The 72,089-nt window shown below is 38.8% G+C and overlaps 3 protein-coding genes across 3 annotated transcripts; all 3 read left to right on the forward strand.

Moving 5' to 3' along the window:
* Positions 1–7,320: 7,320 nt before the first annotated feature.
* On the forward strand, positions 7,321–22,326 carry mrps22 (mitochondrial ribosomal protein S22). Its single transcript, XM_079823594.1, has 8 exons — positions 7,321–7,468; positions 8,111–8,268; positions 8,438–8,602; positions 11,115–11,258; positions 11,340–11,423; positions 13,550–13,695; positions 17,532–17,640; positions 21,851–22,326. The coding sequence occupies exons 1-8, from the start codon at positions 7,342–7,344 to the stop codon at positions 21,938–21,940; spliced, it is 1,023 nt and encodes a 340-aa protein (XP_079679720.1). The 5' UTR covers positions 7,321–7,341; the 3' UTR covers positions 21,941–22,326.
* A 4,922-nt stretch (positions 22,327–27,248) lies between these two features.
* On the forward strand, positions 27,249–49,430 carry ech1 (enoyl CoA hydratase 1, peroxisomal). Its single transcript, XM_079824095.1, has 10 exons — positions 27,249–27,599; positions 28,921–29,089; positions 29,689–29,777; positions 30,115–30,239; positions 32,124–32,172; positions 32,778–32,842; positions 32,968–33,038; positions 33,131–33,202; positions 36,767–36,917; positions 47,285–49,430. The coding sequence occupies exons 1-10, from the start codon at positions 27,569–27,571 to the stop codon at positions 47,387–47,389; spliced, it is 927 nt and encodes a 308-aa protein (XP_079680221.1). The 5' UTR covers positions 27,249–27,568; the 3' UTR covers positions 47,390–49,430.
* A 1,586-nt stretch (positions 49,431–51,016) lies between these two features.
* prss16 (serine protease 16) lies at positions 51,017–60,634 on the forward strand (the record flags this gene model as incomplete). The annotated part of the gene is made up of 11 exons (XM_079823252.1): positions 51,017–51,145; positions 51,574–51,673; positions 53,467–53,596; positions 53,677–53,800; positions 54,744–54,821; positions 56,477–56,524; positions 56,606–56,890; positions 57,981–58,116; positions 59,975–60,154; positions 60,286–60,437; positions 60,575–60,634. The coding sequence occupies 11 exons, from the start codon at positions 51,017–51,019 to the stop codon at positions 60,632–60,634; spliced, it is 1,422 nt and encodes a 473-aa protein (XP_079679378.1).
* Positions 60,635–72,089: the final 11,455 nt, after the last annotated feature.

A 72,089-nucleotide genomic window follows, 5' to 3' on the forward strand; every position in this document is an offset into this window, starting at 1 on the left:
CAAGCGTAAGGATTTGAGTGTGTTTGACAAGGTTCAAATTGTGATGGCTAGACGACTGGGTCAGAGCATCTCCAAAACTGCAGCTCTTGTGGGATGTTCCCGGTCTGCAGTGGTCAGTCTCTATCAAAAGTGCTCCAAGGAAGGAACAGTGGAGAACCGGCGACAGGGTCATGGGGCGGCCAAGGCTCATTGATTCACGTGTGGAGTGAAGGCTGGCCCGTGTGGTCCGATCCAACAGACGAGCTACTGTAGCTCAAATTGCTCAAGAAGTTAATACTGGTTTTGAAAGAAAGGTGTCAGAATACACAGAGCATCTCAGTTTGTTATGTATGAGAATGCATAGTTGCAGACCAGTCAGGGAGCCCATACTGACCCCTGTCCACCACTGAAAGCACCAACAGTGGCACGTGAGCATCAGAACTGTACCACAGAGCAATGGAAGAAGGCGGCCTGGTCTGATGAATCTAGTTTTATTTTACATCATGTGGATGGCCGGGTGCGTGTGCGTCACTTATCTGAGGAACACCTGGCACAAGGATGCACTATGGGAAGAAGGCAAGCCAGCGGAGGCAGTGATGCTTTGGGCAATGTTCTGCTGGGAAACCTTGGGTCCTGCCATCCATGTGGATGTTACTATGATTTTTTTGCAGGTTTGAGGAGCACAACAACGAGTTTGAGGTGTTGACGTGGCCTCTAAATTCCCCAGATCTCAATCCAATTGAGCATCTGTGGGATGTGCTGAACAAACAAATTAGATCCATGGAGGCCCCACCTCACAACTTACAGGACTTAAAGGATCTGCTGCTAACATCTTGGTGCCAGATACCACAGCACACGGTCTAGTGGAGTCCATGCCTAGTCGGGTCAGGGCTGTTTTGGCAGCAAAAGGGGGTGCAATTTTAGCAATATTATACAATATTAGGTCATAATGTTATGTCTGATTGGTATATATAAATAAATAAATAAATAATACAAAATATATATATGCTTTAGAAATAGAGTTACGGTCACAAATAATGCACAGTCATACAGTGACATCACACGAAACTGACATCAAATATAACAAGACCAGGAACACATCAAGGGAAATCAACATATCTATACAGTATAGCAAAGTTCACATTTGGAATAAAAAGTAGTTGATGTAATTACACATGTACTAATATTAATGAATGAAAAAGTAATTAATAACATGCACCTACTATCTGGTTAGGATTAGGATTCGGTTCAGGATTGGTTTGTAATTATGTATAATTTACTGTTAGTCCATTTAGTATGTTTTACAAAGACACTGTAAAAAACACAAAAACAAATGTCTGTTTAGTTGAGACAACAACCAAAACTATTTCCAAACCCTTAAAACTGAGTATTTAGAAAGGCATAATCTTACTATTTGTACTATTTTAGCAATGCCAAGGTTATGGGTTTGATTCCCAGGAAATGCATGAACTGATAAAATGTGTACCTTGAATGAAGGTTGTTTTGGGTAAAGGCATCCGCCAAAGGCATAAATGTGAGATCAATTGCTCTTTTATAAAAACTGAATTAAAAATGCAAATGAATGATAATTTCTTATGAGATGATCATTTGGATGAAACATGCAGGCTTGTGAGGTCATAGAGAGGTGACAACAATGTAGTGTATAGTGTTTGAAAGGTTTTCTCATAAGAGTAAAAAGTGAGCTAATGATATTGTTATCCTTGATTAAGCATTACTATCATTTGTTTTCAGGATTTTAATTTTTTTTTTTGTGTGAAACAAACAAAACTTATTTGCTGTGTATATATCACTGACAAAGAATTATGCAGCATTTATTAAGATTGCAAGATTGCTTTTAAAAAAAGAAAGTAGAATTATAATGAAAAGGAGGTATATGAGTGATTGTGGAAAGGATGAGAGAAAACCAGAGAGAGTAATTCTGCTGGAAAGCAGACAGAGCTTGAGTGTCACTGTGCCCTTTTCCAATCTCTCCTTCACTTCCCTCCCATTGAAATGAGAAATACCAATGCTCCAGTTCTTGAACACACACACACACGCACACACGCACACACACACACACACACGCGGTTTCGCTACCTTTGTGGGGACTCTCCATAGGCGTAATGTTTTTTATACTGTACAAACTGTATTTTCCACCCTACCCCTAAACCTACCCATCAAACAAAACTTGCTGCATTTTTTGAATTTCAAAAAACACAGTTTAGTATGTTTTTAAGCCATTTCATTCACGAGGACACAGGAAGTGTCCTCATAAACCATGTTTACTTTGTAATACACATGTCATTATACACATTTGTGTCTTCATAAACCACATATACCAGTACGCATGCACACACACACACACACACACACACACACACACACACACACACACACACACACACACACACACACACACACACACACACACACACACACACACACACACACACACACACACACACACTCCCCTTACACTGCCCCTGCCCCTAAACCTAGCCCTCACAGGAGACTGTGCAGTTCACTTTCTGTAAAAAAAACCTTGTTCTGTGTGATTTATAAGCATTTTGAAAAGTGAGGACATGGGGAACGTCCTCATATTTCACCCTCTTTTTGTAATACCTGTGTCATACCCATGTCATTATACACATTTGTGTCCTGATATTTCACAAAAACATGCCCACACACACACACACACACACACACACACACACACACACACACACACACACACACACACACACACACACACACACACACACACACACACACACACACACACACACACACACACACACACACACACACACACCAACTAACATCTTTCCATCTTACTCTGTCCTGAAAACTTTTTTTTATAGAAACCAAACCAAAACAAGCATACACTGAATTAGTCTTTATGTACAATAATGTGTGCATACACGTGTAATAACATAATCGCACACATTCCCTGTGCAGCAAGGCAATCCTGGGTCAAGCTCTGACCTTCCTGGACACACACGTTTACTTAGTTATCTGAATGGGGATACTCAAAAACTTATATTGTTTTTATATACAGCTAAAATACTACAGCTTAACCCTAACCATAAAACTTGACTTTATTTCTATAATGTTTTTGTTTGTGTGTTAGTTTGTTTCATATTGCACATCATATTGCTGTGTGTGAGTGAGTGTGTGTGTGTGTGTGTGTGTGTGTGTGTGTGTGTGTGTGTGTGTGTGTGTGTGTGTGTGTGTGTGTGTGTGTGTGTGTGTGTGTGTGTGTGTGTGTGTGTGTGTGTGTGTGTGTGTGTGTGTGTGTGTGTGTCTGGTTCAATATGGAGACAGCTGTTGCTTGTTGAAAGGGTAAGTCTTGCCTCTGGTGACTATCCTGCACCATTAACATGTTCACACACACACACACACACACACACACACACACACACACACACACACACACACACACACACACACACACACACACACACACACACACACACACACACACACACACACACACACACACACACACACACACACACACACACACACACACACACACACACACACACACACACACACACACACACACACACACACACACACACACACACACACACACACACACACATCTTACGTCTACGTAGCCAACTTAGCTATAGTTGACTATTGTTTTTATTCACAGTTAATTATAAATACTATAATTTTATCCTAACCCTTACAGAAAGTTTTTATAAATGTTTTGAGAATTTTGTGGAAAATTCGCTTATAGTTTTGAGACAAAATTTTCCTCAGACAAAAGCATTCAGGTACATTGACAGTTGTTGTTTTATTATTTTTATTATAATTTCAAACTGCTGTACATTTTCTTTTAGAGGATGATTCAGGGTTAATGTTCCAGTCATTATAATGAAGTGGCCTATACACTATTTGAAGGACTAATTTTGCAAGACAGCAATTTGATAGATATATACTGTAATACCATATTATATTTACTGTATACTGAATTAAAAAAAGAGGAAATATTATCAAAACAATGAAATGTACTGTAGCTGAACACATAGTGTTAGTCTTTCTATTTACAGTAATTACTATACAAATGGGGAAACTTGGGAATAATTCTTCACTGTATTGTAAATATGGACTATATACAGCAGAGAAAGTTTTTGAACTTTTTAAAACTTTACAAAAGCAGACATTGCATAATGCTCATTATTAGTGTTTTTAAGTCATTGTTTTATGAATAACAAAGTGTGTTTGTTGGGTAAAAACCTCTGCTAGTGTTCTGGAAGAGTCTATTTGAGACATGATGGAAGAGTTTTGGTAGTTTCTAATACATTTTGAATGTAATATTAACAGCTGTGCCAAGACGAAAGTTAGTTGGGAGTGTGAAGAGCTTTGAAAAAGTGACCTAAGTATTGAGAAATGTGTCCTAGCGAAACTGTAATGAGGACATCTCATACACTTCATTGTTTAGGTCAGGTTAATTATATTTTCTATTGCCTACCCCTTAGCATAACCCTCATGGAAACTTGTGCAAAACACACTTTATTTTTAAGGTGACAACTAGTACTAACTATAGAGTTATGGTTAGGGTTTGGTTTAGGGTTAGTTACTTGTAATTATGCAAAATGTACTGTTATTATGTAGTAACGTGTAAATGTGCCACCTTAAAATAATGTGTTTGACTATTTAAATATAAACAAGATTTGACTGATGTCTGGTTCACTGTCTTTGTGGTGGTGACTCTCCATGGGCGTAATGGTTTTTATACTGAACAAAGTAGGCTACCTACCCCTGAAACTACCTATCACACAAATCTTTCTGCATTTTTACATCTTCAAAAAAAAAATGGGGACCTCAATTCAGGATGACACGAGTCCCCGTGTTTTTCTCAGTCTGGGCATAAAATCATGGCTGATATTAGGCTGTCTTGTTTTTTACTTTAAGGTGTGCACATGAAATTATCTTTTTAATCATTAGATTATACTATAATGTGAATGTGAGATATTTTTCTATTTTATTTTTTATTTAGCCTACTTATTATTTGCTTGTTTATGTTTGTGTAGGTATGTCTTTACTAAGTTTTTTTTTTTTTTTTTTTATGTCTTTACTAAGTATAAAGATATGTTTAGTCGTTGTTGCGCAGATGTATTAGTGTAAACCTCTGGCGCCATCTACTGACGGAATCTTGCCATCTGGTCACGCAGATTTGACCTGCAGGTTCACCGTCTGTACATGTAGGCTACATTATGAACAGGCCAAAAATAACGACCAGTGGGATAATTTATTAGAAAGGTATTTATAAAATTAAACTATTTATTCTAAATGATTACACAGAGTCTCGTTTCTGTAGGCTACTACTCAAATTTGGTTAGTCAATACATTTATACTTAGCTATCTAAATAAATGTGACATTGCATATACTTCTCTTTATACACCGATCAGGCATAACATTATACATGTATATTCTAATATTGTGTTGGTCACCCTTTTGCTGCCAAAACAGCCCTGACCCGTCGAGGCATGGACTCCACTAGACCCCTGAAGGTGTGCTGTGGTATCTGGCACCAACATGTTAGCAGCAGATCCTTTAAGTCCTGTAAGTTGCGAGGTGGGGCCTCCATGGATTGGACTTGTTTATTCAGCACATCCCACAGATGCTCGATTGAATTGAGATCTGGGGAATTTGGAGGCCATGTCAAGGCCATGTCAACACCAGATATGCCCTGCTTTGTGGCTTTTTTTTTGTCTGCTAAAAGAGCCACAGCCACCAGAGAATACCGTTTTCATGAAAGGGTGTATGTGGTCTGCAGCAATGCTCAGTTAGATGGTACGTGTCAAAGTAACATCCACATGGATGGCAGGACCCAAGGTTTCCCAGCAGAACATTGCCCAAAGCATCACTGCCTCCGCCACACTGCCTCTTCCCATAGTCCTGTGCCATGTGTTCCCCAGGTAAGCGACACACACACACACACACACACGGCCATGAGGTAAAAGAAAATAGGATTCATCAGACCAGGCCACCTTCTTCCATTGCTCCGTGGTCCATGTTCTGGTGCTCACATGCCACTGTCGGTGCTTTCGGCGGTGGACAGGGGTCAGCATGGGAGCACTTGGAGCATTTTTGATAGAGACTGACCACAGCAGACCGGGAACACCCCACAAGAGCTGCAGTTTTGGAGATGCTCTGACCCAGTCGCTGTCCATTTTCCTGCTTCTAACACATCAACTTTGAGGACAAAATGTTCACTTGCTGCCTAATATATCCCACCCACTAACAGGTGCCGTGATGAAGAGATAATCAGTGTTAATCACTTCACCCTTATGGTCATAATGTTATGCCTGATATTTATATATACAGCTGGTTATAATAACCTAAACGTAACCCACACCCTTAACCCTAAAAGAAAACTATTTTTATCTTGCGACAAAAACTTTAACATGTAGGCCTAATGTAGCAACTCATAATGCACGCACATAATGTAATAATTTTCTCAAAATGTAATAAAATCTTGAGCTCACAATGTATTAACAAATTTTACATCATGAGAAATTATTACATTATAAACTCACCAAAACATGTCATATTTTCATTATTGTAATAGCTTTTAAAACATAGAAATATCAGTATTCCCTTACAGTAGATTTGCACTGCACTTTAAATAAACAAACATATTTGCTTATTTTTTATTCTTCTTTTGATGCCATTGGTATTATTATTAATATTATTATAATTCACTGTAAAAAAAAGTCCATAAAACAAGGGAACAATGGACTGTATAAATATAAAGGAATTTTGCGTATTGTTTTTTTTTTTTTTTTTACAGGTGTTTTACCTGTATTTTGAATTGCACATTGCATAAGTTTGTGTTTTGAGGGTTAACGGAAATTTCTGTAAAATTACTGGATAATGTCCTGGCAGATATTTTAAATTTTTCACAGTGTTATTATTATTATGAATGGTAGACCTATAGACATGATCTTGTTTCGGCCCTCTCAGTTGCTGGATGTGTTCGTCTATATGCTGCATTTTGTCATACCATTTTTATTCTTACTCTCAGAAATAATACTTCTGTAGAGTCATTCCATTTCTTTTATATTACTTATATTATACAGTCAAACCAAAAATTATTCAGGCTTCAGATATATATATTTTTTACTAGTGGGTGCATGATACTATAGTTCATTTATGTAAGTGAAGATAGCATAATAAAGTAAACTCTGACATATTATATGTATGTTGGGCCTATGCATTTATTTATGTAGATTTTATGATCAAATACTCGAAGAAGTCCCTGTACTACATCTCCCAGCATTCCTAGCGGTTCTTTGAAAGGTGGAAGTTCAAAACACAGCCGCGGTGATGATGTCACTTACAGCATGGCTGCGCTCAGTGTCGCAAGGCGTTTAGTAAAGTCTTACTTTTGCGTTAAATGTGTGGAAAAAAATGTGCAGGTGCATTTACAGACTACAACACGATTGCTGTGTGTGTCAGCATCACGCTACAGTAAGTACAGTCACACTGTAAATCTCACGCGTTTACGGTCCCATGCTTTACAATAGCGAGAATTGACCTTGTATAATTACGTTTAACGTTTTGTAGTTTTAATGTGGTTACTAAATGTAAAATAGTCAGTAGCGCTAAAGCTTTTGTAGGCAGGTTAAGACTGGATTTAGGCTTTTAAAATGTACTGTAAAGGAATATCAATGCTTTATGTTTAATACAAATATAATGATAATAATAACTGCATGAAATATTTAAATCTGTTGAATTTCGCTGGTAAATTAAGACTGTAAAAATCTACTCTAAAGGAATACTAATATTTTTGTTTTAAAAGCTTTTACAATAATGACAATATGATTGGTGAGTTTATAGTGTCATCATTTTTTCCTAATGTCAAAATTATTACATTATGAGCTCAAGATGTTATTACACCTTGAGAAAATTATTATATTATGAACATTTTATTACAACAATAATGTAATACTTATTACATTATGTGCAGTTATTACATTATGAATTGTTACAATATGGCTATTTAATTATATCTATATTATAGTATATTTCAAAGTACCATGTGATAATATCACTTTTGCATGTAAGCATCATTATTTAAGTTGATCGATGTTTCTTTTTTTCATCATCCAGGCTCTGTGGATGCACCTAAAGCTCAGTTCACAGATACAGAGGTTCAAGACATTCTGAGCAAAATCACAGGTCTGGACCTGAAGAAAGTTTTCCGACCCTTAAGACAGCAGCTAACGCCTCCTAAATACAAGCTTATGACAGACACCGAATTAGAGGAGGTGAGATTTTCCTCTCCCAAGGCTGGGATTCATAATGGGATGGAATTCATGAGAGGTTGAGATGCATGGTATAATGGAAAGGGATTCAGTATGGCATTTTGAAAAAAAATATGATTTGTGATATGATTGTGCAGTCGTAATTAGGTTCATGTGTTTGGCGGCTGTGTAGGCAGTGCATAAAGCAGAGGAACAAGCAAAACATTTGCTGAAGATGCCACCGGTCCTGTCTGAGAGGAAGCCCATGAACGATGTGCTCGCGGAAGATCAGATGCTGGAAGGCATGGACACTGCTAAATATGTATTCACTGACATCAACTTTAACGTCCCGCATCGAGTAAGAAAAAAGGCATTATATTATATAACCAAGTTTAGCATATCTGTGTTTTATTTATACTTTGTAATTATTCAACATTCCTGTTGTTCAAGGATAATTACCCAATACTTTATTTACTGTAATTTCCTAGGCCCGTATTCATAAAGATTCTCATAAAGAGTCCTCTCAGAAAACTCCTAACTTAGCTTAAAAACTTTTACGTAGGAGTCTTAAGTTAAGAGCCATTCGGGACCGATCTGAGAGCAACTCTGAGCAAGGAAAATACAAAAAACTTTTATCTTAGTGAAGAGGCGGGGCTGACCCCGTTGCTACGTATGACACAGTCTTTTGAAGACTGTGATTGGTTGGTTGTCCAAAAATGGGAAAAAAAGGAGCGCTTTTAAGTATAGGGTCTATTCTAAGCCTTCACTTTGAAATTACAAGTGCAAATTGTTCTATTTTACCGTTCTCTCTTACTCTCTCTCACACTTTTTCCAGGCACATTTGACCAATTCCAAACCACAGTAATCCTAATAACTACTATTGATTTAGTATTTAATAATGTATAAGTGATATATAATTGTTCATGAAGGCTGGAAATGAAAATCACCTTATATTCAGGTGTGCAGAATTATTAGGCATGTTTTCTTTTACAGATAAATTGAGCCAAAAAAGAGATTTAACTCAGACTGAAAAGTCAAAAAGTATTAAATGCCCATGAGAAGGATGCAATACTAATGCAATACTAGACATTGCAGTTAAGGCGTGACCATTGGACAGTGAAATGCTCGTTGGGTCAGCAGGGTCAGACAAAAACAGGTGGTGAAGAAAAGACACCTGTTAACTGCAAAAGAATTAAGAATTAAGGTGAAGAATTAAGGGTGAAACCATCAGGAACCCTTTAGTCTCCAGCGCCACCATTTTCCAAAGCTGCAACCTACCTGGAGTCTCCAGAAGTGCAAGGTGTCAGGATCTCCGAGACTTCAGTTAGGTAAAGAATCCTAAAAAATGACCCCCACTAGATAAGAATCACAAGCTGAAGTGTTGTAAAATACATGAAGAAGGTTTTTTTATAGGCTTTATGGACAGATAGGTTGAGAGTGACTCTTGAAGGACCAGCACCACATCCTCTAGTACCACTGTTTGAAGAATTCATCTTCCAGAATCTGGCAGTACGTTTTGGGAGTTCATTTTTAGTCCATCTCTGCAAAACGGACTTCAGGATGGACTAAAATGAACTCCCAAAACGTACTGCCAGATTCTGGAAGATGAATTCTTCAAACAGTGGTACTAGAGGATGTGGTGCTGGTCCTTCAAGAGTCATTCTCAACCTATAAAGCCTATAAAAAAGCAGGCTTCATGTATTTTACAACACTTCAGCTTATGATTCTTATTTAGTGGGGGTAATTTTTTAGGATTCTTTACCTAACTGAAGTCTCTGAGATCCTGACACCTTGCACTTCTGGAGACTCCAGGTAGGTTGCAGCTCTGGAAAATGGTGGCGCTGGAGACTAAAGGGTTCCTGATGGTTTCACCCTTAATTCTTCACCTTAATTCTTAATTCTTTTGCAGTTAACAGGTGTCTTTTCTTCACCACCTGTTTTTGTCTGACCCTGCTGACCCAACGAGCATTTCACTGTCCAATGGTCACGCCTTAACTGCAATGTCTAGTATTGCATTAGTATTGCATCCTTCTCATGGGCATTTAATACTTTTTGACTTTTCAGTCTGAGTTAAATCTCTTTTTTGGCTCAATTTATCTGTAAAAGAAAACATGCCTAATAATTCTGCACACCTGAATATAAGGTGATTTTCATTTCCAGCCTTCATGAACAATTATATATCACTTATACATTATTAAATACTAAATCAATAGTAGTTATTAGGATTACTGTGGTTTGGAATTGGTCAAATTTGCCTGGAAAAAAAATATGATCAAAAAATCAACGTGCATAATAATTCTGCACTCCCTGTATGTATATAAATCCTTTTATTATTTACCATGCTGTTAATTTCCTATAAGGTATTTGATTGGCTTAGAATTATAAACATTGTTCCACTCTTTCCAATTACACTGATTGCTGGCATGTCTATTTAATTGGTGGTTTGAAAGTTGGGTTTAATGCAACAAACATGATCCCTGCACGATCTAATCTATAGCGTCACTGTCATCCATCGTCTGCAACACATTTCTTCTCCCTCTTCGTCTTTCTGCCATTTTCTCCACTGCTAAAGAAACTCTTAAGCCTCTTAAAAGTCCTCGTCCGTGCTCCTAACAAATTTGACCTTAAGACCTCTTTTAAGGGTTAAGACGCTTTCTGAATTGCTTTTTTCTTTACTAGGATTTTTTAGTTAATTTTAAGAGTAAACGCCCACATTTCTAAGAATTTTCTTAGAATTTTGTCACTTGGAGCTACTCTTTGCATTAAGATTCTTTATGAATACGGGCCCTGATCTTTTAATGTGATTTCAGAGAGATCTGGTACTGTGTTAATTATCTTTCGTTTCTGTTTCTCTCACCGATATCCCAAAGGAAAGATTCATAGTTGTGAGAGAGCCCAGTGGAACCCTGCGGAAAGCATCATGGAACGAAAGAGATAGGATAATACAAGTTTATTTCCCCAAAGAGGGTCGCAAAGTCACACCACCAGCCATCTTTAAAGAAGAAAACCTCAGGGTATGAAAAGCGCAAAAACTAAAGAGGTCTTGCCGATTTTGCAAAAGTATTAATTCCTGACGAGTGTTTCTTTCTCTGCAGGGGGTCTTTGAACAGGATAGACACGAGGATGTGCTAAACCAGTGCGTTGTCCAATTTGAGCCAGACTCTGCAGAATTTAAAAATGTGAGTGTGTTGCTGACAGACAAATGTATATAGAAAGCAGGGCTGGGCGATATGCTGTACCAGCGCATGAAAACGCTGTCTTTCTTGAAGCGTGCTCGGTAACACTTTATTTTAAGGAGATGTAGTTAGACGTTACTACATGGACTTAATAACAGTAAATTATGCATAATTACAAGCAGTGTTGAGGAAAGTTACTTGGTAAAGTAATGCATTACAACATTGTGTTACTCCCTTAAAAAGTAACTAATTGAGTTACTTAGTTACTTTTTAAGAAAAGTAATGTTACGTTACTTTTGCATTACTTTTTCTCACCTGGGCTGGGCTTGTTTTTTTTGTTATGTTTTTGGGCAAAATGTAAAGACCTCTTCATACCAAAATTGAAATAATAAGCCTCAGACTGAGGTAAAAATGCAAATTCATGCGTGTACAGTAGAGGGCACAGCTCAAACAAACCTTTCAGCTGTGCTTCCATTCTGGATTATGGAAGAATAGGACGCATCATTTTTTTTTACCAATGAAAACAAAAAATCTAGTAGGTTTTGCTCATGGTTTAACTGAATCTTCAAAGGTAAGCAGCAATGCATTGGTCAATAAAGTCAGATTAAATGCATAAACAATATTTGTTTTATTTAACATTTAATTATTGAAGGTTTGCATATTATTCTGACTTTGTATTTGACTGATTTTATTCATTTTGAGGAGTACTGAATCTTTATTGTGCAAGTGAGATGACTAAATGCATGCTCACATTTAGTTTAGAGCTACAAAACCCCTCATGTTTACACACAACCCCTCTGCACTTACTCATGATTTTATCAACATGGGGACAGGAGAGCTGTCAGTCTAATATATGTGCAAACAAGTTTTTTTGAAAAAGTAACTAAATTTTGTTGTCAATTTTAAAAGTAATGCGTTACTTTACTAGTTACTTGAAAAATCTGATTACATAAGTTACCCCAACACTGATTACAAGTAACTAACCCTAAAGCCAAACCCTAACCATAACTCATTGTATAGTAAGTACATGTAGGGTGTTTTCACACCTATAGATCATTTGTTTTTTTCCGAAACACGGACTTAATTTGTTACAATGTTGCATTTTCTTCTTGGTTCGGTTCGCTTTCACAAGGCGACCTCTCAAAGCGTACCAGAATGTGTTCACGAATGTCACATGCGAGTACAACTGTCCTCTTATTGGTGAGATGACAAGTTCACTCCTTGAGCTTATTGTTGCGTTAATAGTAACCGCAGAGACACACGCAAACACTATACGAATGTAGCCGTCATTCCCACTGTTATATACAAATTATATACTACATTTACACAATGCAATTATGTGATGTTTTCTTTACAAATTTCGGGAGGAGCACGTTCAGATAATTAAACCTAATTAAACACGAGTGGAGCACTTTAAGCGAATCAATTTAATCAACGATAAGAGGTGTATATGTACTGCCGATTTCCCTCCTTTCGTTGACAGTTTTTATTTTAGCATCCCTCCACCATCCCATCTTCTCACTTTGATTTAATAAACTCTTATTAGACGTCAACACAATCCATAACACAATACAGTCTAGTCTCTATCACGGGGGGGATACTCTGGGTTCGGACCAAAATTCAGAGCCTGGAGCCCTCCCCCGGACAGCACGCCAAATACACATTATCTTTACTCTATTTCATTTGATGTAAGTGTGAACTCGTGAAATGACATTTTAAGGTTAAGAGGAGCTCTTTTGGTTTTCAACTGGGATGTGCTGACTCACAGAATCAGACACTACTGCTATTTATAGCCTATAGCACATTTCCCGTTATGAATACCATTTGGTCCGTTGGGTCAGAAACGCCCCAGAGCTTGTTTGCAATTGGGCCAAGACCACCTCGTTCAGGCAGTCTCGGAGCTATTGTTTTGGTGCGGATCCGAGCATGCCGAAGTTCCGAAACAAACGCTCAGGTGTGAAAGCACCTGTAGTTAATTAATATTACTCAGTACTTATTTGAGTAAGTATGTCACCTTAAAACAAAGTGCAACCGAGCTCTCTAATTACGTCTGTTATTTTCTGCATGCTGCTGTTGCAATAGTTGTGGTAGGACTGACTAACAATAGTAATATGCTCTTGTGCGATTAGGTGCTCATGCTGACCTATGAGGACATTGAAAAGCATGGGAAATATGATCTGCTCAGATCCACACGGTTCTTTGGTGGTTTGGCCTGGCATCTGGCCAACGGTCACCGAATTGATGGCCTTCTGGTGGACATGTTGCAGAGAGACCTGTGAGTATGTGTGTGTGGAGATCCAAAAAGGAAATGCTGACAGTTTCCACAGAAAATTAATTTAATTTGTCCGACAGTTTGTAAAAAAGAACGAAAACATGCTTAGAGTAATGCATTTTTAATGAAAGTCTATGGGCCAGGTGTACCATGGAGTTAAATTGTTTTTTACAATCGCTAGGACACATTTCTCAATACTTGGGTCATTTTTTTCAACTCTTCACACAGTTCTCCTAACCAACTTTCATCTTGTCACAGTAGTTAATTTCACATTCAAAATGCGCTAAAAATACCAAAACACTTGATACCTGTCTCAAATAGACTCTTCCTTAACACTAGCAAAGGTTTACACCCAGCAAACACACTTTGTCAGTCATAAAACACTAACATCAGGTAGCATTATACAATGTTTTCTTTTGTAAAATGTACCATTACAAAACAAGAATAACACTCTCCTCTGATTATAAATCACTGCAGTGTATGTTACATGATCCATGCTTACATTACAGTACAAAATTATTTTTAATTTTATAATAAATATTAAGTTTCCCCTTTTGAATGGATGATAATTAAACTGGAAAGACTAACGCTTGTGTAGGTGTTCAGTTTCGTCTAATTGCTTTGATAGTATTAGATTTTTTTTTTATTTCAGAAAATATATTTACTTACAATATTTCTGTAGTAATGTAGCATATTTCTGTCTCATTCAGTTTTGTATTATGTTACTGTTTTGAACTTAAAGGGTTAGTTCACCCAAAAATGAAAATTCTGTCATTAATTACTTACCCTCATGTTGTTCGACACCCGTCAGACCTCCGTTCATCTTCAGAACACAAATGAAGATATTTTAGTTGTAATCTGATGGCTCTGAAAGGCCTCCATTGACACAATGACACGGTTCACTCTCAAGACCCTTAAAAGGTACTAAAGACGTCGTTACAAAGTCCATCTCACTACAGTGGTTCTAAAATAACTTTATGGAGTGACGAGAATAGTTTTGTGCGCAAAAAAACCCTAAATAACGACTTATATAGTGATGACGATTTCAAAACACGGCATCATGAAGCTTCGAAGCGTTATGAATCAGTGAGCCGAATGATGATTCGGATCGTGTGTCAAACCGCCAAACTGCTGAAATTTGGCGATTCAAACTGCTGAATCGACTCACTGATTCATAACGCTTCGAAGCTTCATGATGCCTTGTTTTGAAATCGTCATCACTATATAAGTCGTTATTTAGGGTTTTTTTGCACACAAAACTATTCTCGTCACTCCATAAAGTTATTTTAGAACCACTGTAGTGAGATGGACTTTGTAACGACGTCTTTAGTGCCTTTTAAGGGTCTTGAGAGTGAACCGTGCCATTGAGCCAATGGAGGCCTTTCAGAGCCATCAGATTTCAACTAAAATATCTTCATTTGTGTTCTGAAGATGAACGGAGGTCTGACCGGTGTCGAACGACATGAGGGTGAGTAATTAATGACAGAATTTTCATTTTTGGGTGAACTAACCCTTTAAGTTTAACCCTTTTGAAAACAGTATGTAAACATGTGCAAAGTAGCCTGTGGGTTCACAGAGTTTTGGCAGTTGTTGTGTCGAAGTGAGAAAGGAATTCATGTAATTTAAAAGATGTAGTCTGTAGCAATGTTCTTTGTTATGGGAAGAAGGAGGCGGGAACCGGCGAACGTTTAACACTTTAATCAATGAACACAAACTGAAAGTAAAAACGGCAGCCTCCTCACGGACGACTGCCGCGCACACACATAGTAAAACAAACAAAACACAACGTAAACAACAGGTCCTTTTATGCATCCGAAGCTCCTCTCTGAGACATGAGAACAGTGCGGCGTGCAGCTGGTGCTCATTATCTCTCACGCCACCGGCCTCGCGCCGTTCTCGCGGTCCCTCTGCCTCGACTGCTTGCCACGTAGTCACTGAATGCATTTTGTGCCAAAGCAATGATAACTGATTCACAGTTTAGCCCACACAGACTTCTGCTGTGCTCACAGGGTGAAGAGTTTAGAAAAAGTGACCTAAGTATTGATAAATGTGCCCTAGTGATAAAAAACAAAAACAAACTATAAGAGCAGAAATTAACCTTCTATTATTGATGCAAATTATTCCAAGCAATGGTTAGTCGTCAAGATTTATAAATCAATTTCTTGAGGTGTGTCCACTTTTCTTGGTGGCTAAATGAGAGTTTCTGGGTTAATCAGGTTCTGGATTTATCAAGAATCGTGCAGCTCTAACATGACCTGACAGATTGGATATAACTTTACACAGACAAGGCTAAACGTACCACTCAAGTCTGATGAAAATGTGTAATTTTTGATTAATGTGATTCATTTCTAATCTAGAGATTAGGCGACAAAGAGGCAAAATTTACAGACTGCAGCTTTAAACTGCACTATGAAACAATTTTCTTCTATATTCTATAAAATGAAATTATAGGCCAACTCTAAATAAGAAACTAAAATTGCCAGTAGCTGGCGGTAAATGTCTTAATGATTAAGTAATGATTAATTATTCATTTGATTCGTTCAAACAGCTGATTCGTTCAGGGCTGAAGTAAATGACTCTCTTTAGAATGCTCCATTGAATCATTGATTCACCCGATTCGTTCAAAATGTGGATTCAGAAATGAAACGCTGCTGTGTCGCTCGATGACACAATTCTACTTTGTCTTTATATTTTTGTTGGCAAAACTGAGCAAAACAGACAATATTATGTCTAAAATAACACAATATTAACTTCTTATTTATTGAACTGTTGTATAAAATCAGTATTTTGCAGTATTATCGCATTTGCACTCGTGTGATTGCTCGTTACTCGTGTGATGTTGCTTAATTTTATGGACATTCTCACTGCATTCTATAGGCTCCATCACACAGTCAGTTGTTGCCCTGCATCATATTCATCATCAATCAACTGTATGAAATGTCAGGCCACCTGTAAGTCTCGGGCGGGGCAAATGCGTTAAAAGGATAGTTCACCTAAAAATGAAAATTACCCCATGATTTCCTCATCATGGGGTGTATATGACTTTCTTCTTTCTGACGAATACAGTCAGAGTTATATAAAAAAAATGTCCTGGCTCTTCCAAGCTTTATAATGGCAGTAAATGGCTGCCCAAAAAAATCCATCCATCCATTATAAACGTACTCCCCACGGCTCTGGGGGGTTAATAAAGGCTTTCTGAAATGAATTGATGGGGTTTTGTAAGAAAAATATCCATATTTAACACTTTATATGAAGAAAGCGTAACGCCTCTTGCAGATCAATACGCTTACGCGACGTCCAATGTCATCGCTGCGCGCCAGTTATGTTTTTTCTGTAAGATGAATACGGAAGTCGGTCTGTCGGAAGATAGATATTTTACTTTATAACATGTTAAATATGGATATTTTTCTTACAAAACCCCATCAATTCACATCAGAAGGCCTTTATTAACCCCCCGAAGCTGTGTGTAGTGCTTTTATAATGGATGGTAGTGTTGTAGTTAAGACCACCTAATCTGAGACCAAGTCGAGACCAAGACCAATGTGTGTTGCGACCAAAAGACAGAGTCAAGACCAGACTAGCACTCCTTAAATTCATAGAGATCCACATTACCGCCTGAGAAATGACTTATAACTTTCAATAAATATAATTAGATTAAGACACTATATAGAGTAGTTACCAATCAAATGAAATCATTAACAACAAAATGGAAAATGGAAGTTCTTGCTTGGTTGACGTCACTTACATCACCTTTAACTTCAGTAAAAGTATGTATTGTGTTGTGAGAAGTCTGGATGCTGTCGTCTCTGTGTGATGAGTATGTGTTGTCATGGTTACAGAATGCAGGATGCGGTGATGTTGGTGCGTCTGTTTCATTTGGTCCATCCTCAGAGTGAGTCTGCGCAGCACGCTCAAAGACAACAGGCCACTGACCTGGACCTTCTGAAGGTGAACAATCATCAATGCCACATCCTTTACTGTCACCACAAATACAGTTTAAACATAACTACATGTAATGGTTTGAAATTAAGTAGGGCTGTCAAAAGATTAATTGCGATTAATCGCATCAAAAATAAAAGTTTGTGTTTACATAATATATATGTGTGTACTCTGTTAATTATTATTTATATATAAATACACACACATTCATAGCCTGGATGCCAGCCGAATTTAGCCCCGCCCACAAAATGTTTTGCTCGGGCAATTCGGTCTGGACTCGCTCCATAGAGAAGGAATTATGCCCGAACAGAACCTGTTCGGACCAATGAAATTGTCAGGGCGGGCTTTAGACGATGATGGACAGATGATCAACAGTAACGTAATCATCCACGTCATCGAAGGCTCTTGGGTTGAATTTGCTCTTATCCTAAACGGAGAACTTGTTCGTATATGCATTCACCTTCACTATTTCTCTCAGAAACGATGATCGTGTTGGTAAGTACTCTGTGTATCCTTAAATTATTTTATTACTGGCAAAGATCGTTTACACTCATCTTTTTCTTGTAACGTTACTTAATCCAGCGTGCGTGCAGACAGGGTTTCCAAGTTTTTTTGCAATGTCGCGCACAATTGCTACTCAAAACTATAGCCCAAAACAATAACTTTCGGGGGGTTCTCCGGAAAAAAATGGCGTTTGGTTGGCAAAATATGTTATTTTGGCAAGGTTGCCTGCTAAAATTCGCATTCCTGGGTTTATATAATCACATAATTGGGGTCGCTTCGACCCGCGGACATGGAGAAAAACACGGACTTGGTAACAGTGCAGTTGAGTTCTGTTGACATTTGACAACTAACGTTACGCGTCGCTCCGTTGCTCTGATTGGTTGTGGGTCTATCCAATTGAGGTCTTTCCTGGCTCGGTTGAAACACGCCCCATAATCAAAGCTCAATGGAGCGGTACCAGACTCATATTCTGACTAGAATTGAGTATGGCCACGCCAGGCTAACACATTCATGTATATATTTAAGAAATATTTGCATGTATATACTGTATATACATTTATATAATCTATAATATATATAAATATAAATGTTTTATATATAAAAATTATATTTTTTTCTTAAATATATACATGCTTGTGTGTGTATTTATATATAAATAATAATTAACAGAGTACACACACACATATATTATGTAAACACAAACTTTTATTTTGGATGCGATGAATTGCGATTAATCTTTAGACAGCCCTAAAATGAAGGTTTCCTATAGAGTGCATTACGCCTCCAAATTCAGGGCGAGAACGAGTCAAGACCAGAATAACACTCCTCAAATTCATCGGAAAGATCCACATTTACTGCATGTGAAATGCATGTCTAATTGTATTTATTGATTAAATATATAAGAGACAATATAGAGCTGTTGTTAGTCAAACAGCAAAATTCATCTTTGCACTGCAGAGGTGGCACGAAAGTTGCATCTAAATTAGTACAATTACAACTGCATCAATTATGTTGAGAGAAATGTTTTACAATTTTTGAATATAAAAATATGATTAAATTAAATAGTGTTGCTCGGAAATGGGATTTGTTTGGAACTACTTTTGCTGCCGAAATAGAGGAGAAAAAACGTGTTCAAAATTGTGTCTAAAATGTAATTCACTTAATTTTAACTCTAAATGTATAAAATCAATATCACGTTTGCAGTCGTGCTCATATTCATGAAAACAGCTCTCTCTAAATAATATTAAAAACAAGATATCATAAAATGATATATATCTTTGAATTTTGGGTGATATTTTTGACACAGTTCCCCATTCATTTCTGACCGGCACAACAGTAACAAAAGAAATCACATTCGAAATACATTACTGATTGCATTTGAAGGAGAAAGTTTTACATCAAATCACACTAATGATGTTAAAAATATAAAAATAATTTACTGTTATCCCCGACGTTGTGGTCTTGAAATAAAATCCTGAGTCCTCTTAGTCTGAGACCAAGACAAGACGAGATCTTCGAGACCTGAAAATGTTAAGCAGCGAAAACTGTTTCAACATTAATAATAATGAGAAATGTTCCTTGAGCAGCATATTAGAATGAGTTCTGAAGGATCATGTGACACAAGACTGGAGTAATGATGCTGACACTTCGGCTTTGATCACAGGAATACATTTCATTTTAAAATGTATTAAAATTGAAAACAGTTATTTTAAATTGTAATAATATTTCACAATATTACTGTTTTTACTGTATTTTAATAAATGCAGCCTTGGTGAGCATAAGAGACTTCTTTAAAAAACATAAAAATATTGTAATGTTTCCAAACCATTGACAGGTACTGTATAGTAAAATAATAAATAAATATTATAAATAAATATTACATTTAATTGCCCAAAACCTTCTAAGGGACACAAGACAAGAATCCATCACCTCAGACTATAATATTACAGTGTTAATTAGATTGTAAGTTTATCCACAAATGTGACTCTGGACCACAAAACCAGTCATCTGAATAAATAAGCTTTCCATTGATGTTAGGATATGCTTGTTAGGATCATATTTGGCCGAGATACAACTATTTGAAATTCTGGAATCTGAGGGTGAAAATCAAAATAATCAAAATATTGAGAAAATCGCCTTTAAATTTGTCCTAATGAAGTCCTTAGCAATGTGTTTTACTACTTATTTGTCCAAATGAAGTCCTTAGCAATGTGTTTTACTACTTATTATACATTTTTGATATATTTACAGTACTAGGAAATTTACTAAATATCTTCATGGAACATGATCTTTACTTAATATCCTGATGATTTTTGGCATAAAAGAAAAATGTATAATTTTGACCCATACATGTATTGTTGGCTGTTGCCACAAATATACCCGTGGGACTTATGACTGGTTTTGTGTTCCAGGGTCGCAAATATACTATAAACATTAGCCATGTGCCAAATCAGCTCTCATACCTGCAGAAGAGATCAGTGAAACTGTTCAGTCTGTCACTCTTACATGAGAACATTAATGCTATGTGCTCTGGGAACAGGGAAGAAGGGGTCAGGCCCAGGGTACATCACTTCCCATTAGCCTGTGGTTTGACCTTTAACCAATGCCATGACGTCATTCAGAGAGAATGGAGTAAAGGAAGGCAAAAACATTCTTGTCGAGTTTTGAGATGCCACCAGTAATTTGGTAGAGTGACAGCTTTTAATGTGTGTGTTAGACAGAGTGTGTATATTAGATTCTTTGGAAGGAAATAGGCAAGCATGGTAGACTTGATGAGGGGCCAATGTTTAGTCACGGTTCTGGCTTTAGTGCACACTCCACTCAACCCTGTTTTGTCACATTGACCCTTTAACCCCTGTAACAGGAAGTCAGTATTTCAGTATTTGTTTTGATAATTAAAGTTAGCAAAATGTTACACACACAAAAATAAACAGCACTTTTAGAATCATTATCTCTTTCCCCGCCAGCATTGTTTTGAGAAAAGTTGCCTGTCAGCGCCAGCATTTTTGATCATTTTCACAAAACGTTTGTGTATTTTGTTGTATGAATATCTGAACGTATATAAAAAGAAAGAACAGAGCCTCTGTGTTTAAACAAAACAACCCGTTTTATTCTAGCTGAATGTGGATACATTTAATAAAAAAGCAACATTTTGAGCAAAAATCGGAGAAAATCAAAGACTACATCCAGATCGGATTCAGAACGGTGATCAATACATACATGTATGTAGTCGATCTAGTCCATCAACACCCCTAATGCTTGCACAGTCCTATGGCTCGCCCTGAGTCGACATTTCATTCAGTAACATTAGGCAGTTTTGATTTATATGCTGTTTAATATTATTTTACATGTGCATAAGAAATGCTTCTATCGCTTGTTTCTGCTGGAGATTCAGCACTTCTTCAGAAGATGTCATAGCACCCCCTACCATATAACAGTCAAAACACCAAGTGCTATAAAATTCCGTCAATGACGGGGAAAGAGTTAAAATTATACACATAGTTTATACTCACTTGAGACAAAGCCTCCACACATATCAGTCTTATAAGACATAAAGCTGTTTTATTCTGGTCGCCACCTCATGTTGTCTGCCATGTCAACATCAAAAAAAGAATAAAAGTTAAGATAAACAGTTTGTCTGTAAAAACCTATGTATCCTCATTCAAACTGTTTTTTCTAATGCTTTTTCTGTCTTTCTTTTTCCTTTTATTTTTAGATCTATGCTCAGTATGAGTCGAACAGAGCTGGATTCATCGAGCTGGCGGTGCAAAACTATGAACAGACTAAAGTACTGAGCTCTGTTTAAATACATTAAAGCGGTAAATATTGGAAAACTAACATTTATAATGAATGGAAGTATCTGTCATATTGTTCAAATGTTCATGTCAAGTTTTGAAACATACTCATTCTGTACATAATAAAGAAATCTTTGTGTATAATGTCTCAGTTTATTTAAAATCACCACAGTTTCTTTCACAGATCAGAATTGTTCTTTCAGAAAAGCAGGAAGTCCTACCTCGAATACACAAATATACATATTTAATGTGATCAATGCAGCATCTGTTTTTTTTTTCTGTCATCCTTCGGCTGCACTACAGTATGATCATTCTATCATTCATTCAAGCACTAATAAAATAGCCAGATAGTAGATCGTAGACGGTGTGACAATAAAGCCTTCTGAGAGTGGATTATGAGGATGTCCATTGGGATTTTTTTCATCAAACAGACATAAAAAAAAGGAATTTAAAATACCATTTCAATACTATCACTCACACATACACCGAAAAGGCACAACATTATGACCGCTGACAGGTGAAGTGAACAACACTGATTATCTCTTCATCACCTGTTAGTGGGTGGGATATATTAGGCAGCAAGTGAACATTTTGTTCTCAAAGTTGATGTGTTAGAAGCACGAAAATGGGCAAGCGTAAGGATTTGAGCGAGTTTAACAAGGGCCAAATTGTGTCAGAGCATCTCCAAAACTGCAGCTCTTGTGGGGTGTTCTCGGTCTGCAGTGGTCAGTCTCTATCAAAAGTGCTCCAAAGAAGGAACAGGGGTGAACCGGCCACAGGGTCATGGGGCGGCCAAGGCTCATTGATGCACGTGGGGAGCAAAGGCTGGCCCGTGTGGTCCGATCAAACAGACGAGCAACTGTAACTCAAATAGCTCAAGAAGTTAATGCTGGTTCTGATAGAAAGGTGTCAGAATACACAGTGCATCACAGTTTGTTGTGTATGGGAACTAGACCATCGAGCAATGGAAGAAGGCGGCCTGGTCTGATGAATCACGCTTTCTTTTACATCATGTGGATGGCCGGGTGCGTGAGTTGCTTACCTGGGGAACACATGGCACAGGATGCACTATGGGAAGAGGCAGTGTGGCGGAGGCAGTGACGCTTTGGGCAATGTTCTGCTGGGAAACCTTGGGTCCTGCCATCCATGTGGATGTTACTTTGACACGTACCATCTAACTGAGCATTGTTGCAGACCATGTACACCCTTTCATGGAAACGGTATTCTCTGGTGGCTGTGGCTCTTTCAGCAGATAATGTGTCCTGCCACAAAGCACAATTGGTTCAGGAATGGTTTGAGATTAGCACGAGTTTGAGGTGTTGACTTGGCCTCCAAGTTCCCCAGATCTCAATTCAATCGAGCATCTGTGGGATGTGCTGAACAAACAAGTCCGATCCATGGAGGCCCCACCTCGCAACTTACAGGACTTAATGGATCTACTGCTAACATCTTGGTGCCAGATACCACAGCACACCTTCAGGGGTCTATTAGAGTCCATGACTCAACGGGTCAGGGCTGTTTTGGCAGCAAAAGGGTGACCAACACAATATTAGGAAGGTGATCATGATGTTATGCCTGATCTTTGTATATCCCTCATGTTCCCATTGTTCCTGTTCCTGTTAGTTACTGCTGTTTGGTGGAAAATGAAGTTAACAGCGTGAGCGAATCAGTCCGCGAACATTTGTCTTTTAACATGTAATTCTAAGTGCATCTCGCTTAATACATTATAATTTCTACTAGGAAGCACTTTCTGACAATTTAGGGGTTTGTTTTGTTAGTTATTTATTATTTTTATTCTCTGCTTCTGGGAAGTTCGTTGTCGTGAACTATCCGTTTTGTTTAAATATTCGTTAGTCAACACATCCCTTTTCTCTCTTCGCCTTCATCACCTACGTGCTCGAACAACCGGGAGGGTTTTTGGACTATGACAAATGATAAGAAACGCAAAACTAAGTTGATGGATTCATCTTTAGATCTTGGTGCCTGTGTTACTGTGGACTTTTGACTTCCTACTCTGGTGCTGTTGTTCCTTTACCTCCATTCTCCAATAAAGGAGCCAACGCACAAAAAAGGCAAGAATGATGAGGCCTTTAGTCACAATGATAATAACATCTCTCAAGTCAGATCAGTAATAAAGTTGAATATTTAGTGTCCCCAACTAAGCAAGCCAAAGGCAAAAGAGGTGACGGTGGCAAGGAACCAAAACTCCATCAGGTGACAGAATGGAGAAAAAAACCTTGGGAGTTCTCCTCTGGCCAACGAACAAATAGTGTATGATTATGATTCAGGCAACATTACAGGTCAGAAGTCATATTAGATCAGAACATTCAGAGTATTTGTCCAGTTCCATCTGATTGAAGATCGGAGTCATCACTCCAGAGACGGGTTTGTTGAGGATCTGTGCCACTGGATGTCGTGTGGATGAGAATCTAGTTGACGCAGTCTCTGCAGACACTTCAGGGATGCATTGGTCATGTCTAGTGCAGGTCCACCATCTGATCTGGATACGGCCCAGATCTGGCAGACCACAGTAAACCTTGGGATAAACAGAGGGACTAACATTAGCGTAGATGCCATTCTTTTTATGATGTAATGAGTACATCAGGTGTTATGGGATGTGTTCCTTCCGGCTGACCTAGTTAATGCAGCCTAACAATCATTTAACTGATTGGATAATATAAATTAATAATGTTTTATGTGTATGCCATAGTAAAGAGATGTGTTTTTAGTCTAGATTTTAGTCTAGATTTGACAGAGTGTGTCTGCTTCCCGAACAATGCTAGGAAGACTGTTCCAGAGTTTAGGTGCTAAATAGGAAAAGGATCGACCGCCTGCAGTTGATTTCAATATTCTAGGGTATTATCAACTGGCCAGAGTTCTGAGACCGCAATAAACCTGATGGAGTATAATGTGTTAAGAGCTCATCTCAAGTACTGGGGATCTAAACCATTTAGTACTTTGTAAGTAATTAACAAGATTTTAAAATGTATACTATGTTTAAACAGGAGCCAGTGCAGTGTTGACAGAACCGGGCTAATATGGTCATACTTCCTGGTTCTAGTAAGAACTCGAGCTGCGTTTTGGACCAGCTGGAGTTATTAGGTGAGCAGGGCAACCACCCAGTAGAGCATTAAAATAATCTAGCCTTGAGGTCATAAATGCATGAACTAACATTGAAAACATGTGTTGTAATTTAGATATATTTTTAAGATAGTAGAATGCAGTTTTACAGATGCTAGAAACGTGGCTTTCAAACGAAAGATTGTTATCAAAGAGCAAACCCAGGTTCCTCACTGACGACGAGGACTTGACAGAGCAGCCGTTAAATGTGTTAGACAATTTTTTTTTTCAGAATTAAGTTGTAGGAAATTTCTAGTCATCCTATTTTTTATATTATTATTGGTAAGTTTCAGGGCGCAAAGAAATATAGAGCTGAGTATCGTCAGCATAACAATGAAAACTAACACCATGCTTCCAAATGATATCTCCCAAGGGTAGCATGTACAGGGTGAAAAGCAACGGTCCTAGCACTGAGCCTTGCGGTACTGTTGATCGATATGACACTTATCGAATGCAGCGCTAAGATCGAGTAACACTAATAGAGAGATACAACCACGATCGGATGATAAAAGCAAATAATTTGTAACTCTGATGAGAGCAGTCTCAGTGCTATGATACGGTCTAAATCCTGACGGGAAATCCTCACAGATACCATTTCTTTCCAAAAAGGAGCATAGTTGTGAGGACACTGCCTTTTCTAGTATTTTTGACAGAAAGGGTAGATTTGAGATTGGCCTGTAATTGACTAATTCTGTAGGATCAAGTTGCGTTTTTTTAATAAGAGGTTTAATAATAGCCAGTTTAAACGTTTTCGGTACATATCCTAATGACAAAGATGATGATTCTCAGTGACACTACAATACACTATCTGATGCGTAGATGGTTGCATAGTTATATTATCAATCTTGCGCGTAAAGAAGTTAAAAAAGTCATTACTGCTGTGCTATTTGCAAACGTCAGAAGTTGAAGCTTTATTTATTGTTACTTTAGCCAATGTATCAAATAAATATTGATTGTTGTCAATACATGAGAAAGCTGGTTAAACTTGAACATCAGATCCATTACAAAATAATTGTTCATATTGTTTTAGGTATCAATCACATTTTGTATTACTAGTTAACCTAAAAAATTGAGTCTACGCAGCGTGTCTACCTCAATCAAAAAATGTGAGAGAGTAGTGAGCTCATACATTTCTGTTTATGGAAGAAAAATTTGGCAAAAAAAATAAAAAAAGATGAGTGACTGTCGTAATGCTCTAAAAGGGTTTCAATGACGTCAATGATATTATGTGATTGGTTTAGGGTGCAATGTTTGATTGACACCCTCTCATTAGCATGTTGAGACAAGGTAAAATAAACACGAAGTTACATTAAAAAATGAATAAACGGTTAAAAGCATGCAAGGTCAACTTTCAGTTTAGCATTTTCTTTAACATTTTTTTATTCCCCCCAACATTAGTTTTATTTATTTAATTATTTATATTCTCACACATTTAATTATTTATTTATGCAGGAATTTGTGGATTTATATATTTATTTATGTATTTTTGCACATTTATTTATTTGAAAATGTATTTACTTGTTTTTGCAGGTTTCGTGTTAGGCTATAGGCCTACATTTATGTCAATACCAAACATGTTACATTCCTTTAAATATAAGTCTTGTTTTTAACAACTGACGAATTTGCTGCTTTTTTAGTATTTTATAAATCCTTTCACTTAAAGGCAACATGCTTTTATTTTTAATTATCTATATGTTCAATCTTGAAAAGTGAAGGCAGTCTTTACAGAGTAAATATTTTGAAAATGTTCTTGTTGGAAATGTTTGTAAAAATGTATGAATGCATTCATTGAATAAACCCAGTGAAACTGGATTATTGGTTTTGATTGAAGGTAAACATATTAATTTTAGGATAATTGAACTGAATTAACCTAATTGTTTTGTACAAAATAAACTGTTAACCTTCTTTAACTAAATGGCATTGGATTAACCTTATTTAATTAACTTAAGTTTATTGAAATAAATAATATTACATTAATATTATGCAATGTAACCCAGCTGCAACCTGTTGACAAAAAAATAAATTTAGTTTAAGACAGAGTATAATGAAATATATAGGCTAGTAGAAATAGGATTAGATAAACGATAGGGAATCACAATAATTAAAACACAAAGGTCTATGGGAACACACAAGCTGGGATTTTGGCATGGGAGCTGAACACAGAAATACAGCAATGTGTGTGAAGTCTGACTATCATCCGTGTAAGAAAAGAGACCGTAGGTGGCGGTGTGTGCCTGTGGTGCGGAATACACCAGCATTACAGAGAAGAAGAAGAAGAAGATCCGTCAAAGGATAAACATGACAACGTCCTAAAAAATAAAAGTTGTAACCTAGAATAAAACAACTTAAAGACAGAGACGGATATTATCCGTGTATTCGTTCTGCTGTGACGAGTAATTTATTAAATTCGAGCAGTTAAACAGATTAAACCCACATCACTGCAGTTAGTGTTGTGATAGTCTTCATAAACAGGTCTGCAGCTCTTCTGTGATTGGGAATATATTGGTCAAAGGGCACCAATGGCATTTGTGTTCAGTTCTGCGTTCAGAAGTAAGTCACACAGTTTGATCATCTAACTGAATTTGTTTAGAATACCCACATTAACAATATTTACCTTTTGTAGAAATACAGTAGTATTGAACACTGGAAAAGTGTAAGAATCAATATTCTACATTTTGTTCGTTTTGAAACCAATTTGTTATTAATTGTCTGTATCGTGACTGAATGTGTCATGACAGACATGCTGAGTTCTGTTAACTGGGTGAAAGGGCACATACTCTGTAATATGTAGTTCTCTCTTTTAGTGAATAATACATTTAATGGATACATCAAACATTACACCTGTAATTGTGTAATTGCCAGCTGGAATGTGTATATAAATTAATAATATAATAATGCATAAATTGAAACATTCTATGAAAATGTCTATGTTTGGTGATCTTATTGATTACAATTAGGATTTGGACACTCAACGCACACATTTTTGTCATTACATAAAATATCAAACCAATTGGAATGTATTTGAAAGAAAGATAACATAAGCCATTTTTTAAGCAAAACAATATATTATATATATTGTTACGACCCTGAGTGTTCTCTTTACCCATTGGTGGCAGACTGTGGGCGTTTCTGAGTCATGAGTCCCCCATGTTAAAGGATTAGTTCACCCAAAAATAAAAATTAGCCCATGAATTGGTTGATTACTCACCCTCAAGTCATCCTAGGTGTATATGACTTTCTTCCTTCAGATGAATTATATCTGAGCTATATGAGTTATATTAAAAATATCCTGGCTCTTCCAAGCTTTATAATGTCAGTGAATTGTTGGGTCATTTTTGAAGTCCAAAAAAGTGCATCTATCCATCATATAACTGCTCCACACGGCTCCGGGGGGTTAATAAAGGCCTTCTGAAGCGAAGTGGCATCAAATCATCATATCAGAATGATTTCTGAAGGATCATGTGACACTGAAGACTGGAGTAATGATGCTCAAAATTCAGCTTTGATCACAGGAATAAATGGCATTTTAAAATATATTCAAACAGTGAACAGATATTTTACATTTTACTAGTATTTCACAATATTACAGCTTTTTTTTTGTATTTTTAATAACATAAATGCAGCCTTAATGAGCAGAAGAGACTTCTTTCAAAAACAATCAAAATAGTACAGTTTCCAAACTTTATTTATATTTCTCAATGTTAAGTGGTCTCTTATTTTTTTCCAGAGCTGTGATATACACAGTTTAATTTCAAACAGTTTTGTCCTCTGCATGTCAGAAGTGTAAACCATTGTAAAAAACGCAATATAAATAAAGGTGACTTGACTTGACGTGTGATTTTTTTCTTCTTCTTCTGTGTTTTGTGATTAGAACAGGGTCTGTTTATGCCTTTCCTGAACGCTGTTAGAGGAATGTCTTCATCAGGAGGGCCCACCCCCCCCTTCACCACGCTGTCAATCAGCCGGCCAGTTGACACCATCACTCACGTCGAGATCTGCCGCCCGGAGAAACGCAATGCAATGAACAAGGCATTCTGGCTGTATGACGTCATGTCCATATTACACACTGATATCCATATGAATCATTCATTTATTTCATTTCCTTTAAAATTTCCTGTGTAGAGTGACATGAATAGTGATATTTTAAGTCAAGTCACCTTTATTTATATAGTGCTTTATAAAATACAGTAATACAGATCAAAATTACAGAATCAATGATGCTCTTCATCAAACTCTGCTGTAAAGCTGCACTAAAAAGACAGTAGTGTCATTATTCAGCTCAAGTCAGTTCAGTGTTGATTCAGTTTATTTCAATAACTGTGTAAAGTTGATAAATTATCAAGTAAGTTAAATTTAGCTATAAGCAGCTCTAGTGTTATTCAGCTCAAGTCAGTTCAGTTCAGTCATGTTGAATCATTTCAGTCCAATAAAATATTAAAATGTTTACAATCATCATTTATACTAGAAAGAGAGTCATAAAAGTGCGCATTGTATGCCATTTCTGTGTTTTATTAAATGTCCTTATGTGAATGGCAGCGTGAGATTGGAATTTGAAGTGCACAATGATCTCAGTTATCTAAAATAATTGTCATGACTGAATTAGTGTGTGTGTGTGTGTGTATTTTTGTTTTACCTGCAGTGAAATGGTTGACTGCTTCAATCAGATAGCTGAAGACTCAGAGTGTCGTGTCGTGGTTTTCTCAGGCGCTGGAAAGCTCTTCACTTCTGGTAAAGCTTTCAAACACTATCTTGACACACTATTCTTGCAATACCTTTCCAAATTTGACCAGTTTCTAGTCTTTTCATTTCATTGCAGTTTTGTTTCCTATTTGTTGATTGGTTTCTCATGCTATGAAAATACATTTTCAAATTTGCACAAATTATATTTTATTTCAACAACATTTCGGCAACTGGCAACTGAAATTAACATTCTTCATTTTGACAACATGGACTGATAGGGGGATTATAAGTTCAACACTTATAAATGTTTATGATGCATATTTATCTATTATATGCCATATATGAATATTTCATCATTAACTGAATGGTTATAATCTTTGTACAGGTATTGACCTCATGGGCATGGCCAGTGATATTCTACAGCCTGAAGGAGACGACACAGCCAGGATCTCATGGAACGTGCGCAGAACCATAGCTAAATATCAAGAGACCTTCTCTGTTATTGAAAAGGTTATTATTATAGAAACTTATTCATATACTGTGAAAACATCTCAGTACATACACTATGGCCACATCCACATGAAGCCAGAGCTTTCCCTATCCAATCTTTTTTTTCCCTCGTCTTAAGAAATATTTCCGTACACACGAAACCACTGAAACCGACTCGAAACGATGCCAGACCAGTATGTGGCGCTGTAATACTGCCACAGGAATACACTAAAAACGGAGAAGAAGGGGTACAGCAATGGTCAGAAGTGAGGCAAGCTGTATCCCTTCTAATCTTTACCATGCGGTCACCGTTTCACAAAATATACAGATTGGCTGTACACACGAAAATGCAAGGGTGTAAGTTTCAGATACTGGTTTCGGGCTCTTAAAATGCTGGATCCGTCTGGACGAAACGCTGATACGATAGAAATGTTTTACACTAAGCTAAGCTACGCAAAGCAAAGCGTGTCTCCGTGTGGACGGGGCCTATATGGAAAAAAAAAAATTGGGACACACCTCTTAATTCTTGAATTCATGTGTTTCATTCAGACCCATTGGCACAGCTGTATAAAATCAAGCACCTAGCCATGCAGTCTGTGTTTACAAACATTTGTGGGAAAAAAAGACTCAATGACTCAAAGTCATTCTGAAGAGCTCAGTGAATTCAAGCGTGGTGCTGTGATAGGATGCCACCTTTGCATTAAAGTCAGTTCTTGAAATTTCATCCCTGCTAGATATTCCATGGTCAGCATTTAGTGGTATTGGAAGCGTTTAGTAACAGCAGGAACTTCATGAAGCGGAAGACTATGTAAAGTCACAGAGCAAACCAGCGCATGGTACGTGAAAGTCGCCAATGCTCTGCTGATTCCACGGCTGAAGAGTTACAAACTTCCTTTGGCATTAATATCAGCACAAAAACTGTGCGGCGGGAGCCGGGAGCTTCATGGAATGCGTTTCCATGGCCGAGCAGCAGCATCCAAGCCTCACATCACCAAGTGCAATGCAAAGCTTAGGATTGAATGATGTAAAGTACGCCTCCACTGGACTCTGTAGCATTGAAAACAGGTTCTTCTCTGTTTTGGAAACCTCTCTGTTTGGCCGTCTGATGGACGAGTCTAGGTTGGGTGGATGCCAGAAGAACGTTACCTGCTTGACTGCATTGTGCCGACTGCAAAGTTTGGTGGAGGGGGATAATGTTATGGGGCTGTTTTCAGGGTCTAGGCCCTTTACTTAGACCTTTGGACAATGCTATGCTTCCAACTTTGTGGAAACAGTTTACGGAAGGCCCTTTTATTATTCTAGCATGACTGCCCCAGTGCACAAAGCAAGGTCCATAAAGACAAGTTTGGTGTGGAAGAACTTGACTGGCCTGCAGAGAACCCCATCAAACACCTTTGGGATGAACAGGAACGGAGATTGCGAATCAGGCTGGTCCAACATCAGTGCCTGCTGACCTCACAAAAGCTCTACTGGATGAATGGGTACAATTTCCCCCAGAAACACTCCACAATCTTGGGGAAAACCTTCCCAGAAGAGTGGGAGCTGCAAAGTTGGGTTCAACTCCATATTTATGTGTATGTGTTTAGAATGAGATGACTTTACTGTGCCTGTATGTCTAATGCTCAGGTGTCCCAGTACTTTTGTCCATAGAGTGTGTATGGGAATATATTGTATACCATATATGGGATATACTCTAGGTAAAATGGGAAGTATACTCACAAGTGAAAATTCCTTCTTTATGCATATTTAAGAACTATGGTGAAAAGGCATGACATGAAGATGATTAGTGGTTTGCAGTATTTTTAGATGAACATTTAATATTTGACAATAACATTCACTGACAACTAGACTTTATCTCAATGCACAAATCATGTTTCATCATGTCTCTTTTGTTTCTTTGTACAGTGTCCAAAACCAGTGATTGTGGCCATTCATGGAGCATGTATAGGAGGAGGTTAGTTTCCCTCTGTTAAAAAGTTTCCACAACATTCTATGTTATTGTTTATAGAACAGATTTATCATTCAGATTTTCTTCTTTAGTATTATTTGATTGTTAAGCTATCAGAATTTGTTCCCTTTTTATTTTTTGTTTATTATTATTATTATTATAGTTATGACTATATAGCATTATATATCATAATTATATAGCTATAATTATGACACATTAAAATGGCTTTAACTATGGAATTATTGATTGGTTTGACTTTAAACTTTGCATGCAGTGTCTTTGTTCAAGGCACCATCATTGTTTACGAGGACAGTTACATATGCAAAAAGTATGGCCAGCAATGACCAATAAGCATTGAGTAGTTATAGTTATTAGTCCTACCGAGCCAAACTTTGGCCTTTTGGACAGATGACCTCAAAGGCAGGAGGCACTATGATGTAATGATACAGACATAAGTAATTCATATAATTAATTCATTCATATAGGCCTCCTCAGCAACTTTGTACTAGTGAAGTTAGTTTCTCCACTAGAAGTTTGTTGCTCTCCAGATAGAAAACTATTATTCGTAACCATATGCAAATGTTATCATTCCATTGTGTCTTCTTTTGCAGGAGTGGACTTGATCACAGCATGTGATATACGACTCTGTACGCAGGATGCCTGGTTTCAGGTCAAGGTGTGGGCATTCTTATCGGATCGTAATTATGATTTTAACTGACTGTTTTATGCCATTTGAGGATAAACTTTGATTTGCAGAGATTTCAGTATGAATGCCTGAATTGATCACCCTTTCCTGTTCAGGAAGTTGACATTGGTTTGGCAGCTGATGTCGGGACTTTGCAACGTCTCCCCAGAGTGATTGGAAGTCGAAGGTACTTGCTTAATCATAAGTGTGTTATAGATCCAGTAGCAGTGCCCTGTTTTTATGCAATTGATAGTAAAGTTTACTCCCACTGTCCTTCAGTCTAGTGAATGAGTTGGCTTTCACTGCACGGAAGATGTACGCCGATGAAGCCAAGAGCTGTGGATTGGTCAGGTGAGATATTTAAGCAATAAGATATGAGATGATGTGCTATTTATAATAAATATATAAATAATGTGCTAATATAAGTTTTTTATATAATTTTTTATGCGATTTTTAAAATAAAAACTTTCCTACTGTAGATTTAAGATCTCCGTTGTGATTGGCTATGCTCTTCATGTGTTACACTCATTGGCCACGTTATTAGGCACACCTTTACAACTGCTTGTTAACGCAAACACCTAATCAGCTAATCACATGAGACAACTCAATGCATTTAGACATGATCTGGGCTGCATTTCCCGATAACGTTGTCTCTTATCGCGCTACGAAGACTCTAAAGGTATAACTTAACTAAAGGTATACCACTTCTAGGCGTGTTCCCCGAACTAAACCTTAGGAGGTTGCTTAAGGTATACCTTCTGAAGTGCGACGTTAGCAGGCGCTGTTCGTGGCGGCGGTGCTGAATTAGTTTATCAATGGCTCAAAAATCGATTATTCACTCTATGCAGGGGCTGTTTAACTGCATTATGTGAGAAAGCGTGTTCTTTATAATAGAAGCACTTCAGAAATAGTTGAAATTGCATTTATCAGGACTCGTGAGATCATATAAATTATTAATCCAAATTGCAAACTAAATCCAACCGTGGATATTGTAAATAATTTTGAAATGATTTTGCGAACCCGCAACCTCTCATGCCCAAACATATCAACCCACTACACTGGCAGTATGCCATTTATATTATCATAATATATTTTGCCATAGTCTTCATTTACTCCACATTCAGAGTTGATTGCCCACATCACATTATTGGTAAATCATTCATTTCTGTTATTGGATGACCTACTCAATAAAGGCGCAACACGCAAAAGATAAATCAACAGCTAAAGCGGAGAAAAAAAGAAAGAAAGAGAAGAGCGCCAACAGCTGAATATCGGGGCTGAGCTCGGTCAGGTTTGTGTTGACAAAGTCGGACCAACAAGATCTAAAAGCTGCTGAATTCACTGCCATGGCAGGCAAAATTAATTTTGAATTGCAGCTTTTGATATGGTAGCCAGGGGACTAAAGTTTTCATGGATGAAATAGTACACATAGAAATGGCTCCGCGGACGGCGCCGTCTTTGATTTAAAACGATTTGCTGTATCGCTGCCATAGTTTGACCAAACTCCCCTCTACAATCATTTCTTTTAAATAGACTCCATAATGGTTTGCCAGCTGATATACCTTTGGATAATATAGGCTAATTAAAAAGCGAACAGCCATCAGTGTAATGACAATAGTATTATTTGCCTGAAAACAATTCAATTAGCAGAGTCATATTCGTAAAGACTGAGATGTAAAGAAACAGTGGTGGCCACTATCGGAATGAACTGTCAATAGTGATGTAGAACGAACGAATGTCTTACAGAAGGTATTCTTAACTAAGATCGTTTCAGGAAACACGTATTAACGATAAGATACACCTTATGGTATAACTTAAGAACGACGTAGTGTTAAGAAGGTTTCGGGAAATCCAGCCCTGATGAAGTTCAAACTGAGCATCAGAAGGGGGAAGAAAGGTGATTTAAGTGACTTTGAACTTTGGTTGTTGGTGCCAGACGGGCTGGTCTGAGTATTTCAGAATCTGATCTACAGGGATTTTCACGCACATCCATCTCTAGGGTTTACAGAGAATGGTGTGAAAATGAGAAATTATCCAGTGATCAGCAGTTTTGTGTGTGAAAATGCCTTGTTGATGCCAGAGGTCAGAGGAGAATGAGCAGACTGGTTCAGCTGATAGAAAGACTACCGTAACTCAAAGAAACACTTGCTACAACTGAGGTCTGCATCTCTGAACACAGAACACGTAAAACCTTGAAACAGAAGAGCTACAGCAGCAGAAGACACACTCCTGTCAGCTCAGAACAGGAAACTGAGGCTACAATTCACACAGGCTCACCAAAACTGGACAATAGAAGACTGGATATACATTGCCTGGTCTTATGAGTCTCGGTTTCTGCTGCAACATTCAAATGGTAGGGTCAGAATTTGGCGTAAACAACTTGAAAGCATAGATCCATCCTGCCTTGTATCAACGGTTCAGGCTGCTGGTGGTGTAATGGTGTAGGATATATTCTTGACACACTTTTGGCCCCTTAGTACCAAATGAGCATTGTTTAAATGCCTTAATCCCGGGACACACCAAACCGTTGGGCAACGCTGCGCCGTTTTTGAGCGTCGGCCGACTTAGTTGTTCCATACTGTTGGCTCTAGTCGGATGCCATCTGGGCTTTTTGGGCCGACTCATGTTGGGCCATCGGTTAGAGAGGCTGATTGGCTGTTCAGCTTAGTGAGTCAGTGCACGATAATAATAGTAGCAAAACCGGTACAGATAGAAGGCTGTTCTGATTTTACCTCGTCCTAAGAGTGTTCCTGGCCGAATGTTTTAATATTGACATGAGCGGAGTGGAATAAAGAAAGTGATCAGCAAAATTGATATTCAAAACGGTAAGCATGTGCTGCTTTGTTTTACGGTTTGTGTATCTGCAGCCTGCAGCGTCGGTTTCCCTTTTTGAATGACGAATATAGACTGCAGAAATAGACAGATGTCTCGTTTACATGCAGGGGCAGAACACGAGTGCTAGTTGACAGTCGGCTGTAGTTCACTCGGTGTGTTCAAGTGCAGCTTTTTCCCGCCGACACAGGCGACGCGAGGCGACAACACAGTCGGCTTTCTTTAGCGCTAGTTCTGTGGCGTCGGTTTGGTGTGTCCCTGACCTTCGACTACCTAAATATTGTTGCTGACCATGTCCATCCCTTTATGAGCACTAGTCAAGTCGCCTTTATTTACATAGCACTTTTTACAGTACAGATTATTTCAAAGCAGCTTTACAGTGATAACAGAAAAATAAGGCAACAAAATTTGTTTCGGCTGTACAGCCGCTCTGGAGAAACAGTGATGTCATCTTCCAGCTCAGTTCAGCTCTCATCCAATAGTGTTAGTACAGTCAGATCAGTAATATTGTTGAATATTTCGTGTCCCTAACTAAGCAAGCCAAAAGCGACAGTGGCAAGGAACCAAAACTCCATATGGGGAAAGAATGGAGAAACCAGGCTCAGTCTGGGTGACAGTTCTCCCAAACAGTGTATGATTATGTTTCAGGCATCTTCTGATGGCTGCTTCCAGCAGGATAACGCGTCATGTCACAAAGCTCAAATCCTCTCAAACTGGTTCTTGAACATGACAGTGAGTTCACTATACTCAAATGGCCTCCACAGTCACCAGATCTCAATCCAACAGAGCATCTTTGAGATGTGCTGGAATGGGAGATTCGCATCTGGATGTGCAGCCGACAAATCTGCAGTAACTGTGAGATGCTGTTATGTCAATATGGACCAAAATCTCTTGAGGAATGTTTCCAGCACCTTGTTGAATCTGTCATGAAGAATTAAGGCAGTTCTGAAGGCAAAAGCGGGTCCAACCCAGTACTAGCAAGGTGTACCTAATAAAGTGGCCGATGAGTGTATATTTCTGTGGGACATAAGTTTGTAAATTTTAGTAGACATGTGTGCGTTTGTTCTCTCTTGTTGTCCACAGTCGTGTGTTCCCAGATAAAGAGACTATGATGGCCGGAGCTCTGGAGATGGCAGGAGAGATTGCCAGCAAAAGTCCTGTTGGAGTGCAGGGGACCAAAGTCAACCTCATTTACTCCAGAGACCACAGTGTTCCAGATGCCCTGAACTACATGGTGAGATCAGTCAAACATCCACACATACAAGTGTATATAAAATCACAAAGTGACATAATCATATAATATTAATAATAAAAAGGCATAATACAGAAAAAACATAGATCCAGATTGTATATGGGAATTAAAATAACATCAGCAGGAAGCAATGAAAGGCAGGTGTGCATCCAGGTTGCTAAGAGGTGAAAGTGAAGATACAGAGGAAAACTATTATTATTATAAAAAAAAAAGAAACAACTTTTTAAATTAAGACTTATTGAACCTCCTCCCCTCCAAGCAAACACGAGATGAATCAGTATGTGCCTATTTTGTGTCTGTTTTGTTGTGTAGGGGAGGTCAGGGAGTGTTGTAGCACATTTTTCTTGAATGCATTTCAAACTCTGGTGTAATATATTCTCATTTTCTGCTACAAATTTCCTAAAATATATAAATTAGCATAATTTAGGAATATTGCTTTTGTTGCATCCTGGCCATAATCACAGTGGTTTGTAAACTAATTAAAAAAAATACGTTTTGTCAATTAATTTATAGTGGTTATTAGACATACTTTAATCCAAATAAATATGCTATCCACCATCACCAACTAAAATAGAAAATAAATATAAAACAAATACATTATTGTATTATATATATATATATATATATATATATATATATATATATATATATACACACACACACACACACACACACACACACACACACACACACACACACACACACACACACACACACACACACACACACACATACATAAATACAAATACAATACATGTGTTTGAGTCCCTCAATCGTCCTCAGTGTGAAAAGATGTGTCTCAAAATCATACAGTCACTGCTGGAGAGGCTTCAAATATGCAAAAGATGCTGGAAAACTGCAGAATGTGCAGGACCTGGAGGATTTTTATGAAGAACATTGGGCACATACAGCCATTATATTTCTAGGGTGTTTTTTTTAACAACTCATCCCATGTTCCAACATTCCTTGGAAATAAAATAAGCGGCAGAATGACAGTAAGCATCAGCCACAGGTTCGCTCTATGAACGCAATAATAAGCATTTAAAAAAACTGAGTACACTGAGATGACATTATTCTACTCACCCTTCAACCATTAAAAGGACATTTTACAAGTGTAAAAACATCCAACAAATAAATCACTACAATAGACAACGAATAACCCCAAAAGATCGATTATTTGCACAACAGTATCACGGACGTGTTAAATATCACTATAATATATGTCTGTATTATATAACACACGCTGCCTTAATCAAAATGTTCATTAGCTGTAACACTGAGTGATAATATTTCAAAGTGATTTTTGTCATTTTGACAGACAATAAATATTGTATTTACCTGCTTTAGAAACATTCCAGTAAACACTGCTCTAATAGGGATTAGAAGTGAAGAGGAGACGATTTTAAAGTATCCGTGTGAAAACAAACCTGGAAAGAGACGTGAGGATTTGGGGAAAGAAACGAGATTCTTTGTGCATTCCAGTGAATTATTAATGGGATCTACCGGGAGATCAGACCACAGATGCACAGTATATGTTGTCTTTTTTCATTTCAGTGGAATACAAAGGAGAAAAAAAAAAATAATGAGCTCTTGCCATAGATATTCTTGTACAGTGCTTGTGACAAAGAAACACTGACAACAGAGCAAACAGAGAGCAAAATGGAGATATCAAAGAAGGGTCTATGAAGTAAATGTATCTAATTGACAGAATATTAAACAAATTAAATATTAATGCAGCTCTATAGCTGCTGTGCATGAGCTGATAAGCTAATCACGTGGAGTTGAGCAGTACTTAAAGGTCCCATGGCATGGCATTTTTCTATTATTTTATAGTGTTTCCTGAGGTGTACTTATATTGTTAGTATGATTTTTACATCATAAAATGTCATAATTTAGAAATAAAAGGCATTTTTTCTATACTGCTGTTTGCCCTGTGGCTGACTGCCCTGCTTCAAGAGGCGTGTCTGCTGTGAGACTTCAGGAAAAACGCCCACTGTTGTGATTGGCTGACATCTTTGCATTTTAAATGAGCGGAGGGGGCGTGGTTTAACGAGGCACGAGCAGGCACGAGTCTGCCAGAGAGACGGATGGACCTGTGTTCACTTCTCATCAGTTCTCTCAGCATGTCTCAGTTCAGGGTGAACTGTTGTAGTTACTAGAATATACTTCAGGTTATTAGTTTATTTCTAGTCAGAGGGGCTGTCACTCATGTCAGAAAGTTAGTAAATTATGGATCAGCGCTGACTCGAGACGCGAACCGTTTAGAACGATTCAGTCCGATTTGGTGAACTGGTTCGGTTCACTAAAAAGAACCGATTCAAAAGAATGATTCGTTCGCGAACAGGACATCACGGAGACGGAGCGATTGCTAACAAAGTTATTTATAGTAACTACTGAGTTCTCTTTCATAGGTTCACTCGACGCTGCGTCACTTTAATGACGTAATGGGACGCCCTCTGGGTGTGCCGATTGTCTGAAGCCCTTATAGAATCACGCCAATTGATTGGCTGATGGCGCGCACGTCGCCCCACCTGACGTAGTCACCTATATTAGCGCTCGCGCGCGCCATCTGCTCCTCAGATTTCTCTGCCTTCACGAAGCGGCCATTTCATGCCCTTCGGTTATCGATTTTTCTGGCCCAAAAACAGTCGATATTTACCTCAGCACTTCAGCGACCGCGGATTGTGGAACTTTGTTCTCCTTGTGGTGAAGTGCTATGGAATTCCGACGTTGCCCACCGCCGTGCACTCGCTTCATCGCGATCGACGATCCCCACAGTAAGTGTGTTAAATGTCTGGGATTTCCACACGCACGCGACGCGGTTCAGGGGTTCTCTAACTGTAAATACTGCGATAACCTCCTTCTCAAAACCCTCCGCTCGAGGCTCGCGGTTTTTGAGAGGGAGTCATCCGTTTTTCCCCGTCGCGCTCCCGAGGCCGCGCAGGCCTCTCTTGGATCCGCGACCTGGGGTTCGGATGTAGAGCTCGAGGATGTGGAGTGCGAGCAGACGGGCCTCGCCCTTTCTCTCCCTCTCTCCCCCGAGCATGTGCGCGGGACTCCGCCTGTGGAATACTCGCACGATTATCTCTGTCCCAGCCCGGAGGCACGCGATGCGGTTTCCTTCGGACTGGAGGATGTCATTTTCACTGCAGCATCCGACTCCGAGGATTTCGGTGCTGCAAATACTGACGACGCTCTCCCGCCAAGCGGCCAGGAAGCGCGGCCATCAGCGGCGTATGACGAGCTCGTGGATGTACTCGCGCGCGCTACACAGAAGCTCGCGATCGAGTGGCCGGATGAACCCCGCGAAGCTCAATCTTCTCGGTTGGATGAGAGATTCCTCAGCGGCCCTAATTCTAGGCCTCCGCGGAGGAAGCTACCATTTTTCAGTGATCTACACAGTGAGATTTCTAGATCCTGGAAGCAGCCGTTCTCAGCCCGCCTAACTAACGCGGCAGCCGCTGATTTCACTAACCTCGTGGGTTTTGAGGAACAGGGCTATTCCGCTATTCCCGCGGTTGAGGACACGCTGGCCACTCACCTCGCGCCATCTTCAGCTCCCTCATGGAAGTCCCGCCCCCTTCTTCCCACTAAGCCGTGCAGGACCACTTCTGCCCTGATTGGAAAATCCTACATGGCGGCTGGTCAGGCTGGCATGGCCCTTCATACTATGGCCATTCTCCAGGCATATCAGGCGGATGTACTGAAGGAAATGGACGAGGGCACCGGTTTGACGCCGGAAGCTGTAAAGGAGCTTCGTAAAGCCACGGATTTGGCGTTACGAGCAACTAAACACACAGCTCGCGCTGTAGGGCGCTCTATGGCGGGCGCGGTGGCGGCGGAGCGCCACTTATGGCTTAATCTCACTGAGATTCGCGATAAGGAGAAAGTTTTCCTTATGGACGCTCCGATTTCCCAGTCCGGATTGTTTGGGGAGGCGGTTAACACTGTGGTTGAGAAGTTTAGATCTGCAAAATCCCAGTCTGCCGCTCTTAAGCAGTTCATGCCGAGGAGAGCGAGGGACGCTCCTTCCCCCTCCCCCTCTCAGTCCAGAGATCGCCCCTCTTTCAAAAGAGAGTTTACCGCCCGGAGGAGCGACCAGAGTTATCCTCCACCCACCACGGTCTGGGGAGCTCGCGGTCGTCCATTTCCCCGTCAACGTCCTCACAAACGCATCGACCCAAAGCGGCCCAGCAAACCTTCTGCTTCGGCCACTTCGAGTCGCTCCTGACCCTCCGGTCAGAAAAAGGGGAGCTGCAGTTCACGACCGGGGCTGGGTCAGACCGCGCAAGCGTTTCTGCCCGCCCCCCACCAGCTCTCCCTATCCAGCTCTGTCATTTCCGCCGCCCAGCGCGCTTCGGAATACAGAACCGAATATATCCTCGCCTTTTCCGGCGCTGGAGGAAGGAGACGCTCTCTGCTTTCTCCCCTCACGTCTGATTGGCTCACCATCCGCCGCTCGTCCAGACGGAGACACATCCGGTCTTCTCCGGGAACCAGAGCGGCCCAGCCTTCCACTGCCTACTCCGCGCCAGGACGCCACGTGCTCTCCTCTGCGGATGGCCACACCCCCCTCAGAGGTCCAGCTCGACACCCCAACTCAGGTATGTCCACCGCACCTCATCATACCTCCCACTTTGTCAAATTTCCTCCTCGAGTGGAAACTTTTGCCAGGGATATCATCCTGGGTCCTCCGCACGATTCAGTCAGGCTACACGCTTCAGTTCTGTCGCAACCCTCCTCGCTTCGACGGGGTCGCTCAGACGGTAGTAAACAGCGCCTCTCAGGCTTCTGTGCTACAACAAGAGCTCTCTTCTCTCCTCCTAAAGGGGGCAATAGAGGAAGTTCCGGCAACAGAGGAGAAATGTGGCTTCTTCAGCCGTTATTTCCTTGTTCCGAAGAAAGACGGCGGTCTGCGTCCCATCCTGGACCTCCGCCGCCTGAACTTCGCCCTCTACAAAGGGAAGTTCAAGATGCTAACGCTAAAGACTATCTTGTCTCAGATACGTGCGGAGGACTGGTTTGTCACTATAGACCTGAGAGATGCTTACTTCCATATTCAGGTTGTCAGACGACACAGGAAGTTTCTCAGGTTCGCCTTCAAAGGGAAGGCTTATCAATACAAAGTCCTTCCCTTCGGCCTTGCCCTGGCACCAAGGACGTTCACGAAGTGTATGGATGCTGCTCTGGCCCCGCTGAGGCTCCAGGGCATCCGTATTCTCAATTACCTGGACGACTGGCTCATTTTGGCCCACTCCAGGGAGTTAGCCTGTCATCACAGAGATGTCGTTCTTCGACACGTTCAATCTCTTGGCTTGAGAGTGAACACAGACAAGAGCGTTCTTACTCCGGCTCAGCAGACCACCTTCTTAGGTGTTCGTCTGGACTCCGTTCCGATGCAGGCCCGTTTGGCCCCTGCTCGGATTTCCAGTATCACAACATGCTTGGTCCGCTTCAGGCTAGGCCATCATGTTTCTGTGGGTACGTGTCGCAGGCTCCTGGGTCTCATGGCCGCAGCTTCCCCGGTGCTTCCCCTGGGACTGCTCCATATGAGGCCCTTCCTCTGGTGGATGAAACGCTCAGGGGCTCGGTCAACAGGATCGGCCCTTCGCCTATTGAAGGTGTCACGCGGCTGCTTTCGTGCCCTATCAATGTGGCGGGACCCTCTTTTTCTTCAGAAAGGGGTCAAGATGGGGGCTGTTTTCCGTCGCCAAATGGTTACGACGGACGCCTCTCTTACCGGCTGGGGTGCGGTATTCGAGGGCAGACCAGCTATGGGGATCTGGGAGGGGGAAGTTCTCTCCTGGCACATAAATTGCCTGGAGTTGAGAGCGGTATCCCTGGCCCTTCAGCATTTTCTCCCCTCACTCAGGGGGCATCATGTCATTGTCAGGACCGACAATATGGCAGTGGTGTCTCACGTAAATCGCCAGGGAGGATCACGGTCGCGCACCCTGGACAGGCATGCGCGCCGACTCCTCCTGTGGTCTCAGGACAAGTTTTTGTCCCTGAGAGCAGTCCATGTACCCGGAGTCTTGAACCTCGCTGCAGATTATCTGTCGAGACAGAAGCTCCGGTCAGGGGAATGGATGCTGAACCCTCAAACTGTGTCACAGATTTGGGAGATGTTCGGGAAAGCGGAAGTGGACCTCTTTGCCTCGAAGGAGTCGTCCCAGTGTCGGCTCTGGTTTTCTCTGAGCTCTCCGGCCCCGTTGGGGATAGATGCGTTCGCGCATCCATGGCCCAATCTGAAACTCTATGCGTTCCCGCCCATCAAGCTGATTCCGGCGGTTCTGTACAGAGTAAGGGAGAGTGGGGCCAGCCTCCTGCTGGTGGCTCCACACTGGCCATCCCAGACTTGGTTCTCGGAGATGGTTCTCCTCCTGGACTCCTCCCCATGGGAGATACCGGTCAGGAAGGACCTTTTGACACAACTTCAGGGCAGGATTTGGCACCCTCACCCGGAGATTTGGAAGTTGTGGGTATGGCCCATCAAGGGCCAACGATACTAAACGCTGGTCTTTCTGCAGACGTTCAGGAGATCATTGCTAATGCGAGAGCCCCCTCCACAAGGAAGCTCTATTCCTCCAAGTGGAGGGTCTTTGAGTCGTGGTGCTCGACTCATGCAGCGGATCCAGTTAACTGCCCGGTTGGTTCAGTTCTGGAGTTCCTGCAGGAGAAATTTGCTGCTGGAGCAGCGGCCACCACCATTCGGGTCTATGTCGCAGCTATAGCTGCCGGTAGGGAGTCGGACGAAATCCCGCTAGGCAAGCATAGACTGGTTTCATCTTTCATGCGAGGGGTTAGGCGCCTGAGACCGGCACGCTCCCCTGGTATTCCCTCTTGGGACCTCTCCGTGGTCCTTGAAGGGCTAACTTTGGCTCCATTTGAGCCTTTGGAGTCAGCTCCTGAGCGAATTCTGACTCTCAAAGTTGCTCTTTTGTTAGCTCTATCTTCTTTGAAACGAGTGGGCGATCTACAGGCTCTCTCTGTTAGTGGGACCTGTATGGATTTTGCCCCTGGCTTAGTCAAGGTTACCTTAAGACCTAGGCCAGGTTATGTGCCCAAAGTTTTGTCCACGTCATTTCGCTCTCAGGTTATTACTCTTCACTCCTTTCACCCCCCTCCGTTTGACTCGGAGGAAGACGAGAAACTTCATTTGCTCTGCCCAGTTCGAGCGTTGAAGTGTTATGTTGACCGTTCAGACAGCTGGAGGAAATCTAACCAGCTGTTGGTATGCTTCGGTGCTGGCCGCCGCGGGCTTGCCGCTTCGAAGCAAAGGGTTTCCCATTGGGTGACAGAGGCTATTTCCTTAGCTTATGAGGTGCGTGGTTTACCTTCACCTCTTGATATTAGAGCGCATTCTACCAGAGGTGTGGCTTCCTCTCAAGCACTTTTTAGAGGGGCTCTTTTGGAAGATATTTGTGTGGCGGCAGGTTGGTCCTCTCCGCACACTTTTGTGAGATTCTATAGTTTGGATCTCGACATGGCTCCGGGTTCGCATGTCCTGTCTGCTTAACCTAGTCATGTAGGTTATCTGGTGTTCTTTGAGCCAGATACGGCAGCGCTTTAGCTTGGCGTGTTTGGTATATCGTTCCCATTACGTCATTAAAGTGACGCAGCGTCGAGTGAACCTATGAAAGAGAACGTCTCAGGTTACTTGCGTAACCTATGTTCTCTGAGTAGGGAACGAGACGCTGCGTACGCTGCCAAGCTCTTCGCGCTGCCGACAGGCTTTCCTTTTCGGCAGAGAAATCTGAGGAGCAGATGGCGCGCGCGAGCGCTAATATAGGTGACTACGTCAGGTGGGGCGACGTGCGCGCCATCAGCCAATCAATTGGCGTGATTCTATAAGGGCTTCAGACAATCGGCACACCCAGAGGGCGTCCCATTACGTCATTAAAGTGACGCAGCGTCTCGTTCCCTACTCAGAGAACATAGGTTACGCAAGTAACCTGAGACGTTATGAGAGCGTTGTCTGTCAGCGCGAGTTTATTGTGTTTGTATCTGAGAGTTCTGAATAAACACGAGTCCCAGTCACACCGAGTCCTCTTCATCATTATTCTACCAACTTTGTAACACATGCAATGTACCATTACAGCGAGATGAACGAGTTAGTAAGTTTGATTAAAGCATTATTTCTAGATATGTTCCAATCATATGAATAGCGTCAGTGATGCGCATTGAGTAACGTTACACAGCGCAAACAAAGACACAACAGCAGTAATCGAATGTAATCCAGTTTATTGTGGGGAAAGCTGGCTAGCCTAGCCCAGATACCCTCACGCTTACCCCCCTTCTGCTTAATCTCACGCCGCGTTTGGTGCCTCCGCTGTGGGCCAGATGCAGTACTGGGGGTCGGGGATGTTGAAGGCCGAGCTTCGGCGTGTGTGAGGTTTATCTCTAAAGATGTTACTGCTGATGTTAAACAGAAAAGACTGTATGCACATTTTAGAACAGATAGACGCGACGAGGACGTACAAAACACTGACTCACAAGATAGAAAACACCGTTCTGTCGGGAGAGAGAGAAGCCACAGCGTGTGCACGAATAATAAATAATTAGCTACACATCAGAAATCAATGATCACAGATCAGAAGGAACTGAAGAAAGACTTCTATTTTCATTTGTACATCCAAACACTGAGAAACTGCCAGTTCACTCGTTCACAAGTAACGTTAATGATCTCTCGCATGGGCGTGCCAGATTCTCTGGGCGGGGGAAAGGGAGGAAACCGCTCCTGCTTGGACGTCAAACCAGGAGACTTCAGGATTGGCTCGTCTGACCTGTCATTTTCTCAAAGGCAGAGAGAGACAGCCAGAACTCGGGTTTACACCGATCAACATTTCTATCCACTTGGGGACAATATTCAGGCTAGGGGAACTCATATTAATGTTGAAATACCTCATAAAATGAAAATTTCATGCCATGGGACCTTTAATATCGGCAAGCACAAAATAAATGAAAGAATCGGTATCGGACTCGTTCTGGAAAAAGTGATATTGTTGCATCCTAAGCGTAACATTATTCTTCTGAAGTCTGAAAATAGAGCATGAAGGAAATTTTACAGCTCATTCAGTCTTTTTGAGTGGAACTTCCCCAAACCGGAAGTGCCACTCCTAATCTAAAGCACACTAGGCTCGCTAGGAAAAAGATGGATTATCCTTATTTACACTTGATTGATGTACAGTCATGGTCAAAAGTTTACATACTCCTTGCAGAATGTGTCTTCAGAAAAATCCTCCAGGTCCTTCTTTTATGTATCATTCAGTGATGCGTCAGAAGGAAACACGATGCATTAAAGGGATAGTTCACCCAAAAATTACAATTCTGTCATCATTTACTCACCCTCAAGTTGTTCCAAACCTGTATGAGTTTCTTTGTTCTACTGAACACAAAAGAAGATATTTAGAAGAATGTTTGTAACAAAGCAGATAGAGCAACTATTGACTACCATAGTAGAGGGGAAAATACTATGGTAGTCAATGGTTGCTCTATCTGCTTTGTTACAAACATTCTTCAAAATATCTTCTTTTGTGTTCAGCAGAACAAAGAAACTCATACAGGTTTGGAACAACTTGAGGGTGAGTAAATGATGACTATCCCTTTAAGAGTCGAGGGGTGAAAAGGTCAAGGTAAATTGTACTTATTGTGATGTTACTTCCGTAGGGAGTACTAAATGAAATCGATATTTAAACAAAATAAGAAAAATTTGTACATCCTGTACAAAGCATCAGTGGAAGTTTGAACCTTTTTTAGTAGTTGTGTTTGAGTCCCTCAATCGTCCTCAGTGTAAAAAGATGTGTCTCAAAATCATACAGTCACTGCTGGAGAAGGTTTAAATATGCAAAAGATGCTGGAAAACTGAAGAATGTGCAGAACCTGGAGGATTTTTCTGAAGAACATTGGGCAGTTGAACTGCTCAGGACAAACAAGGGACTCATGAACAACATTACAAAACAAAAAAAACAGCCGTGGATCATCCAGGGAACGACACAGTATTGAGAATCAATGGTTCATAAACTTTTGAATGGGGTCATTTTTATAAAATCAGCATTTTTTTTTCTTCTTGTGGACTATATGTAAACATCATTTGTGTAAAAAATCTTATCCAGGACAGCACTAAATGAAAAATAACATGCATTTTGAACGATCCTTCTTATTTTTTTTAAAGTTTTTTTAAAAGTAATGAACATTTAGCAGATTCTGCATGGGGTGTGTAAACTTTTGAGATCAACTGTAAAAGCATGTGAATGCGGCACAATGAATTCAGCCATGAAGCTCATCAGTGGTAACCACATTTGTCATCCAGTGAATAAACTGTTTCCTGTTCCTGTTTGTTTGTGTAGAACACCTGGAATATGAGCATGCTCCAAACCCAAGATTTGATGAAGTCAGCGCAGGCGGCGATGGAGAAGAAAAGCCTCAAAGAAATAATTTTCTCCAAGCTCTGAGAGTCTGCACACCCTGCCGAGTTAGATTTGATATCTTGCGATTACATATTTCAAGTCCGTCTTCTTCACATTCATTGAATGCAAACTCTTTTGGTTTGGTTCTAGGACTGGTCAATTCAAATGAAAGTTTGATTTAATATTTTCTATGGGTGCCTTTAAATCCTGGCTCACGGATGTCAGATAATTAACCAAAAAATGCTAAAGATGTTCAGTGCTTGAATGCACACTAAATACTAAATGTGTGCAGGTACCTTATGAATGATGGTTTGATTATTTGTACCTCTATTATTTGTCGGTTTTCTGCATTAAATGATGTGATGTTAGAGTGTCTATAAATTGTGATGATAGTTTTACATCTAAATAAAAGAAACTAATGCTAAAATGAGTGTATAGGTCACCTACTTGTGAAGAGAAACTAGTTTGGTTTTGTAATATGAACATCATCGCAGCGTGGATATCATGTGCTTATCTCCGCGTCCAGGTTTCAGGTGTTTATTATATCACACTGTACACGGCAGGAAGGCATCCACAGATCTTTGCTCCATATTGGATTACTGACTCCCCAGTTGGGTATAAAAAGTCTGCTTCAGTCTTGAATACACTGGAAACCATCATCCACAACCAAACCCGAGGGCTCTTCGACACTGGTATCTGTATGATAATCAGGTGCAATGATGTCTGTGATGAGTTGGGTTACACTGATTCTGCTGTTCGACATGGTTTACTCCGGTAAGACCGATTCTGCATTCTCCATTGTTTAACCCAATAACTAGAAGTTGTGAAAGTACTATTTATAACCAGGTTACTAGTTATTTCAGTGGGTAAATGCCAGAATTATCTGTTTATCTTATTCTTGATAACACAAGATGAGTATGTCATTCTCTGGACGCAGTGCCATTTGTGCCATCCTCTTACTTACTATTGATATAATAAAGTGTTTTTATTTATTTATATTAATTTTCATCATCATTACAATGGGTTATGGAATAAGTCTAAATACATTTAGCTTCGTATTAAAATATCATGGTTTTACTTCTAAAGTGGTTTATGAATTTTATGCATGCAAAATTTGTCTATTCAACCCGTTATGCTATGACATTTCCTCTTCTTTCTGACATCATGTTTAAGGGAATGTGATCACATGATTTAAGTTTCTCTTATAGTATTTATCAGTATGTTATATTGGTCTCACCCAGAGGTGGACAGTAACTAAGTATATTTACTTGAGAACTGTACTTAAGTACACTTTTTGAGTATCTGTACTTTCCTTGAGTAGTATTTTTTCTGGAAACTTATGACTTTTACTTCACTACATTTGAAAGACAAATATCGTACTTTTTACTCCACTACATTTCTATCAAGGCCCTCAAAGTAGAAAGTCGTAGCCGCTTTGAAAGTCAGTGGATGATTCGTTTTTGTGTTTTTTTGCAAACAGCCTATCAGTAATCACTCTTGTAGGATCACATGAAGTTCAAAATTTCCAAGTGTTTTTTTAACACTAATCAATTGATGGCAAAATAGAAGGCGGCAGTTCCCAGATGCAGTGCACGCAACCATGGTCATACTTAAAAGTTAAAATTCAGAAGAGCAGACGTGGATAAGTCTGACGTTTTCAGACTTATCCACGTCTGCTCTTCTGAAAGTGCACACAGAAAGCTGCCTCTCAGACGCCAGACCACAAGTACTGAATTTGAGTCTATTGAATCTGCTAAAATCTTATTATAGTTCATTAAAACTAGACTAAAACTTAAACAATTCAGATGCCTAAAATGTTATAGTCAAAAGACTATGACTAACACTAAATAAAAATTTGCTGTCAAAATGAACACTTGTATGAAATATGGTTGGTCAAATGATTTTTGTAGATTTATCCGCCATGTTGCCTTAACCTTGTGGATACAGCGCTAAGCTAACGCATAGCTAACGTTCAACAATGATGTTAGTTAGCATGCAAAAACGTAGTTGGGCTAATAATGTTAACTGAAGTCCTTTCAGAAATGTTTTTTACATAATCCTGTCAAATAAACACAATGTAGAAACCTTTCTTTTCTCGTATGATTTTGACTTTGATAAGAGCTTTGTAACTTTTAAGCAAGTATTTAAATGAGTTCAAGGTATGCTAGCATGTCAGATGGAGCTTAAACCACCATGATGGAACAGCGTGCATTCATACAACAATGCAGCAATAATAAAATAATGCGTTTACTTTTACTTTTGATACTTAAGTACTTTTAAAAGCAAGTACTTGCTATTTTTACAACTTTCACTTGTAATTGAGTAATATTTAACCAATAGTACTTTTACTTTTACTCAAGTAATGGAGTTGTGTACTTTGTCCACCTCTGGTCTCACCAAGCTCCAGTTGTGGTGATGTTTGCTAGTTGACCTTCAACCCCAAATATGTTTAGAATATCTAAGCACAAAGCATGTTATGAGACAGAAATGTAACTATTCTTTTGATTATGTAGTGTGTGACTTATGCAAAAGTACACCAAAGCCTTAAAATTACAAAATTTGCTAAAGTGTCATTTGACGGGGTTGAAATAGTGTAGCGCTTGAGGGTTGAGCAATAATAAATATGAATGTTTTTCAGACATGTTTCCACATTGATAATGAAAAGAAATATCTCTTGAGCATCTGTAGCAACTCATAATGTAATAACTGTAATAAGTATTACATTATTATTGTAATAATAAGAAGAAATGTATTACATTATAAACTCACCAAAAACATATTTGTCATATTTTCATTATTGAAACTGAAATTTAAAGCATAAAAAAATAGTATTCCCTTACAGTATATTTTTAAAAATCTAAACCCAGTCTTAAACTACTTGTGAAATGCAACAGGTTTAAATGTTCATGTAATTACTACTATTATTATATTTTTATTAAACACATTATTATTATTATTACTAGTAGTAGTAGTAGAAGTATCAGTAATCTGGTGGGTTTTGTATGCAGGTTAAGACTGGATTTAGATTTTTAAAAATGTACTGTATATTTTAATATTGCATTTTGCAGGTGGGTTAATACTGGCATTAGATTTGTAATCTATGTTTTTAAAGATTTTTGAAATGTACTGTAAGGGATTACTAATATTGTTTATGTTTTAAAAGCTATTACAATAATGACGATAAGACATGTTTTTGGTGAGTTTATAATGTAATACTTTTTCATAACGTAAATTATTACATTATGAGCTCAAGATTTTATTACTTTTTGAGAAAATGATTACATTATGAACATTTTATCACAATGATAAAATGTAATACTTATTATATTATGTGCAGTTTTTACGTGACCCTGGACCACAAAACCAGTCATAAGTCGCACGGGTATATTTGTGGCAACAATATTAAATAAGGATCATGTTCCAGGAAGATATTTTGTAAATGTCCTACCATAAATATATAAAAAGTGTATTATTAGTAGTAATATGCATTGCTAAGGACTTTATTTGGACAACTTCAAAGGCTATTTTCTCATTATTCAGTTTTTTTTGCACCCTCAGATTCCAGATTTTCAAATAGTTGTGTCTCGGCCAAATATCGGCCAAAATGAATGTCCTTCTTTTAAAAACATTAATGTTTATTATATATTTTTTCTAGGTCGAATTCTATGGCGAATGAAGGACCACGTGCATAAAATCCAACAGGCCCGAATAAAACACATTTCCACTGCCATTCCCAAAAAAGGCACAATTCACCAACCCCTGAACCACTTTGACAAGAAAAATGACGAAACCTTCCCGCAGGTACAAATTATAGACACAACCTTACACTCATCCTGCTTTGAATGTGATCAGGGCGACACTTTATAAGAAGTATGCAGTAATAACGTACTTACAAATCATTAACAAACTGTTAGTTTATAGTTAATTTATAGTTATTATATTGTAGTCTCTACATTGTTAGTACATAATAATTGTGTTACAGTGAAAATTAATTGAAAACTCACTATATAACTTATTAATATATGAACTATGAATTAACTACAAACTAATAGTTTGTTAATGTTTTGTCAGTTCTTTATTACTGTATATTTATAACGTGTTACCAAAATGGGTCGTTTTAATTTGTATATTCAAAATAATTATGTAAAATAAAAATAAAATAATATTAATATGAATTCATTAATCATGTTATTTGTTATAATTTATTCATTAATATTTGTTCTGCACAGAAATTCTTTGTGAACGACGTTTATTGGCAGCATTCAGATGGACCAGTCTTTCTCTACATAGGAGGAGAGGGACCGCTCTCCAGATTCAGTTTATTGTTCGGTTAGCACCTTTTTTGTTGTTGCTTCAAGTCATTCTGCTACATTCAACCTGATCTCCTGAGAAAACGTGACTATACATATGTTTCCCTAAAGCCATAATGCCCATCACCTCCTCCTACATCTCACTGCTGCTCCCAGATAAAATGTCCACTGGGTGGCGCCATATGCCAGTGTTAGTTTCTTCAATGCATGATGGCACACAGGAATGTTACAAGTTCAAAACAAGTTCAACTCTTGGAAAAGCATCATGCTGTCAGTTACAACATATTTTTACACTATATTGCCAAAAGTTTTGGGACATTACATGCACATGAACTTTAATGACATCCCATTCTTAATCCGTAGGGTTTAATATGGAGTTGGCCCACCCTTTGCAGCTCTAACAGCTTCAACTCTTCTGGGAAGGCTTTCCTCAAGGTTTAGGAGTGTGTTTATGGGAATTGGTGACCATTCTTCTAGAAGCGCATTTGTGAGGTCAGGCACTGATGTTGGACGAGAAGGCCTGGCTCACAGTCTCCGCTCTAATTCATCCCAAAGGTGTTCTATCGGGTTGAGGTCAGGACTCTGTGCAGGCCAGTCAAGTTCCTCCACACCAAACTCGCTCATCCATGTCTTTATGGACCGACGCTTTGTGCACTGGAGCGCAGTCATGCTGGAACAGGAAGGGGCCATCCCCAAACTGTTCCCACAAAGTTGGGAGCATGACATTGTCCAAAATGTCTTAGTATGCTGAAGCATTAAGAGTTCCTTTCATTGGAACTAAGGGGCTAAGCTCATCCCCTGAAAAACAACCCCACACCATAATCCCCCCTCCACCAAACTTTACACTTGGCACAATGCAGTCAGGCAAGTACTGTTCTCCTGGCAAACCGCCAAACCCAGACTCATCCATCGGATGGCCAGACAGAGAAGCGTGATTGGTCACTCCAGAGAACACGTCTCTGCTCTAGAGTCCAGTGGCGGCGCGCTTTACCCCACTGCATCCCATGCTTTGCATTGCACTTGGTGATGTAAGGTTTGGATGCAGCTGCTCAGCCATGGAAACCCATTCCATGAAGCTCTACACACTGTTCTTGAGCTAATCTGAAGGCCACACGAAGTTTGGAGGTCTATTGACTCTGCAGAAAGTTGGCGACTTCTGTGCACTGTGCGCCTCAGCATGCGCTGACCCCGTTCTGTGATTTTACGTGGCCTACCACTTCGTGACTGTGGTTCCCAATTGCTTCACTTTGTTATAAAACCACTAACAGTTGACCGTGGAATATTTAGTAGTGAGAAAATTTCGCGACTGGACTTATTGCACAGGTGGCAACCCATCACAGCACCACACTTGAGTTCACTGAGCTCCTGAGAGAGACCCATTCTCTCACTAATGTTTGTAGAAGCGTCTGCATGCCTAGTGATTGATTTTATACACCTGTGGCCATGGAAGTGACTGGAACACCTGAATTCAATGATTTGGAGAGGCGTCCCAATACTTTTGGCAATATAGTGTATCTTTTTGGAGAGCGTTTTCCTGTCTGCTGCAAAGTCTTCCAAAATAGAATCATCAGTCACATGGTATTACTGGTTGCCTCAAAAATATGCAGTTACATTTATCCAAATCAATGGCTTACAAATATAGAAGGACATCAAAAAGAATTAAAAACAGATATTTTCAGAAATGGATATTTCAGGGGACCAGCGGGATAATGGGAACAGAGAATTGATTCTTTAATTTCGAGACTGCTGATACAGAAATGGAAAAAACAAAACCTTGATGGCTTTTACATTGTACCACACTCCCTCTGTTAGGCCACCATGTGGACATGGCAGAGAGAGATGGAGCGCTGCTGGTGTCGCTGGAGCACCGCTTCTACGGGCAGAGCATCAACCCCGACGGGCTAGAGACAGAGAAACTGCGAGATCTCTCCAGCCAGCAAGCGTAATAATGACAGACCTTTTCACACTGATGATCACAATGACATTTATAATATGTGGTGTTTCATCTCCTCCCTGTCTCAGTTTGGCAGACCTGGCTGCGTTCCATCATTACATCAGCCAGCGCTTCGGCCTCTCACAGAGGAACACCTGGATCAGCTTCGGAGGTTCCTACGCTGGAGCTCTCTCTGCTTGGCTAAGAGGAAAGGTTTGTTCCCAAACAAATCTGTGTTGTTTAGTTCAAAAATTCACTCAAAGTGTTGGTCCCATGCCTTTAACTACTACTTTAAGTCCTAATTATTGTGTCAATGTTGTATTGCAAAACACTTTTGCTGCTTTTGAGGTGGGATACAGGTGCACTCTAAAAAATACTGGGTTAAAAATAACCCAATTTGGGTTGAAAATGGACTAACCCAGCAATTGGGTTGTTTTAACCCAGCAATTGGGTTGTTTTGAGCAAACATTTAACCCAACCGCTGGGTTAAAATGACCCATTCAATGGGTTAAAACAACCCAATTGCTGGGTTAGTCCATTTTCAACCCAACTTGGGTTGTTTTTATCCAAACATTTTTTAGAATGTGAGGTTAGGCACAGGTTTTGTTGTATGGGCAGGTTTAAGGATGGGGTAAGGGAAGGGAACCAAAGTTTTTAATTACTTTTCTTTAATTCAAAAACATTTTAGAGGATCAAATCTCCACCAAGGTCTATCACCTGCACCTTAAAGGGTTTAAAAAAATAAAATAAAAAATAAAACGGTGTAACACTTTACAATAAGGACCCATTAGTTAACTAACAATGAGCACATTTGTTACAGTTCTATTGATCAATCATTATTAACATTAATAAAACACTTTATTTATTGTCAGTTCATGTTAGCTCAACTCCATTAAATAATATTAAAAGATAAAACTTGTAAATATTAAATGAACATTAACTATGATTTTATCAATTCTTTTGAAGTGTATTTCATTGTTCATGTTATTGTAAACCTTATTGTAAAGTGTTAGCAAATTTTATCATCATTTTGTTTTGTTTTGTTTTTTGTAACACTGAAGAAATGAAAAAAAAAAAGTCCTAAACTGCTCTTTTCCATTCAGTGAAACTCCAAAAATAACAAATACAATATCTTCCCAAATGTGTTTTCTTCTAGTTTCCTCATCTTATCTATGGAGCAGTGGCGTCCTCTGCCCCTGTTCAAGCCCAACTGGACTTTAGCTCTTATAATAGGGTGAGTTTCATTCCTGTGAAGTACTTATTATTATTATTAGTGTTAATGTTGTTGATGTTCTGTACAACTATCCTGTAAAATACAAATATATATATATATAACATTTCAAGTTACAATAATAGTATTTATGTTTTAAATTCTTCACTCTCAAAAGTTCAAATCTTCAAGATTTTAAGTGAACCTAATACGCATTGTGTTCTCAAAATGCATGGAGCTCTTCGGTCCCTTTTGACTGAAAAATTTTTTTATTTGAAATTTTAAAAACCGTAGATTCATCAGAATTTTACAAATATTGGTGACTTTAATGGCACAAAAAATATGTGGCATTAAAAAGGTGTGAAAAATACTTGTGGTCTTCATGGTCAATAATTACTGCCATCAGAAATTAATGGGAAATAAGCAAAAATACAAAATACATAAAAAAATGTGGGATTACAATCTACAAATCAGCCATAATGTGCTAAAAAAGTGACAGCAATGAAGGGGTTACATTCTAAACATCAAAAGTACAAAGCACACACACACACACACACACACACACACACATGAACTGGTGTGGCTTTAACAATACACTCTCAGAAAAAAAGGTACAGTGGAGGTACAGTTTTATTAACAAAACGTATAACTGTACCTGTAAAGGTACACAATTGGTCCTTAGGGTACAATTAAATTGTTTTGTTCTACTTAGAGCAGGGGAAGGTAAGTTCGGTCCTAGAGAGCCACTGTCCTGCAGAGTTTGGCTCCAACCCTAAAAGACATCGACAGAAGCTCTTATTGAGAATAAACAGAGGTTTAGATGTTGATGTTTTATTGAAAAAGTTTCCTTTAGTTGGGCAGTTTGACTCTTAGCTTTTATGTGAGTTTGTGATAACAGTGTTAACAAAACACATAATCTGTTCAAATCAAAAGAAACTATCAACAAAACTTATAATGACGAAAAATTTAACTCATCACTGACTAAAAATATCAATAAATAATATTCACCAATATCCACTTTCTTGGCACAGATCAGACTTTCGGAATTTTGATTTTTAAATAGGCCTACATTCTAGGGGGGGGGGGGGAAGTTTAGACGCACACAGATATCAAGAATCAACCTATGAATCAATGGTGACAGACTTAATGCTGCAATGCATGCTGGGAGCCATGAGTTTTATACTGTGGTGGATTGGAGCTAAACTCTGCAGGACATCAGCTCTCTAGGACCGAACTTGCCTACCCCTGACTTAGAGGTACAAAAATGTACCCTTAAGGGTACCACTCCAGTGACGGACACGTGTACCTTAAAATATAAAATGTTGTACTCTTTTTTTGAGCCAGAAGACTCAAAGAACAAAGTTTAAATCAGATCAAACCCAGATTTATTAAGCTCTTATAAAGCATTCCTGTTATTATTATAAAAAAATGTTATTGCATTAATGTACTAATGTAAAAACATACACATATATATATATATACACATATATATATATTATTATTATTGTGAACAGAAGTGTTACTCCCGAATTACGAACACCAGAGGGTTAAACTCACTGCTATAAATTGCGTTTTCCAACCCCAACATCTGGCAAACTCTGAGCTATAGAGCACAACACTTTCAGTAGTTATTGCTTACACCGTGTGCTTTGGCATTAAAAACTCTGTTTATTTTGCAGGTGGTTGCGTATAGTCTTATGAATGAGGCAGTGGGTGGCTCTAAAAAGGTAAGAGAACATTTAGGGTTGCTATGAATTTCTCTGTGTGTATTTGTGTATCTATCTGAGTGTGTGTGTGTGTGTCCTCAGTGTGTAGCAGAAGTGAAGGGTGTGTTTGCATCAGTAGAGGCAGCTCTGCTTATGGGGAATGAGACGGAGGTGGGAAAAGACTTTGGCTGTTGTGAGACCCCTTTGAAACCAGAGGACAAGATGGAGCTGTTGCAGAGTTTGGCTGATATCTTCATGGGAACCGTCCAATACAATGAGGAGGGGGTGGCCTTCAGCATCGCAGAGCTTTGTGACATCATGACCAATAGGAGTGAGGCCCATGAGCAGAAGGAGGAGGCCTATGACCGTCTGGTCAAACTAGCGGCGGTAACATTTATTGATCTCATTTTATGTGGTATCCGAAAAATATTTGACAGTTTGGTTCAAATTAAAAGTGAAATTGTGTGTAAATTCAATAACATAAATTTAAATGAAATTACATGTAAACGTTCATGTATTTTAAAGTTTTGTGGTATTACAGTATTCATTACCACAGATAAGGAAAGTACATTTTGTTTCAGTTTCAAAATATTATTGCTGTGTTGCTTGGATTAGAAATTCTAAATTTAAATACGGGACAATACTAAAGTGTTATTTCATTGGTATACCGTATAAATATCAGTCAACTGGTTTCAGATAAGTTTCAAATCATTTAGATGATTTTTCTAATGCTTTTCTAATGTCTCTAATGCTCACCAAGACTTTGTTTATTTGATTAAAAATACAGTAAAAACTGTTTTAATATTCTGTATTCTAAAATGTAAATTATTCCTGTGATGGTGAAGCTGAATTTTCAGCATCATTACTCCAGTCTTCAGTCACATGATCCTTCAAAAATAATGAAGGATCAGAAATCTGTATGATGATTTGCTGCTCAATTATTGATGCTGAATTATTAATAATTGCTTTTATTACTATCAATGTTGATTACATTTTATGCTGCTTGAGACTTCTTTCACACACACACACACACACACACACACACACACACACACACACACACACACACACACACACACACACACACACACACACACACACACACACACACACACACACACACACACACACACACACACACACACACACACACACATTTTTTAAAGGTTCTATACATTGTATTCAGAAGGCTATACATATTCTAATGTTGCACAGTTTGTGTCTAATTCGTTGTGCAAATAAAATGAAAAGCGCAATATCATTTCTAACCAGCTGAGGGCATCACTGACTGAAAAATGTTGCCTGATTCTAAATCTCTTTTACATTTGAAACAATTGTACACACAAGGAAGAGATTCCTCTGACTACATTTTGCTAAATTAAAATAGTATTTAAATGATAGCATCACAGATTATGTGGATGAAGCTCAACAGCCACTTTGAGGTCTTATCATGAATGTATTTTTGCCCTATTTTCAGATGTACCGTGCCAGAGAGAGAGTCCCGTGTCTGGATGTGTCTCATGAGAATCTTGTGCTTGAACTCAGTAACACTAAAGCTACAGACTCCACTTACAGACAGTGGTTCTACCAGACCTGCACTGAGTTCGGCTTCTGTGAGTCACTCATAAACACCTCGTACTTTTATTTGTATCAAAACGTTTAATTGGGATGATATAATCTTCTATATTTGTGACAATATCGTGCAGTTGATCATGCTTGAGTCACACACAGACTTCAACATTCAGCATCAAAACACAACCATGGAAACAATTACATTTGATTTATTATTTATTCATCGTAACAATTTGCTTTTTTTGTTGTGCTACTACTGACACAAGACACTCAAATTGTCAAATAAAACAAAACAAATACTAAAACACAGCATTATTTATCCATGCCGCAATGCAGTCTGGGAGTCATTTTGAGTAGCTATACAGTACAAGTCAAGAGTAAATCTAAAGTAAATGATCAAGTACTCTCAGTTCTTTTTTAGTTACTAGAACTCTAGTGTAAGCGAACTATACTAACTAAGCATTTGTCAGTACAACATACTATTCCTATTTCACTTTACTTCGTTTTTAAGGCAATCGATTTGCATGCTTTTTTAAAGTCTAACTAATTCGATTTTACTGTGTGATGGAGTTTGACTTCTTGCCACTGTCGCCTCTGGTTTACTTAGTTGGGGAAACTAAATATTCAGCAACATTATTGATCTGACTGTACTGACACTATTGGATGAAATCTGAACTGAGCTGAGGATGACATCACTGTTTTCTCCAGAGCTGCTGTATAGATGAATTGAGCTCATTTCATATTGATGATCTTTACACAGTTATTGAACTGAACTGCGACACTGAACTGACTTTAATTGAATTTAATTGAATTCTGTTTGCATCATCAAATCATTATTTTCCTGTTTATCATCAAACAATCTGTATTCTATAAAGCGTTCAAATATAAACAATGTTATTGTGAAATGACAGTATATTGCAGGTTAATAACTGCATGACTTTCACAGTAATTCCCCAGTAGGACGTCTCTTGTCTCTAATGGCACTCTTGGAATATCATACTGTATTTCTACAAGGCAAATGTACTATGAAGGTACCCAGCATGCAGTGCGGCATGACTAGATTATGCTGTGGAGTTTCTTGATTCTTGTTGGTTTTATCTGAGTTGCTAAACTTATTTATGCTTCACTTTTAGCAGTTTGTGTTGTTTATTTTGTAATGGTCAGAATTTATATTTATTATTATTATTATTATTTGTTGAGTATTGATTTCATTAGCTGATGCAAGAAAAATATTATGTTGCAAGAAGATTTCATCCCTTTCAAAGATAAATCTCAGCAGCTGCTTTATTATTGTGAAATATCCATCTACAATTATGAATTTAAAAATAAGATATTGGTAAATCTTTAGGCTGAAATAACGCTAATAATAGTATAGTTTGAGTAACTTAAAATCATTTAATTAGCTTATATTCTAGCTTGTCATTGTTTTAACAAATGTTTTCATTTCTTGGCTAGAACAGAAATTTGAATATGAATATACAAGATCCAAGATCCCAAGCAAATGTAACACTGATCACCATCATGGTGACTTCAAAACAATTACAGTACTGAACAATATCATTTCTTACAGTGGTTAAAGACTTTATCATGTGAATTCACAGTAAAACAAGAGCAGCAAATCACTGATCATTCTGCTGTTGATTAACAGTAATTCATAAGAAAATGACCCAGAGTGAATGAACTTCACTGTAAATTTCAGATACAGTAATTTATTGTAAAATAATACTTTTTAATCCTGTAAATTCCTGACATTTTTTTTACAGTGTATAAATAAATGTGACTTGACATGGGTGTATTTAAGGTCATTAAATAATCTTTTACGAGGTTAGTTTTCATCATGTCTATTACGTCTTAATTTATAATCCAATTTTGTACCTTTTGTGTTGGTTTATGGAGCAGATCAGACATGCGAGGACACTCATTGCCCCTTCTCACGAATGTTAACCCTTCAATCTCAGACGGAGCTCTGCTCTCGACTCTTCGACATCTCTCAGGACAGTCTCCCTGTCCTCATTGATTTTACCAACCAGTACTATGGAGGGAACCGGCCCCAAACACAAAGAGTTCTCTATGTCAATGGTGAGCATGAGTTCCTTTGGCTTAAAATGTATGTTTGAGTTCATTCATATGCATGTAATGACAGTGAAGTTGCCTGTTGCCTGCACAACATATTGTGATGTGATTCTTAAAGACCTGTTTTTCTGACCAAGGCAACATTGACCCATGGACAGAGTTAAGCGTGGTCTGGAACGACACTATGGTGGATGATGACAGAGTCATTCTTATTGATGGCACCGCCCACTGTATGGACATGATCGCAGATAAATCAATGGATAAACCTGCACTGCACCAAGCCAGGAAGGTAACCATGTAATGGAGTTTGTAAAAAAAAAAAGGATTATGGAATAATTCATCATTTTAGTTTACTTTTACTTTAAAAATAAAGTAGTTTACATACCCTTGTTTCTCACACAATTTTCCATGTTGTCATCCCCATAGGAGATTGAAAGACGTGTGTCCATGTGGCTCAAAAGCGCAGCACGGCACCATATGGTTTGATCAGCATGACTTTTTCATAATCACATGATGACCAAAGCGTGCCAACTGGGTTTCTTTTTATCTTTTAATTAAAAGAGAGAGAGATCTGAGTGCTTAGAATCTTGAAATCTGTTCCACATTAGACTTCTTAACCTTCATTAGGAGTCAGGAGACTGGAGGAGTTTAAAAAATGTCTAAATTATTTCCATGTATGCAATAGTACTAAAATAAACTATATTGCCAAAAGTTTTGGGACGCCTGCCTTTACATGCACATGAACTTTAATAACATCCCATTCTTAATCTGTAGGATTTAATATGGAGTTGGCCCACCCTTTGCAGCTATAACAGCTTCAACTCTTCTAGGAAGGCTTTCCACAAGGTTTAGGAGTGTGTTTATGGGAATATTTGACCATTCTTCTAGAAGCGCATTTTGTGAGGTCAGGCACTGATGTTGGACGAGAAGGCCTGGCTCTCAGTCTCCGCTCTAATTCATCCCAAAGGTGTTCTATCGGGTTGAGGTCTCAGGCCAGTCAAGTTCCTCCACACCAAACTCGCTCATCCATGTCTTTACGGGCCTTGCTCTGTGCACTGGAGCGCAGTCATGTTGGAACAGGAAGAGGCCGTCCCCAAAGTGTTCCCACAAAATTAGGAGCATGAAATTTTCCAAAATGTCTTGGTATGCTGAAGCATTAAGAGTTCCTTTCACTGGAACTAAGGGGCCAAGCCCAACCCCTGAAAAACAACATAATCCCCCATCCACCAAACTTTACACTTGGCACAATGCAGTCAGGCAAGTACTGTTCTCTTGGCAACCGCCGAACCCAGACTCATCCATCGGATTGCCAGACAGAGAAGCGTGATTGCAGCCGCTCGACCATGGAAACCCATTCCATGAAGCTCTCTACACACTGTTCTTGAGCTAATCTGAAGGTCACATGAAGTTTGGAGGTCTGTAGCTATTGACTCTGCAGAAAGTTGGTGACTTCTGCGCACTGTGCTCAGTTGGGGACACTAAATATTCAACTATATTACTGATCCGCCCGCATTGACACTAATTGAAATGAGCTGGATGACATCACCGTTTTCTCCAGAGCGGCTGTACATTGTTTTCCTGTTTAACACTGTGAAGCTTCTTTGAAACAATTGGCATTGTAAAAAGTGCTATATAAATAAAGGTGACTTGACCTGACTTGACTGTGCGCCTCAGCATGCGCTGACCCCGCTCTGTGGTTTTGCGTGCTCTACCACTTTGTGGCTGAGTTGCTGTTGTTCCCAATTGCTTCCATTTTGTTATAACACCACTAACAGTTACCGTGGAATATTTAGTAGGGAGGAAATTTCACGAATGGACTTATTGCACAAGTGGCAACCGATCACAGCACCACACTTGAGTTCACTGAGCTCCTGAGAGCGACCCATTCTCTCACTAATGTTTGTAGAAGCGTCTGCATGCCTAGTGATTGATTTTATTCACCTGTGGCCATGAAAGTGACTGGAACACATGAATTCAATGATTAGGAGGGGCGTCCCAATACATTTGGCAATATAGTGTATGTACACTCACATGATTGCAGTCCAGTCCAGTCTTAAATGTTCTAAAAGTGATTGCATGATTAATGCTACTCAAGCTGAATTCATAATTCCACACATGCATAATAATATTACGAACACACGTTATATTAGTGGTCTTTAACTACTATGCACTTACATTAGAAAACTAAGCCTTTGATATGTACTCATCATTACAAAAATGTTGCTCTGAAAAATTAGTCAGATTCACATTTGCTTAGGGTAGGAGAAGGTACATTTTGGATTGGAGTTTGGTCATCAGAGTAGGAAATACTATACTGTATGTAATTACATCCAAATACTTTAAATATTTTAGTAGCATATTAAAATGTATTTTTTGCAAGTACTTATTGTTAAAGACACCTACCCTATAAAGTGTCTTCATTGTAAAAAAGAACAAAAAAGTGATGAAGCCTGTTGCATTAAAATGATTAACTAATAAACTTCATGCGTAAATGAAAAAATTCAATTATGTGAATTCGACAATTCCGCATAACTTAATTTTTTTCTTTTACGCATGGAATTTAAGTGAAGTCAACTGATCACTTTTTACAGTGTATATGACAGAAATAGAAAGATTGTTGCTGGTATGTAGCTCCAAAATTCAGTTTCATTCTTGATTAACTTTTGCTTTTGTGAGACACTTTATAAAATACAAAATCCAAGTCAGACCACGCTTGTAATGCCCAGCAACACAGAAAATACATCCTGCACTTTAATCAAGGACTCGGTATGGAAATGCATGCTACCATGCTATTCTTACTCTTCCTGTACTGTGCAATACACAGTATGCAGATATTCTTTATGCACAGATTTATATTTATATTTGTGTGCCGTATAACAAAAATGAGAGATACACAGTGTGAAAATATCAATAGTATGCTTTACCTTTTTCAGTGAACCAATCTGTTTTAATAACATCTAACTAATACTTTGTATATGGTGATTAATTACAAAGTCTAAATTAACTCCTGAAATTTAGATAAACCCTATAATGGGCAATTTCCATCCACGATAATATCTATGAAAAGCCACCAGCTTGTTTTATACAATAGGAGGCGCTGTTGGTATTACATACTCCCACTCCTATGACAATCTTTACTATAGCTAGAACAATGTGATGAGGGTTGTTCTGTCAATACCTCTCAGAATGAGAGAGAGATAGAGAGAGAGAGAGAGATAGAGAGAGAGATAGAGAGAGAGATAGAGAGAGAGAGAGAGAGAGAGAGAGAGAGAGAGAGAGAGAGAGAGAGAGAGAGAGAGAGAGAGAGAGAGAGAGAGAGAGAGAGAGAGAGAGCGAGATAGAGAGAGAGAGATAGAGAGAGAGAGAGAGAGAGAGAGAGAGAGAGAGAGAGAGAGAGAGAGAGAGAGAGAGAGAGAGAGCGAGATAGAGAGAGAGAGAGAGAGATAGAGAGAGAGAGAGAGAGAGAGAGAGAGAGGAGAGATAGAGAGAGAGAGAGAGAGAGAGAGAGAGAGAGAGAGAGCGAGATAGAGAGAGAGAGAGAGAGAGAGATAGAGAGAGAGAGAGAGAGAGAGAGAGAGAGAGAGAGAGAGGAGAGAGATGAGAGAGAGAGAGAGAGCGAGATAGAGAGAGAGAGAGACATTTAAAAATTAATTGCATGAGTAATGGTTTAGTGCAGTTGCTTCAAATGTAACTGCAGATCTAATTTTTATAATAGATGAGTCTTGCAAAACTTTCTATACTGTACATTTTACAAGTTTAATTATGCAATTCCAGGATCAAGAAAAATATGTTGAGATGCATGATGATAATAACAAGAAGATTATCCTGGTATTCTTCCATACTCCCATTGCATGATCTGTACATTACAGGAGTAATCAATCGTTTCTATGCAAATAATTTACTAATAGGGGCATGTGCAATGCTGTCTGAACAACAGCAGGAACACAAAATCAATCATACTCGATCTGTGAATGTATGAGTGTGTGTAAGGTGAGCAAGAGCCAGTTGTTACAAGGCCATCTGCTTGGCGGCAGTGTGTGTGTGTGTGTGTGAGGGGGTGGTTTAGGGGACAGGGGGTGTGTTCAGCTCCTGCTGTTTGGTCCTGCCTCTCGCTGATTGATGATCTCCACTCCCCGAGGGTCGACCAGGTCACGACCTCCCACTACTGACCCCCCCTCCGAGAGAGCTCATTCAGGGCGCACACACACACACACACACACACACACACACACACACACACACCATTCACTCCATTTGGCTGTCTTACCCCCCTTTCGCTTTTAAACAGACATATGAATACATATACACTTGCCAATATACAGTACATGATCATTCATCGTGTCTTAAATGTAACAGTAGGATCCTGCAGTGTTACACACACTTCATCTAGAACTATTTTAATCAACTATAATTATTTTCTATAATATGAATTTATGTTAACTGTGAATATAAATATTTGTAATATTTGGACTTTAAAAAATCCATTTGTCAGACCATTTGTCATGACTGATGTTGTTACATGTCATGTCAACTGGCCATATTTAACCTATTCAAGGATATTTACGTAAATGCAAAAAAAAAAAAAATGAAATAAAATAAATTAATTAATACATTTCAACCTGTTATTTAATATATAGTCTTTTATATTATATACATTTATGCGATTAAAATGATATATATCGATACATATGTGTACATTTGACATGTTATTTGTCAACTGCCCGTATAAATTTGTTATTAAATTCCATATTCAAAACATCCATACACATATCCTGCTATATATGTGTGTGTGTGTGTGTGTGTTACACAGGTTATTTTTTGGTCCAATTCTCACTATTAACTGACTATTAACTATGACTTTTGCCTCAAAAAACTCCTAGTTGGTAAGGTAGTTGCTAAGTTTAGGTATTGTTTAGGATTAAGGGATGTAGAATATGGTCATAGAATAAGGCATGAATATGTGTTTTATCAGTACTAATAAACAGCCAATATCCTAGTAATATGCATGCTAACAAGGAACTAGTTAGTGAGAATTGGACCCTAAACTAAAGTGTAACCCATTTTTCTTTTACACAGATGCAAATATATATTTGACCCATGCTATACTGTAAATAATATCAATATGATTTACTTTTTTTTAATCAGCCTGCAAACAGGCTTTATCTCATCACTGCAGCCAGATAAGCAGAAGCTAAGAGTCTCTCTCGCCCTCTCTCTCTCTCTCTCTCTCTCTCTCTCTCTCTCTCTCTCTTTAGTCTGTTCCCTTGATCAATGAGCAAGTGCCAGAGCCACAACTATTAATCAGGGCCTATCGGCTATCTGTCTACCACAACAACCAATCACAGCGCCCCGACAGCTACTCCATAACAAATGGAGCAGGGCGGCATGCGGAGGGGAGGGGTGAAGGCATACTTTATCTGATCTTAGCCAGGTCACAGCACAACGACACTTACAGATGAATACAGATGCTGATTGAAAACACACATGCGGTCTGAAACAAAAGCACACACGCTTGTGTAAACAGGGATGCCATGCTACATTGTACAAATTCGTGCTGCAGACATGTCAAGAAGAGCTCTGTTTCTGAAATATAGTCCTATTACAATGGGAAAAGATTTAAATAACCTTACTTTATCATTTTGATAAATCACAAAGAAAATGTATTGTGGCTTGATAAATCCTTCCCTTAAAGTGTATTGAGCATATACTGTATACAGCATTAAGGGTTGGATAGATGCATGTGGCCCATTTGATTGCATTTCCATTAAAACCCAAAAGTCTGATCTGTTAGATAAGATACAAGTGAGAACCGTCTGAAAATGTGAAGCTGCTTGGAAGCATTCTGTATTGTATAAAGTGCTACATAGCCTACAATGAATCTGACTTGACTTGAAAGCTCTGAGAGGAGTTAGTTATATTGATCTCGGGTTAGGGACTTAGAATAATACTATGTACAATAACAGTATACGTTGGCTTAATGTAACATAATGACAACTCATTTAAACCAGTTCAGAACTCCAGTACATCTTCAAATGAAACTGTTTGCAGTGAATTTCCCCCTTCAATCATTCATTGCATATCATGTTGGAGTTCAGCCCATTGTTTTAACTTGTTTTAGGTCAGCAGGACCATCGCTGCAAACCATTCTACAGAACTAGTCAGAGCCTTTGTTATTGATACAAAGTTTCAGACAATATACATTCACTGTGAAAATTACAATGAAATATGTCTGTTGATTAGAGCGGACCGTGTCACATTCTCTACGTATAATAACATGAGCACCAAATCTGATGACTTCAATCAACTAACAGTAAAAACTTTGGTAACACGTTAGTTTAGGGTCCAATTCTTACTCTTAACTAGTTGCTTATTAGCATGCATATTACTAAGATGTTGACTGTTTATTAGTGCTTATAAAGCACATATTAATGCCTTTTTCTGCACCCCTTAATCCTACCCAATACCTTAACTTAACAACTACCTTACTAACTATTAATACGCAGTAATTGGAAGTTTATTGAGGCAAAAGTCACAGTTAATATGTAGTTAATATAGTGAGAATTGGACCCTATTCTGAAGTGTGACTAAAACTTTTGATCTCAGAATAGATCCTTTAATATTTACAATAACAGTACACTGTGAAATAGAATTAGACTACTTAAAAAAATCATGCAAACCGATTGCAAGTAAAAACAAGTAAAGTGAAATAGGAACAGTATTTTGTACTGACAAATGCTTAGTTAGTATAGTTCATTTACACAAGAGTTCTAGTGACTAAAAAAATAACAGAGAGTACTTGATAATTTACTTCAAATAAAATTTAAATCATCCCAATTAAAAGTTTCAAAAGGTGATTATGACAGTGTTTTGTTACCAAATAACTGTGTTGCATCACTGTATAAATAGGAAGGGAATTACAATAATATAAATTAAGTTCCAAGTGCCCAATCAAAGGAAACACTAATCACCATAATGGTGAGTTCAACAACATTTTTAGGAAAATCAATATTTATTTATTAAGTCAGCTTATGTGATGTTCTCTCAAATTGTTCAGTTGTATTGACAATTGAACATTCAAGATGACATTGGGAAATGAGAGAATGCAAGAGAAAGAAAACTGCAGAAGTGGAGGAAATGGGTGAAAAGTCTATTAAGAATTGCCCTGCCTCAAAAAGTTTTTTTTTCTTTGCTTGACAAAATGGCACTCAAACCAATCAATTAATCTTAACTTGGGTTTTCTGAGTAAAAAAGGCAATCAAGACATCAAGTAAAGTTAACTAAAACGTGTTAGTTAGAATCACTGATTTTACAGTGGTATGTTGGCATTGTCAAGTCAATATAGTGGCAACAACTAATCTAAAACAGTTAGGAAGTCAGCATGTAATGAAAACTGTATTCTGCCATTTTTCTTGGCTGGCAACTTCAAACACTTCATTTCAAACCCCTCCTCAAATAATAACTGTTCCCAGGTCAGCAGAAACTTCAGAAACGGCTGTTCTCATACTCTACCGACTGATCTGCATCAGTGTATGCTTACAAACACTAACACAGTGGAACACTATGCACAAAGATGAAAGTTTCAGCTCTCCTCTCCTCAAAAGCATGACATTTGGTCCAATCAGCAAGCGGTAAAGCAGTCGTTCATCATAACACCTCTGCAACAGTCTGTCAGTGTCTGATGCAAAGCAGACCCTCCATTAGATTTATCGAGCACTTGGCTTAGCGTTCCTCCCTTGGCCTTCTCTCTTACCTCCCTCTGTCCTTCTCCACATCTGTCCATCCATCATCTCGGTGGCCAGCGGAAGAGTATTAATCCCTCCACCCCATCCCTCACTCCTCTAGACTGATGAGAGGGAGGGCAGGAAATGGGAGAACCTTGGATTTTTCATAACATTTTTGTAACACTGGAAAAGAAAAACTGTATCGCATTACACCAAACGTATGCACATTCGTTACATGCGACTCTGGGTTGACTGCAGGTGTGTGTGTTTGTTAGTTGGCTGTCTGAGAGTGTAACATGACATTTTGAAAAATTAAGACATTTTCTATTGCGTAGTACTATTCTAGCGCCTTTCATCTTCAAGGAAATCTGCTAAAAGCTGTTCAACTTATATCCAGTTGGAGCGTTGCCATACATTTAGCACCTGTTTGCATGCTGCCTTCATGTGCTATCATAATTACGAGTTTCCTAGATAAAAATTGGACATGAACACCCTCTCTAGTTGTATTTACTACTGGGAAGCTCAGGGATTATTTTGATACCCAACTTTAAACATGGCTAATGGGAACGATTGCTGCTGTGACTGGGATTCTTTACTGTTTTTTTTTCCCACAACAGCTACATCGCCTTGTCTTGTCATTAAAGTAGCTTGTAATCATGACTTCAGAAGTGGGAAGTTGGACATTTCCGATAGCATGTGAAATCAGCATAATACACATTGAGCAGTTGAGGCTAGTTTGAAGTTTCCAGATTCAGTTTGACCCTCATGGCTATGTCTGAAAATAAATATGACAAAACTCAAGTCTAAATCATGCCATTTCACTGCACGTTAAAAGAGCTGAACATAATGCATCAGGTCTAAATACATGGGAGTGTGAATGAAATTTCACTCCCTTTTCAGTCTGTCTGACGATAGAATCAAGAGTTTAGTTTGAGGCAATTTAAGCACACTCCACTTGTAAAGTAGACCACACTTGATAGTCAGAGGTCAGCGTTTACATCCCAATGTTTACAGCTTGAGCATCTTACCGAATGTTTCATGATGCACTCAATTGACTCCAGTAGGCCAGGAACTGATTTCATACCATAATCCAGATGGCAACAACTGTAGCAAAAGTATTTATTGCACAAAAGTAAACAAAATTACCTTAAATAGTGTTGAAATCTATTAGTTAAATACACAGGATTACCAGGTTTATACAGTAGTTATATTCATTATCAAAGTAAATACATTTGTTTTAATTTCTCTTTTAATACAAATTAAATACAGATTTGCACATACTCTATATTGCCAAAAGTATTGGGACACCCCTCCAAATAATTTAATTCAGGTGTTCCAGTCACTTCCATGGCCACAGGTGTATAAAATCAAGCACTAGGCATGCAGACGCTTCTACAAACATTTGTGAAAGAATGGGTCTCTCTCAGGAGCTCAGTGAACTCAAGCGTGGTACCGTGATGGGTTGCCACCTGTGCAATAAGTCCATTTGTGAAATTTCCTCACTACTAAATATTCCACGGTCAACTGTTAGTGATATTATAACAAAATGGAAGCATTTTGGGAGCAATCACGTTTCTCTGTCTGGCAATCTGATGGACGAGTCTGGGTTTGGCGGTTGCCAGGAGAACGGTACTTGCCTGACTGCATTGTGCCAAGTGTAAAGTTTGGTGGAGGGGGGGTTATTGTGTGGGGTTGTTTTTCAGGGGTTGAGCTTGGCCCCTTAGTTCCAGTGAAAGGAACTCTTAATGCTTCAGCATACCAAGACATTTTGGACAATTTCATGCTCCCAACTTTGTGGGAACAGTTTGGGGATGACCCCTTCCTGTTCCAACATGACTGCGCACCAGTGCACAAAGCGTCGGTCCATAAAGACATGGATGAGTGAGTTTGGTGTGGAGGAACTTGACTGGCCTGCACAGAGTCCTGACCTCAACCCGATAGATCACCTTTGGGATGAATTAGAGCGGAGACTGAGAGCCAGGCCTTCTCGTCCAACATCAGTGCCTGACCTCACAAATGCGCTTCTAGAAGAATGGTCAAAAATTCCCATTAACACACTCCTAAACCTTGTGGAAAGCCTTCCCAGAAGAGTTGAAGCTGTTATAGCTGCAAAGGGTGGGCCAACTCCATATTAAACCCTACGGATTAAGAATGGGATGTCATTAAAGTTCATGTGCATATAAAGGCATGCGTCCCAAAACGTTTGGCAATATAGTGTATCTCTGGGATTGAACCATATAGGGCCTTTAAAATGAAGATACCAAAAGAAAGGTTTGTTTATAATTAGAATCTGAAAGGATATCGGGATATCTTAAATACTTCTTGAGTAACAGGAATGCAAACTTTGGAAAAAGAATATTGGTAACACTTTACAATAAGGTTGTATTGGTTAACATTAGTTAATGCATTAGTTAACATTAACTAACCATGAACAACACCTCTGTTCAGCATTAGCTAATCTTTGTTAAGACTTATTAGTTAATAAAAAATACAGCTGTTCATGGTTTGTTCATGTTAGTTCACAGTGCATTTACTAATGTGAACAAGGTTTTAATAATGCATTAGTAAATGTTGAAATTAACATTAACAAAGATAAATAAATGCTTTATAAGTGCAGTTCATTATTAGTTCATGTTAACTAATGCAGTTAACATGTTACCAGAATATTTATGGCATATTTATATTTCTAGTTTCAACATTATTTGTTGTTCCTCTTTAAAATAATAAAGTATCAGCTGTATGCAAAGTGACCACATTTGGTTGTGTGTACAATTTAACATTTTACTCAACTCGTAGCATTAAAAATCCCAATATCCCTGGAAGTTAACTATATAGAAACCTCAAAATGAAAACGGCAAAAGAAAAGTTTGATAAGAACCAACAGGTCTTGAGTGCAAAGCTTTTTTTTCCCCAATTTAGAAACTGTCACCATTGGCTTATAATGCAACAACGATTGCTAAAGTCAAAATATTGTACTAATAGACCTACCAATCTCGGTGTGAAAATAAAATAATGATGCTGACATCTTTCTAAAGTCATGTTTACCCCTCTGTAATTTGGCTCCAAATTTCCAAATAAATTTGATCCCCCTACAATATAGTGGATTACTCAGTAAATATTCATTCATGCCATCACTATTTAATCACTATTTGTTAGTCTATCTTCAGAAAAAAACATATTAACAAAATCTAAATTTGAGCTTCTTAAAATTTGGTTGATTTAACAGAATTATCTATAAATATATTATATATATACCTATTTTTTGATTGTACATGCAGCAATTTCTTTATTTTACAGTGCCTTTGTTACACATGTTACATGTACTTAGTAACAACAGTAAATTAAGTAGAATTGCAAGTAACTAACCCTAAACCACACCCTTACCCATGGTTAATTAATATTACTCAGTACTTACATGTATAACTTCAACAAGGACACCTTAAAATAAAAAAAGTTGAAAGATTTCATCATTTTAAAAGTTGATAAGCCTATTTATGTTTCTCTCCTAGATGTGTTTTATTATGTGCATTTAGTGACCCTATCGAAATATCACTTGTCTAAACAGAGCCTTCATACTCCAATCTTACACAGTGTTTTTTACATGTTTTCTGTAATTAAAAATAGTTCAATTCAAAGCAGAAAGATTTGCAAGATAAGCCAGATGAAAATCTTTTCTCTTTATTTCTCTCTCTCACTCTGTTCTGCTGCCTCTCCCCCCGGAGTGACAGGTAGATTAAGGGGTGTGATAGATGCCCCTCTCTCTATCTGCTTCTCTCCATCTCCTCCCTCTCTCCCTCTATCTATCATGGGCCCTGCTGTAATTGCGCTTGTGTCGGGCTGGCACTGCAAGCCACCATCCATCTCTTTAATAACAAACAGTCAGGGAAACGGATGGCGCTCGGGCTCGGAGTTAATCTCCATCTGCAAGAAGACCATCGGACGGAGAGGGGGAGAGATTGAGGGAGTTGAGGATGAAGAGGAGGGTTCTGGAGAACGAAAGCCATGGTTTCTCTGCTCCAGAATATGGTGAAAACAAACAAGGAGTACAGAAATAAATTCAGAAGAAGAAAGAGAGGAAATAGTGACCTTTAAACATGCTGTAATAAACGAGTAAACAAATCTTTGAATCTCTTTTAAACTAGATTTTTCATTTTCAAAGGACAAGGCTGAAAATGTTTGGGTGGATGCTAGGGTGTTGCTTACTGGCCCAATTAAAAGAG

This window comes from Gobio gobio (assembly GCF_949357685.1).
Source record: "Gobio gobio genome assembly, chromosome: 8".
Lineage (NCBI taxonomy): Eukaryota > Metazoa > Chordata > Actinopteri > Cypriniformes > Gobionidae > Gobio > Gobio gobio.

Excerpts from the sequence above, each read along its gene's own strand:
- mrps22 (XM_079823594.1), top strand. The coding sequence starts at position 7,342 with ATGGCTGCGCTCAGTGTCGCAAGGCGTTTAGTAAAGTCTTACTTTTGC. Across the intron at positions 11,424-13,549 it reads ACTCTGCAGAATTTAAAAAT|GTGCTCATGCTGACCTATGA; the intron begins GTGAGTGTGTTG and ends TTGTGCGATTAG. Across the intron at positions 17,641-21,850 it reads CTGACCTGGACCTTCTGAAG|ATCTATGCTCAGTATGAGTC; the intron begins GTGAACAATCAT and ends TTTTATTTTTAG.
- ech1 (XM_079824095.1), top strand. The coding sequence starts at position 27,569 with ATGGCATTTGTGTTCAGTTCTGCGTTCAGAA. Across the intron at positions 27,600-28,920 it reads GTTCAGTTCTGCGTTCAGAA|AACAGGGTCTGTTTATGCCT; the intron begins GTAAGTCACACA and ends TTTTGTGATTAG. Across the intron at positions 33,039-33,130 it reads AGAGTGATTGGAAGTCGAAG|TCTAGTGAATGAGTTGGCTT; the intron begins GTACTTGCTTAA and ends ACTGTCCTTCAG.